The sequence below is a fragment of the Macrobrachium rosenbergii genome, chromosome 32 (assembly GCF_040412425.1).
Source record: "Macrobrachium rosenbergii isolate ZJJX-2024 chromosome 32, ASM4041242v1, whole genome shotgun sequence".
In the NCBI taxonomy this organism is placed as follows: domain Eukaryota; kingdom Metazoa; phylum Arthropoda; class Malacostraca; order Decapoda; family Palaemonidae; genus Macrobrachium; species Macrobrachium rosenbergii.
Genome location: NC_089772.1, coordinates 13,279,783 through 13,337,899, shown reverse-complemented (window position 1 = coordinate 13,337,899; position 58,117 = coordinate 13,279,783). Strand labels below are relative to the sequence as shown.

At 38.8% G+C, this 58,117-nt stretch overlaps 1 protein-coding gene and 1 long non-coding RNA gene across 12 annotated transcripts; one reads left to right on the top strand and one right to left on the bottom strand.

The window, feature by feature from the left end:
* The first annotated feature begins 3,968 nt into the window (after positions 1–3,968).
* LOC136855722 (uncharacterized) lies at positions 3,969–12,040 on the top strand. Its single transcript, XR_010858110.1, has 3 exons — positions 3,969–4,060; positions 10,248–10,449; positions 11,707–12,040. It is a non-coding gene; the product is annotated as an uncharacterized lncRNA (long non-coding RNA).
* A 309-nt stretch (positions 12,041–12,349) lies between these two features.
* Positions 12,350–57,813, bottom strand: LOC136855720 (uncharacterized). 11 transcript variants are annotated; one of them, XM_067133052.1, is made up of 8 exons: positions 57,678–57,813; positions 37,463–37,599; positions 29,409–29,476; positions 21,418–21,572; positions 19,147–19,233; positions 16,428–16,532; positions 14,401–14,728; positions 12,350–12,843 (listed from the first exon to the last, which is right to left on the bottom strand). In XM_067133052.1, the coding sequence occupies exons 2-7, from the start codon at positions 37,524–37,526 to the stop codon at positions 14,548–14,550; spliced, it is 660 nt and encodes a 219-aa protein (XP_066989153.1). In that variant the 5' UTR covers positions 37,527–37,599; positions 57,678–57,813; the 3' UTR covers positions 12,350–12,843; positions 14,401–14,547. The 11 variants fall into 11 exon arrangements, with proteins under 11 accessions (XP_066989153.1, XP_066989158.1, XP_066989157.1 ...); XM_067133057.1 differs by lacking the exon at positions 57,678–57,813 and adding an exon at positions 57,195–57,232; XM_067133056.1 differs by lacking the exon at positions 57,678–57,813 and adding an exon at positions 56,845–56,970.
* Between the last annotated feature and the right edge of the window lie 304 nt (positions 57,814–58,117).

Here is a 58,117-nt window from a genome sequence, read left to right as displayed (position 1 = left end):
GGTTTTAAATGCATTTGAGTTGTCTCGTATAGTTGGGAGGACTTTTAATTGTTTGGAGGGATTTTCCTATGGTTCGAATGCTGTTAAGGTGTCTCAGGTAACTTTTTCTTATGATTTGTAGCAATTCAGTTGTCTCAGGGGTCTTGGAAGGATTTATGGGTGTGTTTGAAAGGCATTTCCCTTGTGATTTGAATGCATTTCAGGTTTCCCGGGGGATTGGGAAAGATATCTAGGTGTGTCTGGATGCATTTTCTTATGGTTTGAATGCATTTCAGGGATCGTCAGGGACTTGGAAGGGTTTTGGGGTTTTCTTTGGAAGTTTTTTCTTAGGGTTTAAATGCATTTCAGGCTTCTCAGGAACTTTGGAGGGATTTTTGGGTGTTTTTTCAAGATTTTTTTTTCTATGGTTTAAATACATTTCAGGTGTTTTAGAGGATGTTGGAGGGTTAGTGTGTGTTTATGAAGGCTATTTTTAAGATTTCAATGCATTTGCAGTGTTCTGAGGGACTTGGTAGGATCTTTGTGTACTTGAAGTCTTTTTCCTATAGTATGAATGCCTTTCAGGTTTTTCGGAGGCTTTAAATAATTTTTGGGTGTGGTTTGAGGGTTTTTCCCGTGGGCTAAATGCCTTTCAGGTATCTCGAGGGACTTAGTAGGATTTTTGCATTTATTTTGAAGCCCTTACCCTGTAGTGTGAATGCACTTCAGGTGCTTCAGGGGACTTGCAAGGATTTGTGGGTGTGTATGGAGACTTTTTTTTATAGACTGAATGCATTTCAGGCGCCTCAGCGTGCTTGTAAGGATTTTTTATTGTGTCTGGATGAATTTCAGGTGCTGCAGGGGACAAGGAACGATTGTGGGTATGTTTGAGACTTTTTCTTATGGTCTAAGGATGCATTTCCAGTTTTTTTTTGGCATGTTAGGAAGGATTTTTAGGATGGTTTGAATGCACTTTAGCTGTCTGGGGGGACTTAGATATATTTTGGAGGTATTTTCTTATGATTTGATTGCCTTTCAAAAGTCTCGGGGGAATTGGAAGGATTTTTGGTTGTGTCGGAAGGCTCTCTCTCTCTCTCTCTTTCTCATAGAAGTATTCTGTATCGAAATTTCACCTAAAAATCAGCTAACTCTCTCCCTCCTTTATAGAAGCAATCTACACACAGGTCTTACTTAACGTTTATCTCTCTCTCTCTCTCTCTCTCTCTCTCTCTCTCTCTCTCTCTCTCTCTCTCTCTCTCTCTCTCTCTCGTAGTTGCTTGTTCCCAAATTTTAATTCATGTCTAACCGATTACTCAAGCGGAGATGTTTACAATACGTAGTGAGTTTTAGCAGACTGAGCAAGTGATTTTGCCTCCTCTGCCGAACATCTATAAATTTTTTACGGTTTCCAGTTATTTCTTCGTTAGAATGCTTACATATGTAATTGTGGTTCTCCTTCGTCTATACTCGTTGACTATTAAGTATACTGGTTCAGTGTTTGTCTCTTCAGACTTACCTCACACTTGTTTCACCCGGTTGTTCCTTCCCTCGGACTGAACGAGCTGTTGGCTGAGCTATTTGCCTTTAGACTGAGCTGCGGTGCGGTGTTGACTGCTTTAGCTCTTGTGAGTATTTCTGAGTTTTACGTGGTCTTATTGAATTGAATATAGAATTCGGGCCATAGGCCAAGTGCTGAAATGGACATTGACAGTAGAAGTGTTGAAAGGTGTAACAGGAGGAAAACCTCAAAGCAGTTGCACTATGAATCAACTATTAGGAGAGGGCTAAGGTAAGTAAGATGGAAGAAAGAGAATATGAAAGGGGTTGCAGCTAGGGGCCGATGGGACGCTGCAAAGAACCTTAAGTAATGCCCACAGTGCACCACATGAGGTGCAATGACGGCACTACCCCCATGTGGGGTTATGTAGTCTTACAGCAAATGAAGGCTGTAGTATTTACTCTGGTGTCCAGTGTAAAACACAGGTGTTGTTTCCATTGAAAGTGCAATTCGGTGGTTCTAGAATTTCAACTGGAAATATGATTGTTCTTAGTTTGAAAAGTGTTGCTGAATCTCTTATTATATTGTGTCGTTTCCCAAAATATGAGAAATTTAACGTGAAGTTTGATTGATAGGTATATGGTTAGCTCTACTTTTCCAAGTGTTGGTTGGTGGTTGGAAGATTGTGTTTTTCACCTGGATTTCCAAGCGTTAGGGGGTTGGAAGATTGTGAATTTATCATGTGTTTCCAAGTGCTGGTTGGATGTTGAAAGATTGTGAATTTGTCCCGACTTTTCAAGTGTGTGTAGGTTGTTAAGATTGTAAATTTGTCCCGTGTTTCCAAGTACGTGTAGGTTGTGAAAGGTTGTGAATTTGTCCTGTCTTTCGAGGTATCTGTAGGTTGTTGAAAGATTGTGAATTTGTCTTTTCTTTCCAAGTGTGTGTAGGTTGTTGAAAGGTTGTGAATTTGTCCTTTCTTTCCAAGTGTGTAGGTTGTGAAAGATTGTGAATTTGTCCTTTCTTTCCAAGTGTGTAGGTTGTGAAAGATTGTGAATTTGTCCTGTCTTTCAAAGTGTGTGTAGGTTGTTGAAAGACTGTGAATTTCTGTCTTTCCAATTGTGTGTAGGTTGTTGAAAGGTTGTGAATTTGTCCTTTCTTTCCAAGTGTGTAGGTTGTTGAAAGACAGTGAATTTGTCCTTTCTTTCCAAGTGTGTAGGTTGTTGAAAGACAGTGAATTTGTCCTTTCTTTCCAAGTGTGTAGGTTGTTGAAAGACTGCGAATTTGTCCTTTCTTTCCAAGTGTTTGGTTGTTGAAAGACAGAATTTTTCCTCTTCTGGTATGACATATTGGATTCACCATACTTGTCTTGTATGCCTCCGTGATTGGCTTAATATACAAATAACCCAGTGTAAAAATTGTTATAGATGGGAGTGGTTATGTGAAATGGTATTTTAAGCTACTTACTTTATATTACTTCCCTTTGTGTATTGTGTTATTTTAAATGTTTCATTTCCTTCCAGTTAGGGAAAAAAAACCTCCGTAGGTGGTTTTGCTTTTCAGTGATACACACACGCACGCAATTAACCTTTGTGGATTGAGTTTTTAGTTTAATCGACAAATCCTTCCTCTCTCTCTCTCTCTCTCTCTCTCTCTCTCTCTCTCTCTCTCTCTCTCTCTCTCTCTCTCTCTCTCTCTCTCTCTCTCTCTCCAACAAGAATAACTTACGTAAAGTTTTTTTTAAGCTTTTCTGTAATATTTTGCAAGTTTCATGAATTTCATTCTGGTCTTTGCTGGTTTCAGTGCCTGTTGCCAAAGTACTTGAGTACATAATCTTGTATTCTAGAGTATCATTTGTATTGTGTGGTTGTCCTCTTACCTCATTGTTTGGACACCTTTATAAATTATTGTGGATCCTTTTTTTACTAAGCCAATCCGGGGTTCAGTGTTTAACTTCAGACTTATTCTGTTTGGTTTTCTCACTCCTTCGACTAAGGGAGCTTTTGTTTTGAACTCTCTTGCCTTCAAATTGCCATTTTTAAGTACAGTACCATAAATCACTTACTGTCAAGGGAATGTGACTGAATACCACTTAGTACAATGTGAAAAAATTCAGAGACGTGAAGGTTTAACTACCTCTGAAGGCAGCCAGCTCAGTTAGGCTACCAGAGAAAAAGTTGCATGGTGGTTTGAAAAAAAAAATATTGAGCTTTGTCTATTTTTCTTGAATAGAACATCTGGATATCCCAAGCCTGTAAAGATAAAAAAAGTAGAAATCATTTTATGTCCTCAAGTCACAGTAATTACGGTGTTAAAATACTTTGTTAATCACCCTTTGAGATGTGATAGAGTTAAAATAGGGATTCAGTTTTCTGAACCATTTTTCCACTGTTTTACCAGTGGACAAATAAGCCATATTTATCACCCCTCTCTAGTACTGTATGTGTATCAGAGATAACGCCAAGCTTTGATTTATAAAAATATTAAATTGATGCCAGGACTGATGATTTTTCTTATTTCACAGGTTCAAATGAAGGGGTGTCCACAATGCTCTCTAGTATGGAATCTTCAGTTTCTGAATTCAAGGTAAGTTTATCATCATGAGGTTTTGGGTAAAACTCGCCGGGTAAATTTATTTCAGGGAAGAATCTCGATAAATTGCATTTAGGGAAGAATCTCACGAACAGCATCGTCATTAGGTAATGAAATGTTTATATGGGGCTTCGATGTGATGAGGTTCACATGCTCCTAGAGTGCCACTATTTACAGAGTTCCACCTTGTTCCTTGTCTCAGCCTCTCCTGTCCTGTTTTCCAAGGGCATGTGTTCATTTGGCATCTCGACGTATATCCCACAGTGGCCCAGAGGGCAGGTTATCCACTACTCGACATGATTGAGAAGCATTTAATGACTTGTGATCCAGCGTTGGGTAAACTGTTACTCTTTGGGAAGCATGACCAGCTGCCTGCCCGATCAGTATCCTGATATTGCAAGGGCGACTTTTAAGTTTTTTTGAGTGGTCATAAAGTTCCTTTAAACAGAAATAGGTTAGGCTGTCTAGGTCACGTTGAAACTCTCCCAGACAGTTTGACATGAATTCCTGTAGCAGTTGGCTGCGCTTTAGTAGCCTTTTTGTGATGCTATTTATTCCAAGTTATACTTGCCTGCCTTCTGTGTGCTTTACTCTTACGACCAGTTATCTACCCTGAGTTTTGGTGGGTCCATAAACGCTGAACCGAGTATCGATTACTCTAAATGCGAGCGTATTATACTCCCTTCCTACGCCTTCTCCTCTTTGTCGTTTAATTTCTGTGCTTGCCTTCCGAGGTCTTTTATTACTCTTGCATTTCAAGTAGTTTCCGAGAGAGTAATGTTTCCTATATGGTTATACGTTGGTGGTGCTTGGGAAAAGAAGTTACTGTTTGTACTGCAAGTCTCAAGTTCACAGAGGCTGTACTTTACCTGCGCCATATGCATTGTCCATAGGCTAGAAATGGGAGGGCCCCGCCCAGTTTATTTTATTAGCTTCCCCAAAGTGACAATTGTTTGATCTTGACTAATTAGAGACCTGCATTCTTTTATATCTGCTCCACTTATTCCAAGTCAATTCACTTAAGTTAGGGTACTTCTTTGCCATCCATTCTAACCCGACATTGTTTGAATTAGTTCCAAAATTGTTAGTTTTCTCCCTGGCCTGTCGTAGGTTCAAAACTTCTTCATGGCCCCCAGTTGTGAACCATGCAATATAAATTTGCTTTTATGTCCCCCAGTGGTGAACTGTACAATGTTTTTAACTGTACAATGTTTGTTTTTGGCAGTTAACATAATTCTTTTGCTATCAAGCACAGCGCACACACACAACGCCCTACATCATTGAAACACACTGTTCTGTCCTCTTTCAAAGTCATTTGGGAAGTGCTGAATAATACGCTCCATTCTTTCTTGAGCTGTCAGCTGTGGTTATCCAAATGCCGTACCGTCTTCTGATTATGTCATATATCTCTGCTGCTTCTCTAAAAAAATAATTCTTCTATTCACACGCTTTCCTCAGATATGTGATGTATGAATTACAACATGCACTGTCATCCTACATCATGTTAAGTCCTCATGAGTTCGGGACATTCTCCGTAAAGGTCTGCTTCCTTCATATCCACTTGCCTCGGAAGTCAAACTCCCAGCTGCATTTATGCATTTGTGAGGGCAGCTGTACCTGGATATTTTCCCTTTTGTATAGTATAGTATAACATTTTCCAGAATAACGGTTTTAAAAATACACTTGTGGACTCTCTAAAGGCCCCCGTAGTGGTTAGTGCCGTCAGTGCACCTCATGCAGTGCACTGTAGGCATGGCTTTAGGTTCTGTGCAGCGTCCCTTCGCCCCCTAGCTGGAACCCCATTCATTCCTTTTACTGTACCTCCATTCGTGTTCTCCTTCTTCCCCCTCCCATCTCATAATTGTTCCATAGTGCAACTGCGAGGTTTTCCTGCAGTCACGTCTTTCAACAGATGATGGACTCCATGCTTACATTGTACTCAGACTTGGCTTTGCATTCCAAGGACACTTTTGTACTTGAACAGAAAACACCTACAGGAAGTACTGTATCATTCGTTTATAAATTTTGTGTTTATATGTTACAAAAAAATTCAGTAACTTGATGTGTACAAGTGGGTCATTGGTTTGTGTTCGCACTGCTTCTTTGGGTCCAAAGATTTTGTATTTTTACCAAGGAATAAGACATTACAGAATGTAGTCCATGGCTGCTCAAGTACAGTATCTGTTACAGTGATCTTGATCAGTTCAGGACAATCCAGTTTAACTTGGTATTTAGGTCTCTCTCTCTCTCTCTCTCTCTCTCTCTCTCTCTCTCTCTCTCTCTCTCTCTCTCTCTCTCTCTCTCTCTCTGTTTTTTTGCTATTCCCCGTGATTTTCTCTCCAACAATTTTAGGCGTTACCACACCTGCACACTATAAAGAAAACCCTTAAGGTACCGCAGTTCCTTTTTTAAATGGTTTAGGACCGTTTTGTGCTTTCTTAGGGGCACAGTTTTGTTACTCATAAGGTACTGAAGATAGTGTAAAAATATCCTAAGAACATTTTACTCCAAAATACATTCATTAGCCTGAATATGTCAAAGCCTTTGAATACTGTAGTAATTAAAAGTCTGTTAGGGGTAGAGTAGGCTGTGAAGTTTAGACATTTCAAATTCAAGTATTTTTTTCAGATTTTCTTGTGTAAAAGCCACACACACACTTGTAACTTTGTGAGAGAGTTTGGACCAGAATAAACTGTAGGAATTAAATTTTAAACAAACAAAAACTGAATGTAGTTTATTAACAGCTTAGTTATTCATATGACAGGATACAGATAAAAAATTAACTTTCCCTTACTCCAAATTAATCAAATTTTGTTATTGTCCTGATTCAGCTTTGAGTAATGGAATGTAGTCATTCTGAAATGTCTCCTACTGTGTTTTAAAGTGCACCAGTGCACTAAAAATTTACATAGCAGTTTCGTGTTTAAGGGGGTGAGTAACTCAAAATTACATACGTGTTCACACAGTAGGCTTGTTAGCCCACATACGAAAAGTTTAACAGCAGGAATATCCAACACACACAGGATACACCCATCACAAATAAATTGTTTCCAGCAACACAAGGAGTTTTGCAGCTTCTCATTGTCCCGAGCGCCTCCTCTTGCTCCTTTCCTCTGAAGGTAGGTAAGCCTGATCGTCCCTATTCTTATATTTTTTTGTTTTCCTTGACCATGTCCTTGACCATGTCCTTTTCCATTCCGAGTCCGGATGTTGTGCCCGAGCATCCGTTGCGCCAAAAGTCCGTCCTGAGGCAGGTCGTGCGTTTCTTGAGCAATTGGCTTGAAGCTCTCCGGCTTGCTAGGCCTGTCGAGAGCTTTTGGGACTGCTAATTTGTACCACCCAAACACTGTGAGTCACTCCCGGTTACGAAGGTCCCATCATTACCTCCAAACATGTCTTTGGTAGGTTTCAGGCATGTCTTTGGTAGGTTCCAAATGTAGAGTGAAATCTTTTCATCGATTGACTGAACAATAGAATAGTTTAAAGTTTATATAAGAGGCTTTTTTTCATGAGAGAGAGAGACCGATTTTTCAAAGAAAATTCTAGAAATAGAGAAATCTGTTCATCCATAAACAGAAAAGTCTCGAGTTTTCCATAGGAAGCTGGCTTTTGTGCGTGTGTGAGAGAGAGAGAGAGAGAGAGAGAGAGAGAGAGAGAGAGAGAGAGAGAGAGAGAGAGAGAGAGAGTAGAATATTTCAGCCCTGCTTTAAAGGTCAGTTACTCAGTGTGAGTCTAAGCAGTGAACACTGAGGAGAACAATTGGTGTTGTATAGGCCTGAGAGAAGAAACGACAAGAAACCCTGTATATTGATCACATGGTGATGATGCAGTTGCTGGTGGGACTGTAGAATTTGAGGCCAAAAGCTGTGTACTGCAGTTGCAGGTGGGACAGTAGAATTTGGGGTCAAAAGCTGTGTACTGCAGTTGCAGGTGGGACAGTAGAATTTGGGGTCAAAGCTGTGTACTGCAGTTGCAGGTGGGACATTAGAATTTGGGGTCAGAAGCTGTGTACTGCAGTTGCAGGTGGGACAGTAGAATTTGGGGTCAGAAGCTGTGTGCTGCAGTTGCAGGTGGGACAGTAGAATGTGGTGTCAGAAGCTGTGTACTGCAGTTGCAGGTGGGACAGTAGAATTTGGGGTCAAAAGCTGTGTACTGCAGTTGCAGGTGGGACAGTAGAATTTGGGGTCAAAAGCTGTGTACTGCAGTTGCAGGTGGGACATTAGAATTTGGGGTCAGAAGCTGTGTACTGCAGTTGCAGGTGGGACAGTAGAATTTGGGGTCAGAAGCTGTGTACTGCAGTTGCAGGTGGGACAGTAGAATGTGGGGTCAGAAGCTGTGTACTGCAGTTGCAGGTGGGACAGTAGAATTTGGGGTCAAAAGCTGTGTACTGCAGTTGCAGGTGGGACAGTAGAATTTGGGGTCAAAAGCTGTGTACTGCAGTTGCAGGTGGGACATTAGAATTTGGGGTCAGAAGCTGTGTACTGCAGTTGCAGGTGGGACAGTAGAATTTGGGGTCAGAAGCTGTGTACTGCAGTTGCAGGTGGGACAGTAGAATGTGGTGTCAGAAGCTGTGTACTGCAGTTGCAGGTGGGACAGTAGAATTTGGGGTCAGAAGCTGTGTACTGCAATTGCTGAGCAGTCAGTAAGCAAACAAAGTTCGCAATTAGGGGAGACTTCTGAAGTAATTGCTGAGCAACCAGTAACCAAAACAAAGTTCACAATTAGAGGAGACTTTAGAAGTAATTAAAGATAAAGGCTTTGATGCTACATTTGATGGGCAGTATTGGACAGTGGAATGGAAATGGAAGTCTAGTCCACCAGTTCTCACCAATGAAGTAGATTGCTGTGAAAAGAGTTTGCAGGGTGACAAGAAACAAGGTTTTGAAGACGACGTTGAGCGATGGGTCAGAGAAGGTATTTTAGTAACCTGGACAGATGTGAAAACGGGTATTATACCCTTGATAGTTGTTGAACAGCCTACCAAGAATAAAATAAAGACCCATACTAGATTTTAGAGAGCTGAATACTCATGCGAGTTGTCATACAGGGGATGAAATAACTGCTGTTTGCAATGAAACCCTTCGAGAATGGAGGCAAACAGAGATTGGAACCATTGTTGATCTAAAATCTGCTTATTTACAAATTAGAGTAGAGCTCTGGAAGTATCAGTTGGTGAATTATATAGGTAAAATATATTTGTCTGACAAGGCTAGGTTTTGGATTGAATTCAGCACCGAGAATAATGGCAAAAATTTTGAAAACTGTTTTAGGCTAAGCTCAAACGTATCTTTGATGGAACTAAGTCGTAAATTATTGATATTCGACTCGATAAGAGTAGAGTACCCTCGGGTGAACTTATAAAGCATTTAAATGACCATGGGTTAGTTACCAAAGCTCCTAAGCCCCTAGATGGTGGTGCTGCTTTGGGATTGAAACTGAAGAAGAATGAGCAGGGAGAATTGTTATTTTCTAGAGGTAATAAACTCCCAATTCTGGAAGTCTCAGCCCATCTTAGCCAAAGAGGATTATTTTCAGTATGTGGAAAGTTGGTAGGGCACTACCCAGTAGTTGGTTGGTTGCGGGTGGCATGTAGCTAAATTAAGATTACAGCAGGAGGTTCAGGATGGGAGGATTTTGTTGGTGCCCAGACAGTTACCTTGCAGGATGTGTTGAGGGTGAGACGGGATGATCCAGTTAGGGGAAAGTGGTATGTTCCTGGGGTTGTCAAGAGGAGAGCTTGGTGTGAGATCATGGGGGCGTGTGGTAGATTTTAGAATTATTGTCATGGCAGCTGGTTCTTTCTGGCAACCCTGCTGGGTATGTGTGGTGGCAGCCTTAGATGGGGAGGTTAGCAGGTGAGTGGGTCTGTCGAAATTTTGATTTCATGGGGGGGTTTGGTAGGTTGTGGGTGCGCTCTCAGGGTATTGTGGCGGCTTCTCTAATTTGTTGTGAAGTTAGTTGTGTTGCCATTCTTCTATCGTAATGAAGGAGCAGCTTAAAAAATAAAGCACTAAAATGAATATGCCTTAAATATGGTTTTAAGCTTGATATATAAATGCAAAATCTGTCTATTATATCTGATAATCTTTTCTACCCGTTCATATATCAATATTCCTCAGTGAATTTCACCTGTAATAAATTCTTCCAGTGACCTCTTGTGCCTCCTCTTCGTACATTTCAGACATGCTCTTCCCAAGAGAGGTTTCTCCAGAGCCTGCTAAGACGAGTATGCCATTCCCGAGTGGTTTTTTTCAAGCACCACCCAAGTTACGATCCAAAAGATGGCGCCAACGTAGTATGGCGCAGCTTTTCCTGAACCTCGGGTCCTTAGGAGCCATCTGCCGTTAACATTCATGCCTCCTGCAATGCTTGAGGAAGCCAAGGTAAAATCTATAGCACTGTTTGGTAACTTAAATGATTAGATTGTCTTTTATCCTGCATGAGACAATGGTCCCCAGTGCATAATCTAAGATTTCGCAGTCTTTATTTAAAACGCCATAATTTCTCCTGTTGTGAGGGCAAGCTTCTCAGCAACTAATCTTTTTTTTATAACTCCTTGATAATCAAGTATTATATATGCCTATAAAGTTCGAATTTATCTCGATAATTTATGACTGCATACGTGTTTTGCAATAAATGCAACAAACATAAAATTTACTGTGAAAGTTTACAGAAGAGACTTAAGATTATCTTCCCAGTAATATTAAAATATGGCTCGAGAAAAGTGGTAAAGTGGTAATCATTGTCTCTGGACTTTTAATATTCAGTATTAACCAACTTCTAGTGTTGCTCTCGTCTTTGCTTTTTAATAAAATTGTGTGTCAGATTCAGTGTTAATTGAACTGAAAATGTTTTGACATATATTAAGTAGTTTTTCCAACAGGAATCTTCGTAGTACAGTAGTTTGTATTTCTCATTATTTCCTTTGATCAGCCTCTAGGATATCCGCTCTTTCAAGGATACTATTCAACTGTCCCTAATTATACCAATATGTTGCTGTGTCCTTGGTCTTTCCTACTGAGATCAGTCTCTCTCTCTCTCTCTCTCTCTCTCTCTCTCTCTCTCTCTCTCTCTCTCTCTCTCTCTCTCTCTCTCTCTCTCTCTCTGGAAGATGCAAAATATACCGGAAGATGCGTTAGCAATTCTCTGGTAGACATCAAAGGTGCCTCACACTGAGGGACCTCCTGGGGCAACCCGAACGAACTGTAAGGTCTAAGGTAAGGTAAGGCCTTGCTATTTCAAATACACTAACACTTCTCCTTAATTATGCAAAAACCAAGTTTATAATCTTGGTCTTTCCTATGAAAATCGGCCATTTTTTTTTTTTGCAAAAGTCTCTCTCTCTAGAAATCTATACTTTTAAGACATTGAACTGTCAGTAATTATACCAAAATGTTGCTGTATTCTTGGTCTGTCCTTTGAAAATCACAACTCTATCTTTTCCTTTTTCCTTCCTTTGTATTGCTTCTTATGATATATTTTCCTTTGAAGTAAGGAAAACCACTAAAGAGAATACAAATTACATTTGAAATCAGTCCATCTCTCTCCCCCCCCCCCTTTTATGTACCTTCAGTATTTATAAAAGTCTCGAGCAGTTGTATTTATTTGTGGGTAGTAATGCAAATATATCTCTTCCATAGATTGTTCCTGATGATTCATCCCCAAGAGAGGAACTCAGATATCAAGGAGGCAATAGGATCGCCAGTAACCTGTTCCTGATGATTCATCCCCAAGAGAGGAACTCAGATATCAAGGAGGCAATAGGATCGCCAGTAACCTGTTCCTGATGATTCATCCCAAAGAGAGAAGATGAACTCAGGTGACAGCAAGATATCTAGGAGAGGCAATATAAATAGGATCACCGGTAACCTTTAAAACCGAAATAAGTTGCTGGTAATCCAGAGCAGTTAATATATTTTCGGGATGAAAATATTTCTGGACGCCTCTACGTATATATATATAAACTTTTTTTTTTTTTTTTTTTTTTTTTTTGTAAAAATTTTTTTGTATATATTTTGTATAAATTTTTGTATAATTACTTTTCTATTTTTCTTTTTCGTAATATAAAAAAATTTTGCAATTTTGTAAATATATATAAACTTCGATTTTTTTTTTTTTTTATATAAAAAAAATTTTTTGTATATATAAACTTTTCGATTTTTGTTGTTGAAAATCTTGCATAATTCTCGTTGTAAAAATTCATTACCAAAAATAAATTCATTACCAATTTTCATAATTTAATTATCCAGATTGAATGGTAGTATTGATTATATTCAGACTGCATTTGAATGGTATATATATATATTTAACCAAGATCACACAGAGCATTTGGGTGGTACAATTTAAAACATTTAACCAGGGTCACATAGAAGTCATATACTAAGAGGTCATATGCACAAAAATAGCTGCCCAAGACGGAATATAGATGAATCTCCTGTGACAGCTCACAGGAGATTAATAATGGGCTTCTGAAGCTCCTTACACTAAGCCTGTAAGGAAGGTTGCCATTTGACACTAGCATATCACCAATCTTTTACAGGCAGTTAAAATTTTGAGGTGGTCCAGTGGGGTAGCGAAGATTGGCCCTTAACACTTCCTCCCAAGTTAAAATTCTGAGGTGGTCCAGTGGGGTAGCGAAAGTTGGGAGGCCCTTAACACTTCCTCCCAAGTTAAAATTTTGAGGTGGTCCAGTGGGGTAGCGAAAGTTGGGAGGCCCTTGACACTTCCTCCACAACTGGCTGGGGATGGGGAGATTCCCAACCTCCATGTTGTAAATCCTGGAAAGAGAGAGGGACATATCAATAAATTCTGCTGGTGTCATGCAAACACAGTAACTAGACATGGTATACGACTCACTGTTTACTGCTGAGTACGATAGCTACTGCCTATACTGCTGCTATGGCACTAAGCAAGCAGATTAAAATCTGATTTTATTAATGCTGATAAAATGGTCCACTACGGGGGAACCATGCCATACAGGAAATGATGGTAATTACTGCTTTAATAATGCTACGTCCTATTTACTGCTTAGACCATGCTATGATAACAGACTTTTTAAGGAAGAATAGCGGAGAAAAGGAAGCTATTTATAGCCCTGAAAAACCCTATGGGTCTCAACGCTTGGTTTTGACTAAATCACATACTCCATTAAGCTATTTAGTATGAAACTTACTGGGGAAACAAACAGAAGCATTGAAATTTGAAGGAGAGAGATTTATATAAGACAAGATGCTGTTCTTTGAAAGGCATATAAAGAAAAAGATAATTTTTGAAAAAGAAATATCGAGAAACTAAAAACAGAGAAACAAATTTCCGAGACTTAAGGAAAGAGAAACATGTTTTCCTTAGTGGGAAAACAAGGTTTTTTTTGAAGGATAGAAAGGGTTCTCTAAGTTCGTTTCCGTTTCAGAAATAGAGAGAGAGAGGGGTGAAGGGATTTAGAAGAGATGTGTGTATGTGCAGAGAGAGAGAGAGAGAGAGAGAGAGAGAGAGAGAGAGAGAGAGAGAGAGAGAGGGAGGAGGGCTCAGGACAAGATATGTGGGCAGAGGAATGAAGGAGGCTTAGAAAATGGAAAACAGGGGAGAGAGAGAGAGAGTGGGGGGGGGGATGAATACAGACGTGATTTCTGTCAGCAGAAAGAGACAGAAGGCTACAGACTGATATGGGTGTGGGGAGAGAGAGAGAGAAGTAGGGGGTAAGAGATGTGTGACAGAGAACGAGTGTCAGGGGATGACAGACGAGGCATGGGAGAGAGAGAGGAAGGGTAGAATGAGTAATTCCCATATGAAAAGTTTTTTTTTTTTGTGAAAAGCAGAAAAACTGAACACTTTTTTAGGAAAATGATATAATAGAGAGAAAAAAAAGGACAATAATTACTATGCGAAAATAGTTTTTTGTAGAAGGCAGAAACACCAGACTTCTTTGTGGGAAAGACTGGTATTAAGCAAGAGATGGGGAGAGATACAAAGAGAGAATGAGAAGAGATGTGTGTGGCAGAGAAATAAGGAGAATAGGATTTAGAAAAAAGTTCTCAAAGTAAGAGGAGGTGAACAGAGGAGAGGAAATGATACAGGGGTACAGACTGATAATTGGTGTTGGGGGGGGGGCGAAGAGGGCGGTTTACACAAGTGATATGACAGAGAGAGAATAGGACAAAGAAATGAGAAATTAGGAAAGGACATATGGCTATTTTTCGTGCAACAGTAGGGGGCAAGCTGCTAAGAGCGAGAGAAAAAAGAAGTTGCAGACCTTTCATATGCACAGAGAACAAGTCTATTTTTTGTACATAAAAGTTGTCGAAAATTGCAAAGGGAAAGAGAGGTCACAAACTCACAGGTGCTGCGGCAGATGTTCTGACTTCGAAGGCCTTAAGAGGTTTTGGTGGGGAGGAGAGATGATCTTGACAAACAGAAGACCCTGGCAACGGTAACCTCCTTTCCCCTTCATCGATGGAACCTCTCGAAGCCCCATTGTTGTGACGTCACTTACGGGCTTCCATCAGCTTCTTCTTCAACAGAACGACAGTCATTTTTCCAAACATGGACCCGAAAGCCATTGAGATAATCAGATAGATGTTCATGGTCATGGCAATCAGCATGAGGAAGGTTGAAAACACGTAGATAAAGAACTGAAGGATACCTATGGAAACCCAGGATATCCATCTGAAATACAGGGAAATGATAAGAGGGCGATCAATGGTGAGGTGAAGGTGAGATGACTTATTGGCACCTACACCATTTCTACAGATTCTACTACAAACGACAGTTGTGTTTCATTCACCACTTTCACACTAACAGTACTTTCCACATGATGTTTATAAGCAAGTCTTTTCCATATATCTGTTGGTTTTTCAATGCCACAAAATTAAATTACATTACACTGAGAAATGAAAGGAACACTTACTTCAAAAGCAAAAATGTACCCAATACTTTCCTAAGAGCAAGCACCCGCTAATCGTTTTACAAGAAAACTCGTCAACCAGTTTAAGAAAAATCTCTTCACAGATGATTTGAATACACTCAAGCCAAGGACCCTCCTTACCAATATAACACAAGTATTCATAATTCACTATTTGCCTTCTAGTTTCTCAATTCAAGTGACAGTTAACATTTTCCAGTAAATAAATTTCAGTATATAAATTAGATTTCATGGACTGAGGGTTCCTAACCATTCAGAGACGCCTGCATACTAAATCAAATATTTCAAATTTCAGACAACTTAGTAACTTACCTTTGTTGCCATGAAGTGTTACTTCAATTGTGCCTTTATGCCAAGTCAAAAATGACAGACAGCCTCATGTCCTTATCAAGACTTGACCTGATTAAAGCCAAAACGATGGAAGGAAGGCAAAAGTGTAACGAGTATTCCGAAGCAATTCTCTTCAAAATGAAATCATTTAAGTCGAGGAAGGCTTGACAATGGAAAGAACTTCAGAGGTTAGCATATTGAGAGAAAATGTCACAGAACTGAGCAACCCAAGTAAAGATTCCACAGAGTAATATGAATTGTGGCTGGAAAGTATTTTAAAACTACCTGGAAAATGAAGGTCTCTCTTCTTCGCCTCAAAGGAACATTGGCCTAGAATCCAAAAACAGTCGTAATGATAGGGTGATTCAATCTCCTTGTGAGGGGAACAAAATATAGGAACCACAAAATCTGGGAAGCTTTAGTGACTGGAAATGAATAAAAGTGCTTAACACATCAAAAATAGCTAAATTCTTTGACAGATTTGAAACAAATTGCCAAGTAAATTCTCCCAGACAAAGTTGGTGTAAACTGCACCAAAAATGTTAAGAGAAGCAGGCGAGTGAATGTCTTTTTCCATACATCAAACTCTGGAAATGTTTTGGAGACCACATAAAATAGGTAAAAACTGCCTTGGAGGTACTGGAATTGACAAAGTTCCAGGATACTAAATCCAGACATGCTCCCACGATCAACAATCCAGAATTAACTTTTGAAACAGTGCCATTATGACACTGGGGCAAACTATGTACAATAATTAAATGAGAGCGGACGAGCTATGGACTGCACCCTCAACGAAAACAAGGGAAAGGGGGAGATTGTAGGCAATTCATATACACGAAGAGAAGCCTTGACCAAAGAACAAAACTCTGAAACATTATAGCAAATGACGAAAGAAGCATATACTGACCTAACAGTAACAACATGAAAATAGAAAGTGGGTTACTAAAGTGGACCGATTTCCCAAAAAATTACACACTTCCTCTGAGACATCATTATAAGCCTCAGATAAGGCCTGGTTCATCCAAATCTCAAACCACAATAAAGGAATCTACTCATTTTGAGGTACAAAGACAAGAAAAATAAATGTCCTATAAATCTATCTCTCTCTCTTACCCTTCTATATTCGATGGAGTTGTGACAACAAGGTGTGGTGAGGACTCTCCTCTGCTTGGTGAACCAGCATCATGGATTGTGTCATACTCCCTGCGTTCTCCAATGCTGAAACAGAGGACGAAATTGAGAAAACAAGACCATGACTTTATAAAGGAACATAACCAGCAATTAATTAGCTAAGCAATATCCATGAGAAATTCATCAAATATTTGAGGATTGTAATACCACTTACACTTCACCGTTACCTGAAATACCATGTACAAAAAATAAAAAAAAAATCTGATCTCATCCGGAGTTAGTGCTCTGAACACTTTGAAACGAACAAATATTTTTTTTTATCATGACTAATAAATAAAATATTTTTCTTTAAAACTCGGTTTTATTCAAATATATAAAAGGCACGACTATCTGGCAGTAATTTGTTGAAGAGATTAACGACTAGGAATTGTTTTTAAAACAATCTCGTAATTGAGAAGGTTTACCTTTCCTCGTAAAAAATATAAGCAAACTATACTACGTATTCCTCTTATACCTGCTAAGTAAAGGACAGTAAGTCGAAAGGCCTAGCACCACTCCGTTGTTTCACTTTCCTTCGTGTATTGCCTTTATTTATATATTCATCACGTTCCATATTGTCGTGATTCAGTTATACGTACCTTATCTTATCTGCACACAGTACCTAATATAAATGCATACAGAATATTTTAGAGTCAACATATTAAATGTATCTTCAAGATCAAAGCTGCAGTTCCCACTGATATAAAATATACTGACATCAATATCCAAAAAACACTTCCTAAGTGAAATGGGATGTCACATGGATTATTCGACGGATTAAAACCTTATTTTAGTTGTGTTATCAGGATCCTGGTGGCTATGTTCGAATTTACAGACCTTCGTAATCCCAAAGAAAGCGCCAACAAATATAAATAAAAAGTACCTTCATGGAAATCAACATAACTGTTTTAACGACGGTTAAAAATAATTTCCATTGAAAACAATTATAGATTATCTGTGTAACATCACATATTCTTTGCTTTCCATATAATTAAATTACTACGACATTACTTAAAAAACAAAGTATACATCTAAGGTTGTATTTTATAAAACCTAACTATAAAAAAGTTTTGGAAAACTATTGTGAACTTCCATCTAACTTCTACAACTCTTCCATACTTTAAGCAAACTCTACTGAACTGTATCCGCGCACTTAATGGTTTTCTAATAAGTAGAGTTAGAAAGAACACAGGTGTGCAGGTGCTGGGAGCTACTAATATTAGATAAGCAGTCATATGATTAGGTACATCGAGCTTTATCGAATCTTAATCGTTTCTGTTACTGCACCTGTGCTGATGGCACAAGTCTGGTATTTCCAAGTGCGTTTTAATATCAGTCTGATACCAGGTAACCAGCACACATCCTTGCAGGAGAGTTATATCTGATAGCAGTAGTGCCTCTATCATCAGAGTATAAAAGAATAATTCAGTATTGAAACTACGTCAAAAAGTAAAATTATGCCGCAGCCTACACTGATGATTTGCCTACAGTAATAAATCATTCAAAGGCGTGTTAAAGCTTCTGTAAAGTTATGCAAGCACAAGAGAATATCTGCTTCATAAAATACATCTTTAGTATTTCCATAATCACTCAAATACTGCAGTAGTTATCACTGAAACGGATGATTTGCTCAAAGGAATACTGCCCGGTCTTTGTTACATGGATTTTGTTAGTCAATAATTTTTTGTAAGACACAAATACAGCGTCAGTCTGACTTGGAATTGTAAATAAATGAAACTGTAAAAAGAATGTTTAATAATAAAATCTTACTATCAATTGCACTTAAGAGAATCACCATAAGGAAAATATGCGAGAACGCCAACATTTGAACGAGTGTGTGGACTCCTTAACAAATGTAGCTTACATGAACCAATTTCAGAGGTCATCTACACCACCATACGTCACTAGTGTTACAATCTGTGATAAGTCAACACAATTGGTGGACTGAACGTAAGTAGTGGAAGACAAAAAAATTGATTGGAACAGTAGGGTATAAATATTATCGAATACAACCAAAGGTATGACGCTAGAATATGCCATTTAATGGCATCAGTTTTACTTTAGATAAACTAATAAATTTTCTTTTTAAAGCAAAGACCGATAGGACGCGTAATACGATGCATTTATCTATCCAGACCTCACGAAATTAAAAACAAAATGGGAAAAAGTAAATGATAGACTTGCCTTTAAAGGACTCAAGATTAAAGAATATTAATCCTCATTAAAAATCATCAAGAAAATAGCAATGAATCTAGAAGAAACCTAAGTAAAAAAAATTCTCCTTAATTTTTCACAGAATGCAGGAATGCACCTACTAGACATAGATGTCTACAATATACGATATATGGATTCAATAATATGCTTAACAATTGTCCCTTTCTATAAAATTGCTCCCGTTTCACGGCAAAAATAAAAACCGACAATAAAATCGCATGAGCACAAAAGAAACACAAAAAAAATTCAGGCAACATTTCTGATGATAAACGAAAATAAAACGAAGATATTAAGTTAAATATATCACACTACCCGCACCTTTACAACTGCCTTCCTATCAGACATGTTCAGGGAACCAATCAGCGTTTGCGCAGAAGTCTAATTACCAAAGGGGGAAAAATGAAAGAGCATTAGCCTGTACTGAAAGTGACACATGGCCCATACCTACCATGCTGTCAAGCTACTGCACTGCTTGCATCCGCAGGAAGACCCCATCCCGGAACTCCCGCCAGAGTATTTGTTTTCCACCCACCACCTGCAGGAGGTCAGACAAGGTTAGTGAAATGCAATACAGATGTACAAATTCAGAATTTAGGCCAAAGGCCTAGCGCTGGGACCTATAAGGCCATTCAGCGCTGAGAAAGGGAAATTGAGAGCAGAAAGGTTTGAAAGGTGTAACAGGAGGAAAACCTCAAAGCAGTTGCACTATGAAACGAAATATCCGCCATCTTAGATCTTAAACTGTTTTTGCAACTGTTAATACCATGCATAAACTTGGGGCTGTCTGGGAGGAGCAAATCTCTAACTTTACTGACCTACGTAACCAAACACGTAAAATCTGTCCAAAATGGCCACGTCACCTTCCCTGTGATGTTTTACAAATTCCTGTTTTGGAAATATGCTCACATGAAAATACGGAAGGATCCTTACAATCCTTTCTGGTATATGGATTATTCATATAAAAATCATTAACAAAAATTATTTTTCACATCTTGAATTTTACCTTTAGGAAATAATTTAAGACAAAAAATATGAAAAAACACTCTTCTACAGTATATATTACTAGAGGTCGAGCTATCCAAACCTCATTTTTTAACTATTCATGACATGAAAAGTTAAACATTCAGTAACTGAACTTTACATAAAATCCTAATTGGCCATCAGTGGCAATAAGTCTCCGTTAACACAAGATTTGTCCCATATCATATCCGAAGATGATGACCAAAGTACGATTAAATGAGCACAAAACGCGAATCAAACAGAAGAGATGATTATAATCCTATACCCTGCCACTGGAACCAATCGGCCTTGTAATACGAGGTAGTTGGGTCGAAGGTAAACTACTAAAACTCGCCATTTTGTTACTCCCCGGTAAAAAGACCACTTTTTTATATATATCTACAGTAATTGGTATGCTTTCCTTGCTGTTCTATTAATCTTGGCTCATCCTAATTCCAAGTTTAAACGCTGTACTTTTTTTCTCTGAGCACACAGAAAATATCTGGCAAGTTCACATGAACTTGAGTCTAGGAAACCAAAACTCGAAATTAACATTTTTAGAAAGTTGACAGCCAAATATAACAGCACAGAAGCAAAACAGGCTAAATTTTAACTTTAAGGATGGTTAGCTGAGCTGGGGTGAGGCATGGGATCGAGACCTTACCTAACACATTTCTGTACACTGTAAAAATGAAACGTGTGAAAACTTTCATCGAAACTTATTGCTTGTTCGAATTCATTTTCTGCAGCCAATATGGACGCAGGAATTTACTCGTTCAAAGTCTTTACGTATAATTGCCTCTCCGGTGCCCACAATACAAGGAAAGGTGAAAAATGTGTAATATCTTTGACACTCATATGAACTTGCAATTCCCTCAGTAACCTAAGGCTTTTATCGTGAATGATTTGCAATATAAAAAGGGAAAAATATTGATGATTTGATGATGATAATGATGAGTATTTGTGTATAGATTACCATTACCTTACCCTGACAGGAGTACATGAAATCGAACAGCAAACTTTCCAGAATGACGCGTTCTGAGACACAAGGTTAGTCTGGACAAGAGCGTTGGGGTCTTTGCCTCCCAAGATTTATAAACTTGGTGCATCTAGAAATCCATTGCACAGAATAAGGCAATTTATGATTACTAATGGGTATGTGAGGAAAACGTGTTTATTATAAAAACGTTTTATTTTCACTGAAATATCCAATACTATGACCACGTTACAAGGGATACTTCAGAATTAGAGTTTTTCTTGATATTTTCTATCATACCGTATTCAGCAAAATAAGAACATATCTCCTGGAGAGGGCTTCATATTTTTCTAACAAAAATCACACTTTTTTTGCACGAAGATATTCATTGACAATATTTTCTGTAATGAGAAACTAATTTACTGGCAAAGCCAAGTAATTTAATGATTAGTTCATTTTCAAATCCAAAAGAAATGCTTTCATTCATGTAGGACTGTTTGACACTAAAATAAAGTACTTATGCTTTAGTGTGTAAAATGCTACGAAAATATTAATATTAATATATATCATTCAGATATATCAATAAGATCCGATGCATTAAAGACAAAAAAGTAATGGTATTTAAAAAAGAATTTCGACTTCTTTTCCCAATGCTTGTCTACCTCGTGCTGAGCCATTAATACCGTTAATATATTCTTAAAACTTGAAAAAAAATAGATAATAAAAACGAACGTATGAACTTACGAAAGAAGTCTGAAGAGTTCCAGCAGGGTAACAGATACAACAAGAATTATGCAGGCAAAGGTGAATGTTAATGGATTATCCGTGGACAAACTGGATAACAACAGCACCTCCCTTATCCCCCCATGTAAGAGGGGAACGTGCAACATTCCGAGCAACTGTGGAAAAAAGAATCTTTTAATAAAAACCCTTGCTAAAAGTTTCTAAGCTGGTCAGTCCAGTTTGGTGGCAGTCATTGTCGTTAGGTCTGTCACTCTCCCTGTCTCTAGTGGCGATCTTTAAAAATTTGCTGCTCACCATAACCTCGGATTTACAAAATATATCAGCATGATAGCAAAATAAACCAATCTATGACAACTATATGGTTGACTGTTGGTTAGTAACGTAAGGAAAGGCAAATACCTTGAAAAAGACAACTAAATCTATAAACCAAACTTGAAACCCTCCCATAAAAACACTTGAATCTTCCACTGTTAGGTAAATTATTTACTTAAATTCTTTGGTCAAGAAGCATTCAACTCAGAAAAAAAAAATCCTGCCAAAACCTTAATTAAAGACTACAGAAATGAGAGATTTTGTTTGTTATCCCTAAGAAGACTGGGAGTCATTTTAAATTCAACTAGTCCTGCCTGTTCCATTTGGTACGAAACAAACACAAAGTCAACCTCTCTCTGACTGAGGAAAGCTGCTCTCAGCAATAGGAGCTTCTCAAATTCTTCTACCAAACACATCAGTCCTAAGCATACTGTGATTTCAATTTTTAAGGAAGCTGTAATTCACTATCATCAAAAGCTGTTTATTGAGAAACATCCTCAAATAGGCATAAGTAATCAGAAACATTATATCCATATTCTACTCAAGGACGGAACTTTGAGAGCTGTGACTGGCCATCAGTGTAAGGTACAGGTTGTGCTGATGGATTAATGAATGAAAAACAGTTTCTTGCAAAGACAGAAAAAATATCATTAATAAAATAAAAACTGCAGTTTTTTCCTTATTAGATAGATGGACTAAGTTTATGCTACCCTTATCATCAACGTTTAGTACTCAACGTTGGGAAGGTCTGCTATATTTCAAAGCCCTAACCCAACCTTATCAGGTCTAGTCATCGTCTCATATACATGGTGCCACGGTCATGTGGGTATCAGTGTTTCTGCTTCACATATTAAGTGATTCTAGTCAATTAAAAAAGAGAAAATGAGGAATTCATATTTTATACTAGCATCCTGTGACAAAAACTTCCCCAAGGAATCAGTTTTCCATCCTAAAACTGACACCATAATATGCAGAATGATAAATCTTGTGTCTGAATAGTTAATCCAAGGAACACCTGACGTTAAGACAACCTGAACCTTCTACGTATTTATGAAATGTAAGATGAAGAGAAGTTAGAAGCCATGAGTACATATAGTACTTTTGAGTGACATTTGGCAACCTTCATTTTGGAGATTTGTGCAGTGGTTTCTGCAGTGTTTCACTGGCTTAAGGCAGGGGATCTGTTCCAGCACTGTGCCATAAGTTGATTTTCGCCAGAAGTTGGTTTTTCACTGTTATCAGCGCTTCAACGGCACTTACTGCACCGTAACTCGAGGCTGCATAAGTTACAGCACCGTAAGCGCCGTTAACTTGATGCCTATTCTTGCCATTAGTGCCGTCAACAGCCTTACGGTGCCGTAACTTGATGCAGCATCAAGTTACGGCGCCGTAAAACGCCGTTAACGGCGCTGAAAAGGCACCGTAAGATCGAATCTGCTGTAAGTCGCTGTCGCTGTAAGTTGGTGATGCACTAACAGCAATCTAGGTAGGTTAAGCATGTTGGGGGAGATTTCAGCCTTGGTTTGTTGTGTGAGGTTAGGTTTGAAAAACATTAGCTATGATGCTGCATCCAAGGCGAGATATGGTGGGTGTGTGAGTTCTTCACGACAAAGTAGGATGGTACAAAATGAGAGATGTTAGGTTCCAGTAGGTTAAGTTTGGACATACCCATTTTACTTTTTTTCTCTCCTCTCTACTCACAGTAAACAAGGAATATGTTTATGCCATTATTGTGTGTCTTGCTTTTAATTTAATATTACTACTAGCTTCTAGTTTTAAGCTTACGGAGGGATAGTAATAGTTAACTAATTAAAGACAATAAGTGTATATAAGAAAAATGCGATGATATCACGGCAGTAGAACCCTGAGGATAAAAATAATCCTAGGTAAGATACTGTATTGGGCCAGAGCTTAAAACACATATTAACCAGGTGATTACAGACAATGATCGACTTGCTGTATACTCTTGAGTTTTATATAATTTTCCTTTCACTTAATTCATGTTCAGTTGTAAGTCAATCTAAACTTATATGTTCCCCACAGAAGTGATCTCCGTAATGCTTCATTATTAATTTAAACATTAAACAGAATTGATTTTATTTGCATTAAATACAATCTATCAGAGTAAAAGGTGAAAAGCATATGACGTAAGATTGATGACAAGAAGACGGTCATTAGATAAATATATATATATATATATATATATATATATATATATATATATATATATATATATATATATATATATATATATATATATATATATATAATATATATAAAATATGTATGTATATATATATATGTGTGTGTATATATACATATATATACACACAGCAGTTAGGAAGGAGTTTAAAACTGAGAATATTTTGTTTACCCTATTACAATGAACTTTGTCATCTCCCTAAATTACTGTGAGAATTTAACATAAACGTTTTTAAATATAACCGTATCAGAACCTTTCTGATAAAGAACAAACAAAGTGACGTAGGATGTATATATTGTACTCCACGTACAGGCTGTGATAAAGTGTACCTGGGACAGACTAGGAAAACTCGTTACACAGGGATTTCCCAGCATCTTTATATAATGTACGAACCGGCAACCAATCTACTGGCGTTATTATTCATGTGAGAGCCGAAGGCCATGTAATAAACTGGAAAGATACGACAACACTGTATAAATCTAATGATATTTTAGAAAGACTAATATAATAGAATCATGTTTTATTGATAAAATTAATAATATGAACCTCAGGCCTGGATTTTATAAAGTTGTTATGGAAAATGATATATTCAAAGAACCGACAATTGAAAGAGTTTTTTCCCTCGTAAGACAACGAAGTAATTATTCTCCATAACAGTGGGCTGCTTGATGTATTACCTAATTTGTAAATGCTAGCAATTGGATAGTTGATCTTTACTCTTGTTTATGTAATTTTTTTTACCAGACGAATGTAATGTTACAGTAGTGTACTTTTTCTTCTCTCTGTTACTGCAATCAGGTCCTGAAATAATGACGAAAGCTCAGGGTCTACCATCTTTCCTTCCACCTTTTCCTGCAAGCACTTCTTCTTATTATATATATATATATATATATATATATATATATATATATATATATATATATATATATTTGCTTTCGTAATCTGCTTCCTCTAGCACGGGTCTGACGTAAGCCCATGGAAATACCTTTTGTTCGTTTAAATAATCTAATTCAGAACCATTATTTCTTGTCGTAATGTTTGACGCACAATACATTACATTACCTTCGTTATATTATCTCTTACCATTTAACTGACTCTTGTAAACGACTGTCCTGTAATATAGTAATTTTCCAAAGCATCATTTGCAATGAAAAAATTCTGACAAGGGTGTGAAATATTTTCGACAGTAATCCCAAACAAATTAAAGGTTGTATATGAAACATCACGTAGGAATCAGGCTAACAACACGAGCCTACAATACAACCCCTACTGCTACTCTAACCCCATTTAATCCTAGTTTTGTTGTCTTTGCTCTTTTTGTTGTCGCGTCTTCATGATTGGCCTCGTCCTAACCACTCTTTTAACAGCAAGCTTGTCATCTCTCTACGCTCTCTTTTCTTTACCATCCTCTAATGAAGAGGGAATAGTATGAAGGCGACTGATTCCTATAATAAAGAGAAGTCGTACAGTACAGTAACCAGTCAAGTCTCGTGAGATGTTACAAAATTCTTAGTAAATTGTCAGGATTAACCTTTATACAATTGATATAAATGCCGATGAACTCTCCTCCGACAACCTCCAGTGTTATAAGGAAGTGACAGACTTTATACGGGATGTTTAAAATCGAAAGAGATAAAAAAAAAGATAGGTAGAAAACAGCAATTCACTGCCAAAGAGGAAAATTACATGAACGCGCGCTATTTTGAGCACCTCTGTAACAACGTGAGGCAATTACTTCCTCGATTTTTTTTCCTTTCCTCTCTCGTAATGAGAAACACCTTGACGATAAAGAGTTGAAAAACACAGAAGGGCTGGAAAACGCCACCGAACAGCCCCTTCCCCAAAGGCGAATTTGGGAAAGCGGTTGCATAACGAAGGCCTTTTGTCAAAGCGCTCATGAGAAAATTGCGTGGTCATGCCTGCGGCGCCGGTTCAACAACTCAAGGACGCAATTACTTTTCGTAGCGACAGGCACCTTCTGGTTAAACTTTTGCCTCTTTCGTCGCATTATTGAGATATTCATTTAATATATTTTATCCGGCATCCAAAACGCTCGTTCATTAAGCGTAGTTTCTGTCCTTTGGCATATTATTCGATCTCACTGAACCACGACTGATTTGAATCTTCTCGATAATGATAAAATCCGAGTGGACCTCTCTTGTTTGTCCGTCCGCCCCAGGTGGGGGCGTGGTAGGTAGGGGATGGAGAGGATAAGGGGGGGGGAGGTGACACATCAACCCACCCCCTGCAAACCGGATTGCCCGCCCCGGGCGGGGGCGGGATGCACTTTCCCGAGATGCAACAGAGTACCGGGACCTTTCCCTGAAAAAAAGCGGGCGCCATATCTTATAAACTAACCATAGAATTTTCTTGAAAATAATCTCATTATGTTTCCCACACCTAAATTACTAATTAGATATGTCTATATATAATTTAATTTAATCTAATCTAATCTAACCTAACCTAGGGTCATGGCAAAAAAAAAAACCGGGCTGATGCAATACTAGCATACCTCTCAGGACTTTGCCTGGGGGGTGGGGGGGCCGGTTAGGTAGGGCCATATACTCTTCCCGGAAGAGCGCTTTAAAGCAGTTCAGAATATACCGGGATGAAAACATATAACGATATATTAATGATAATGATATACAAGGACGAGTACTTACTGTGAAGTGAACTAGTAAGAGCTGATTAATTTTTTCTGCATAGCACGTATGAAATGGTGAACTTGATAAGGAATTACAATACCACATTGAATTATTTTACTGTTGAACGTTAAAATACAAATGAAAAGATAAAGTTTTTAAAAATATTGAGTGACTGTTTATAAAAATACTTCAGGTACAGTTATTCACTGCGAATTAGATGTATAACGTAATCCTTATAAGGAAAAGCCTCATTATTAACAATAATTCCTTCAAGTGCCGAATTTCAGTTCATGTATAAACGTCGATTAAAAAAAAACCGTTTAAAGGTGAAATACCAAATTTTGAAGATAATTTGTAATTTTCCAAGATAAATAAACCAGGATCTCTTTTTATATGAGATTTCTGGCGCGAGATGGAATGGTCGTTGAAGCTTGGTAGCAAGATGTTTGTTTAACTAGTGGCTAACAGGCATGTGGTGTGTTTCCGCAAATTTGTCTCTCTCTCACTTTTTCCTCAAGCAGACATGGACTATTGCTTGGTCGAAGCAATAGCTCTGGTCTGTGTATCTACGAAAAATAAAAATCATCCTTAAAAAATTTTGTACTTTTTCCTAGGACGCTCACTCCTGAAGTGGGGAAGGTCACCTCATGGAATTAAATGGCGCTGCGCCGAAATCATGCAAGGTCGTGAACCCCTGCCATGTCCCCGTAAGTCTCCTCTTATAAAGACAGACAGAAAGGACAGTCAAACAGATTCCTAGTCCTATGAATGAACAGGACTGGGCTCACTCCTGTAGCCTCCTATACAGCCCTTAGCTCACAATGTCAAATTAGATTCTAGGAGAGGTTTAGGGAATCTTGTCTCAGTAATACTTTCTCCAGCTAGTGTTATTCATCCTCTTGTATACACTTTGCTCTCATTATTTGTTTTACCTTTACCTACGCCTGTCTTAGGGCCCATGTCTTTAGATAATGAAGCATTCTGCTAAGCAGCCTTTGTAAATCTCCTGGTGGTCTACTGTTTGAAAACAGCATCATCCGCATAATCTAGGTACTGCGGTGTTCTACTGCTTAAAACACCATCATGTTCAGAACTCCAAGTCTGTCCTTTCTCTATCATTACCCCAATCTAAATCCTTTCTTCCATCTCAAATAACTTCATTTTAATTATAAAATCCATGAGAACGGCAAACATTAAAGGTAATGGAACATTTCCCTGTGGCACGCAACTATTTATCGTTATCATGTACACTGTTTAAAATAAAAGACAAATGGTAAATTAAAACGAGGTTGGAAAATTCCCGAAGAGACAGGTAGACTTAAATTCTCAACAGATACTACTTTGGCTTGTTATCTCCGCGTCACCTACTCCTAGGTGCTAGTACTAAACCGTGGCCGAAGCTCCTTGGGACGCCATGTTTAGTACTAGCCCCTAGGGGATCGAAGTATTATATACACCCATTTCTAGTGTGGTTGATAAATTTATATTGATAAACGGTATCTTCGTGCGGCCGTCCACTTTACATTTACCATACGGTGTTTAGTACTAGCGCCTCGGAGTAGGCGACGGGTAGATAAGCCTAAGTAGCGGCCAGATTTTGTCCTAGAGCCATTCATCAGCGACTGCACAAGTTACTCAGTCATGGGGCGATCCCTTTTCCATTAAAAAAAACAACGTAACTTAAAAAATCCAGATGGAATTCGGGTTAAGATGGGCCTATAAGCGACATTATTATTTTTTTGTGAAATGTGATGGCTTAATTACTGTCCAAACTGAAGTGCTGTGGTGTAATTTGCTAAAAAGAGATGACTGTTTCAACAATCATCTACAAAACCGATCTCAAGCATTTGGCAACATTATCATAAATACCTTTGCAGCTACACTGAACGGTCAGGGCTTATTTTGCAGTCCAGAATAAATCAAAGCTGTGTAAAATGCTCAGGAAAATTAAGAACACTGAGATCTAGCAATCAATAAACTATTGACATGGTCCTAACTTACCACAGTTGAACCTCGTATCCCAAAGACTGAACCACTTACACTGATCTACCCCAAAACTCTGAACCGGCGGCAGCCCTATTTTGTATGAGTGAAGAGCAAACAATTGCTTCGTGAGTTGCAAATCCTACGTCCTGCACTCTTTGATATTCAAGGCCACCGATTATGCACTGATTGTGATTAAAAACAACAAGGTGCCCGGAACAACACCTCTGGAATCCTGGGGAGGGTGGACTTGCGGGCAGTCAGAGCAAGACAACCAGTTCTTGAGCCGGGCGCTTGAAAACTGGGGAATGAGGAGGACAAGTACATCTCCCAAACACCGGAGTTTCGAAATTAAAAAAAAAAAAAGAGAAGTTATGACAAAGATAATGAAGCATCACAACAACTCAAGAAGTTGTCTACAGTCATATCCACTATGAAGGTGAAAATATCTGCGTGTTTCATATCATTTTCCAACATGACCTTCTTCGTCCTGCACAAAGCTTCCTAAAGCACTCGGCAGTTGCTACGTCGCCCCAACAGCTGAACGAGTTTTCGAGGGAAACTGAAACATTTCGTAACAGACGAATCAACTTCGCGTCTTGGAAATTCTCCTTGAATTCAAAAGAAACTTACTAAAACTACTGGAAGTAATATTACTGATGACATCGAGAAGTAGTTCCAGTAAAACCATTCAAACAATCTCCCTTGAGACGTCAACAGAGAAACTACATTACATAAGACAACATCAGTACCATATGAAGCTGGGGTTTTCCCTGATAAAGGGGCACGAGTTAAATTATCCACAACTCAGTATAGGCCTATATATATATATACATACATATTCTTACCTTTTCTTCCTCTCCTTTCCCTATGTCATCGAGAAAAGAAGGGACGTGATGCTCGCTGTGGGACACAGCTGTTGAATATATGAAAATACTAAGCGTTAATAATAGCAGACAATAACTACCTGATTTTTACCGAGCATAATATTTACAGTACTTGTGAATGTACTTTATACACTTTTATATATATATTTGTATATTATATTATATATAGATATATATGTATATATAACAACAAGAGCCCATAAAAACACCAAAAAGGTAGAAAGTGAAAGCTATATTGAATTTTATATGATCTAGTACTTGCTCTGATAAACTATATAACGGAACACATTAACTCTGATGAAAGTGCAGGTATGTATGTACACGAGAGAGAGAGAGAGAGTGACCAGTTGATTACTTTAGTACAAGGCAAGGGTACTCTATGCTTTACTGGCTATAAATCACGTTTTGTAGACTGATACGACAAGACAGGGTATGAAATACGTAGCCCAAGCTAGTGGCTTTACTGATGATAATGAGGATATAAATCACGTTTTGTAGACTGATAAGACAAGGCAGGGTATGAAATACGTAGCCCAAGCTAGTGGCTTTACTGATGATAATGAGGACAAAAAAGGTCGAATAATGAATACTGATGTAGATGAAGGAATATTGGAGGTGATTCATATACTGTATGAATACAATGAACGAAAGAAGAGGTGAGGCACGGAATACTTGAGGCAAAAAACTCTGCAAAAGGTTTGATGGAGAAGAGAGTGTTGTCTTTGATGCAAAAGTGATTGTTGAACTACTTGTTCTCTACGAATGCAAAGGACGAGAGATAGGGAACTACGATAAGGCTAGAGGGCTGCAAATTGGTATGTTGATCATCCACCCTCCAATCATCAATCTTCTCAAATTGCAGCCCTCTAGCCTCAGCAGTTTTGATTTTAGTTAAAGTTAAAGTTAGCCACGATCGTGCCTCTGGCACCTCAACACCACAAGGCCACCACGGCCGGCTGAGAGTTTCATGGGCCGCGGCTCATACAGCGTTTTTTACTTAATATGTTGTGAAGAGTGCAAACAACTCAGAAATTCTGGGAGGATGCAAGAGAGAGAGACTGAGAAAGTAGTGAGTAGGTGAAGAGGAAATGACCACACAGTACAGGACAGACGTCAGTGGCAAATATAAAAGAATGGTCACCTTACACTGACCAATCGAGAATGAAACCCTCCACCCCCCCTACATTATGTTCCACAACAGTAGCCACTTCATACACACACACACACATGCATACACATTCATACATAATAATAATAATAATAATAATAATAATAATAATAATAATAATAATAATAATAATAATAATAATAATAATAATGTTTATTTTTTTTAATTGCTATATTTTTATGAATATGTCGTCTTATCAGTTTAGACATTAATCATTATCGAAAGCTGTTTTTACACGGATTTTAACACACCCTCGTTTATATGTAATAAACAAACTCACCCGGATACCTGAAAATCCATCACTGCATAACATAACACTCAGATATTCCACTTCATCCTTACCTTCTCTAAACTCTTTTGCAATTTCTGACATTCTCAAGCCGTTCTCACCTTCCCCTAACTTTACGTTGCCGTTCACTTATTTTAATCGTACCTTCTCCGTGTGAATCCTCTTCGTTCAACATTCGATAAAGACCGAGGCGTAAGGCAGATGCGTCTGGAATTGCTATTCCGTGCTTAGCGACTGCAATAGCTTATCTGATGCTCGAATAAAATTCCCGTGCTCCATCGAGCGCAGTCGAGAATGCAAGCACAAGTGGACAGTGTCCGAAACATTAAGGTTTTGCTGAACTGTCAAAAAAGATGTCTCCCGTCAGCTTGCTCTATGAATGTGTACAGATGCTGAAAGTGTTTACTTCAGAGACGCTTATACGATTTCCCAATCGTCAGCGCTCGACACGATTTGAGAGAGAGAGAGAGAGAGAGAGAGAGAGAGAGAGAGAGAGAGAGAGAGAGAGAGAGAGAGAGATACACTGTAGGACAAAGAAATTCCCCCCCTCAGTATCTTAAGTCTTCCACATATCAGTAAATCTTCGATATTTGCGACTGGCTCTTTAAATAATTCTGGACACCTTGGCCGTCTGAATATTTTCCATTCGTCCTAATGTCCCCCAGACTCGAGAACTCCAAAAAACTTTGTTCAAACCACATTTTAACTGACCTTGCGGCGGAGCTAAATTCGTTAAGCTTCGAGGAATGCCTTCCGAAGTTCCTACCCGAGTATTTATAAATCGGCCACCTGCCGCTTCCCAAACAGTTCAAAGTTATCAGCTTATCTCTTACAAAACTCACAAGTGACAAGTTTGTGAGTGACCCATCATGCATTAATATTAAAAAAAGAGCAATATATTTCAGATTACTATTTCCATAATACAATATACACTGAATATTGGATCGGAATTGGAATTAGAATATAAAGTTTAGGCCTAGGTAGGTCTGAAAGGTGTAACAGGAGGAAGACCTCAAAGCAGTTGCACTATGAAATTAATTGTTTATTTCCTCGATTACATCGAAAACGTCACTGGCTTCTAATAATACATAATTTATATATATGAGAGAGAGAGAGAGAGAGAGAGAGAGAGAGAGAGAGAGAGAGAGAGAGAGAGAGAGAGAGAGAGAGACTTCCATCATTGCAGAGCTCTCTGAGATCCCCAAACTAGCATGTGCAGTGATGCCAACTATCATGCTCCAGAATGCCCTCAATCGTCAGGCAGAAATCCCCAGAATTCCAAATTTTTCTTATATTATTTCCTGTTTCATAAGAAACGTTAAAACAAATATGAAATTAGATTATAAAGTATATTTTAGAGAGTTGCATGCCAGCAGTACAGGAACCTCAGGTATTTAAATCAAATAAAAAGAATAAGCCCTTAAAAAAAGTTTCTTTTTTTCTGCAATGAGGCTATTTAAATTTCTATTATAGGTACCATCTATGGTTACCTCGACCACCTGCAATTTACCAAAAATAACTAATTTACATATATAAAGTTTATATATGTAAATTAAGTAACATTAAATATCACAAAAGCTGCCAAATTCCCATAATTTCGAGACATTCTCCCCACTCAGGCCGTTGTTTCCCTAAATCTGGGGGAAATTCCCCGTGGTTGGCAACACTGCGCAATTGTGCATCTCGTTTACGCTTCACGATAAGCTTTGTTCATCGTGGCTGATTCTCAGTATTTTAACAAACTGTATTTTAACAAACTGTCCTCTTAACCAAACTGAATGTCGAGAATGCGAAGGATGTTTACCCGCAAAAATCAACCAGACTATTGCTTGTGGTTAGAGAATTCGTAACCTCAACAATTAGTTGATGGGGATATCTTTAACAAGGATTTCGTTAGGGTTACCAAGTGACCTTTTTTTATCTCTTTTTAAACTGATAAAACTAAACATGTGCCGTTTCCTTATCCCTCTTTTATCTTTTGTTTATTATTGTTATTTTTCTTAATTATCTTCAACATGAATCTTGCTCTAGACACTTGGTTTAATTAATGGACGCATTGCAACCCACTTACTTTCCTGGGAAATCACGTTTGTATGGGGGTGGCGTCGCGTCAGTCGCCCTGTTGGCATTACCAAAAGGGAGCTGCACCTTTTTTGCTTTTCTTCCTTTCACGCCTCTCCCTTCAGTCTAGCTGTCCATCCTCTCTAGTAATTACTTCTTGTTCCAACTGTGGGGTTTTCAACCAGTTCCATCTCTGTTTGTATGTTAGTTCATAAATTTGCTCCGAATTAAGATGGAAGTCGATCGGATTTCCAAAAAATACTTCGACAAAGAACATTTTTTTTAGCAGGGAAGCAGCGAGTCCAATTAAAACCTTTATATCCCATTTTCATTCTTTCATCAATTCGCTTCTTAAGAAATTAATAGTCTCTCAGTGTTCCCATTGAGACTTAAACCTTCAGAATAAAGAATTTATGCCAAAGGCCAACCACTGTCACCTATGAGGTCATTCAGCGCTGAAACGGAAATTGGTAGTAAAAGGTTTGAAAGGTGTAACAGGAGGAAAACCTCTCAGCTGCACTTTGAATCAACTGTTAGGAGAGGCTGGAAAGTAAGATGGAAAAGAATATGAACGGAGGTACAGTAAAACGAACGAAAGGGGTTGCAGCTAGGGGCCGAAGGCTCGCTGCAAAGAACCTTAAGTAATGCCTACAGTATTAGAGGATTCTGGATCAGCCAATCGGCAACTAGTTCTATAACTTAACCCCTGTGGGAATCGGCCCTCACCCTGAGAAGTCGCCTGGTGGGTCCAACACGTTTTCCTGAATTACATTTTGGACAATTTATTGCACTCACAGACAACGTCAGACGACATCAAAGGCGGTATAGCCGGTCCTTAAATCTGAAAAGAGCCTATATTTATTGGGTTCTTCAGTATCAGTTTAAGATCGATGGCCCAAATATATATTTTTGGGACGATTTTAATGAAATTCCTCCGAAATATGTCCTCATATATATATATATATATATATATATATATATATATATATATATATATATATATATATGTGTGTGTGTGTGTGTGTGTGTGTGTGTGTGTGTGTGTGTGTGTGTGTGTGTGTGTGCATCCTACGTTTTCCTGCCTCATATTCCTTGTCTTACATTTTTTACACGAACATTCCATTAATTAAAAGCGTTCTGTACATGTTGAGGTAGTTCCGGCTTTATCCAAACGAATCAATACTCACTTTGAATAATAATAATAATAATAATATTTATCTGATATACTCCATTGCACCTTTCATTAATTAAGTAAATAGGAAACTCACTGCCTTGCTTGTTCCTACTCTGCAGGTGCATGAAAAAAAAAAAATTTTTTTTAACTGCACTGGAAGGTCAGAACGGACTTTTTTTTTTTAACGTCTCTCAAACCACACCTACCCAGCGGGAATGTTTTCCTGAAATCTCTTTCGTCTCTCCTTCTCAAAATTTACTTTGCTAACTATTCATCTGCTTCTCTTGTGTCAGTGCGTTTTCCAAGGACACTGAATATTAGATTTATTGTGTCAGTGCATTTTCCAAGGCCACTTAATACTTGAAATTTTATTTTCGATACCTGCGCCTAATACTTCCAAGCAAACCTAATGTTCTCATACGGACTCGACACAGCCTAATTCACAAAGACTTAAAATGATGGTAACCGTAGTTCTTTCTCACCCAGTTGAATTCACTGGCTATGGAAGCTATTGTCTAGAGTTGAATTTTCTCCTAAAATATGTATAAAATATATATAAAAATATATATAAAAAAATAAAAGTGATTCAAGACAAACTCACTTGTGCAACCCGTTTTGCAAATTCTCACTAACACTTATTCAGATCACATTACGTATTATACCATTCTAAACTGAATCTGGAATCATGAAAACAATTGAAAATAATTCTTCGTACGAGGAAGCCCTTATACCAAAAAAAAAAAAAGACAAAAATACCTGTTTATAGAAGTGGTCAAAAGTCTTCTGCAAGCAACGACATTTTCCTAACCTGCCGATATATACTTTTAAAAATCGACAACAACAATTATCCATTACTGCAAAAGACAAGTAGACCGTAACTTCTCACTTCAATAACTCCCGAACAAAAGAGAAACCGCTTTTATTTGTTGCAAGAGAGTTTGGTTACTTTGCTGACAATCTCTCTGTCTCGCGTACGACTGGAATTACGTTTTCTCTTTTCTTCAAAACACAACGACAAAAGAAAACGACATCGAGAGAAAATTAATAACATCTGCGTCTTTCGCGAATGACGATAATTAGCTTAATTAAGAACACATAAGCGTCACTTGATCATTTTATTACAATATCTGATATTGTAAAATAGGAACATTGTGGTTAATGCTGATAAATCACACGTGAACGCATGAAGCTGAAGGAACAATATATCCGGTACGTTAGATCTATACTTACTAGTTTTCATGCTTTAAAGAACAGTGCTTTGAGGCACAAAAGGTGCAGTTTGTTACCCAGTGTACTTCACACGATTATTTCTTGATTATCTAATAACTAGTGAAAGTTAGGCTTTCTGTAAAAAAATAAATACTGCCAAATCTCATAGACTGCTCTGCATTTCACAGTCAGATGTCCAAGTATTTAGATTACTATACTGTAAAATGTCTTTATATATATATATATATATATATATATATATATATATATATATATATATATATAAGATGTGAGCATATAACACGATTACAACAGGAATACTTACACTTGTGTGGGTCCCTCAGAACTGAACACTTGTAGATGTCGAATAAAGTGGGCGATTGAAATATTCACAGGTCGTTAACACGCGAGAAATGACGATTGAAACTATTATGGACGGGATTGAATTGAATGTAGAATTTAGGCCAAAGGCCAAGCACTGGGACCAATGAGCTCATTCAGCGCTGAAACGGAAATTGACAGTTAAAGGTTTGAACTATGAATCAATTGTTAGGAGAGGGTTCAAAAAAGTAAGATGGAAGAAAGAGAATATGAAAGGAGGTACAGTAAAAGGAACGAAAGGGGTTGCAGCTAGGGGCCTAAGGAAGGCACGCTGCAAAGAACTTTAAAATTAATGCCTACAGTGCACCGCTTGAGGTGGGAGTAATGTGTCCCATAAGGGTTGAATACTTTCGAAGCTTCGGCTGATTTTCTTCACGTGACCTGTGACCATTGACCTTCCATAAGCTTCCCAAAGAATGTTCGTCATTCCATTACTCTATCCAACAGATATTTTATTTTCTGCTTTATTCGGGATGAAGTTGCCAGCCTAACACCATCTTCCACCCTGGCTATGACTCACCACAGTCGGCTAACTAACAGCAAAGGGGAAAATGGTATTTAATGAAACAGAACGACTGCTTTCCGGCTCTCTGAAAAGGCTACCTGCAACCCCTTTCGTTCCTTTTGCTGTACTTCCTTTCATATTCTCTTTCTCCCATCTTACTTTCCTCAACCCTCTCTTATAAATGGCAAAGTTCCCACAATTCCATGACACGGCTTTGCTCGTTTCGTACAGACAACTTGCGTAACGGCCCTCCGAAAGTGACACTTTCCCAATTAAGGAGTCTTGGTGTTTCAGCGTAACCATTTAAGCAGGTCAGAAATAGAGCACTATCATCTTATTGCATTCGGCAATAATAATAATAATAATAATAATAATAATAATAATAATAATAATAATAATAATAATAATAATAATAATAAATGTATTTTTTGTCCAAAGATGTTGAAACGTATACAAAGCCTAAATATCTTGTGGAGAATAACGCTAATAAATGCCTAGCGACCTCCGTTTCCGTAAAACTGCAATCTTTAACATTCTGGCCATTGTCCAGTTTATATTATTGGGCAACGCACTGTCATGACTCTGAGGCTATATACAATACAGGATACATAAAGCTAACTTTCTTTTCTCATTGGAAGACTACTCTGCCCAATATAGCCTTCAGAACCTTGTTCGATTACAGCCAACGTCTCAAAGACTCTTTATCTCAAAATGGTCTTACAGTACGTACAGATTGTATCCTACCTCCTTCTCTCTCTCTCTCTCTCTAAGACCACTTCTAAGGCTAATTATTAAAGACTTCCGCCCTCTTTCTCTCGCTATCAAAGAGACCTTGATGCTATCTCACCCACCAACTCTCTCTCTCTCTCTCTCTCTCTCTCTCTCTCTCTCTCTCTCTCTCTCTCTCTCTCTCTATGACCACTGAATTTAGGTTCCGCTCACCAAGCCTTTCTCGCTTAATACCGAGTTTCTCACTCCCTTTAAGAACTCTTTATGATGAAACAATACTTTCACCTCGTTCTCTCTCTCTCTCTCACACCCACAATTCTTTCTCTATCTATCAATCTATCTACTTATCTCTCTATTTATTTCAGGTCGAAACATGAAACTCAATGAAACACAGACAATATTAAAGATTACATCTAACAAAATAAAACCCCTATCAAACTTTCCATAGACGCAACCAACAGCTCAACACCACTACCACTGAATACCGTGATATACTCACTCTGGACAGGGCTTCCCTGGGTAGAAACATTTTCATCAAAATGCGAGTGGTCGTGATGATCCATGGCCACGGGTTTGAGAAAAAGTGATGCTTCTGGGCTAGTACTCGTTTAGCGTTTCCATACAGCAAGGCGTCACCTGAAGCAAATGAAAAAAAAATTGTTAGAAATGTTGACAAAAATATACTTAGCGTGTCAGTTCAAGACTGCAATGGTTTCATTTTATTAGGTGCCAGTAAATTTATGAGTCAATGCACCGCACAATTCCGCTGTTGAATTGTTGTAGAATATGTAGTGTTAGAAAATGAAAGCACCACAAATGTAATTCACTCGGTCTAATGTCACCCACTGGGCGCTCTAGAGGACTAAATCCCAAAGAAATAAAAAAAATGAAAACAGTTACACTACTAAACAGGAACAAAGATTACTGTGTACTTTAGTGAAAGCCTTCTTAGTGTTCTGTAAAAGAAAACTATTGTACCGGCTTTGTCTGTGCGACCGCACTTATTCTGTCCGCCCTCAGATCTTCAAAACTACTGAAGCTAGAGGGTTGCAAATTGGTATGTTGATCATCTACCCTCCAATCATTAAACATACCAAATTGCAGCCCTCTAGCCTCAGTAGTTTTTATTGTATTTAAGGTTAAAGTTAGCCATAACCGTGCTTCTGACAACGATATAGGGTAGGCCACCACCGGGCCGTGGTTAAAGTTTCATGGGGTCACGGTTCACACAGCATTATACCGAGACCACCGAAAGATAGATCTATTTTCGGTGGCCTTGATTACAAGCTGTAGCGGCTGTACAGAAAACTCGATTGCGCCGAAGAAACTTCGTCGCATTTTTTACTTGTTTTTTTTTTATGTACTTCCTCTTAATTTCACCCCTGCGAGGGAAACCACAAATCCTCTCGGTTTCCTGACTTGGGATTCAAACTGGGATTGATAGCAGCTCGAACGCGCTGGACTGAAACCTAGTCTGACACAACAGTGTTCTTGGGTTGGTCCCGAGGCCTCTGTTCACTGGCCACCGAGAACGAGAAATGACCAAAATTTGGCAGCAAATTTCAGTGTCAGCAAGGAACCAAAATCTAACTCATATTTTTTTTCTGTTGTTTATACAATTGGTGCAAGTTCTTTAAACTTGTGAGCCTTTGAAAGACGAGGCAGTTCTGAATATAGAGTTTAGGCCAAGTGCTGGGACCTTTGGGGAAATTAAAAGTAAGGAAGGTTTGAAAGGTGTAACAGGAGGAAAACCTCAAAGCAGTTGCACTATGAATCAATTGTTAGGAGAGGGTGGATAGCAAGACGGAAGGAAGAATATGAATGGAGGTACACTAAAATTAATGAAATGGGTTGCAGCTAGGGGCCGAAGGGACGCTGCTTCTAAGTATTGCCTACAGTGCACCCTACGGTTTTTCCCCATTCAATTAGCTCTCGTTATGACGTAAGGGAAATCCTTGCGATCACTCACTGCTCTAACATGACCATGGCGGTCATTTTAAAGTTCATGGTATTTATAATCGGTTTAACATTTTCTTCAATATATAGCCGTTGCGAGATGCTCTGAAGCAAGAGCCCGTGCCAACACAAGGCTGGCTTAATTTAAAACAAACGTACGTTCAACATACGCACTGACTGCTCTACCCAGTCCATTCTAGAGAAACTGGAACGTTTGAATCGTATTTGCTGTTGCTTTGCGCTAAGATTCATATCAGTATTCAGAAGTTAGCATTTGATTTATGCAGGAATCACAGGCTGTTTTTTTTTGTTATTATTGTTATTTACCTATTTCAGTATACTCTAGATCACTGGTTCTTAACCTTTTTCAATGTATGCACCCCTTCCAAATCAGCAGTCAGTTCTCGCACCCCTGAATTGCTGAAATAAATAATATTATTATTTTATTTTTTGCAGAAAAATTGCATGCGTATATAAAAATATATTTTGCTTTAATTATTCATAGGCATCTCACACCCCTTGGGAACGGGCTTCGCACCCCCTAGGGGTGCGAGCACCCCTGGTTAAGAACCACTGCTCTGGATAATGTACCGAGACCATTAAATTCCGTAGCGGTTTGTTTTTATTGTTTCATACTCTGATCATTTCATTTTTTGACAACTTTTTCACATTGCATAACGCCCTGTCAGGCCATTTCCAGTCTTACAGCCAAGTATTTACTGGCTTGGTGCTTGATTTTGACTGATCTGTAAAACTTTCCTATCCATAACTGATATTCAGTGCACTGACCTTGGTCTGTCACGGTAGTCTAAACCGCAGACACTATATGCTTTGCAATAATCTACTGAGGCGTACAGTTATCTGCAGAATGTATATAAATCTTTTAAAGTGCTGAGAGTAAAATTTACACTGCATTCATTTCCTCTGTTCATTCATGTATGTTACTTTTCTTTACTTGGTAGAGTAAGTATACCTTAGGTTAACCAGAATGGAATGGAATGTAGTATAGAGTTTAGGCCAAAAGCCAAGCACTGGGACCTATGAGGTCATTCAGCGCTGGAAAGGAAATTGAGAGCAGGTAGGTTTGAAAGGTGTAACAAGGGGTAAACCTCGCAGTTTCGCTATGAAATAATTGTTAGGAGAGGGTGGATAGCAAGGTGGAAGAAAGAGAATATGAAAGGAGGCACAGTAAAAGGAATGAAAGGGGTTACATACAAAATACGTGTAGTCATAATTATTCTTTTCTGAATTGCTATACAGCTTTGAGATGCAACCTAACCAAAGGCTATGAACAGTCTTCAGACTGATGTCTGGGTAGACATAGGCCTATTATTCCCTTCTGACTGGTGCATGGAATAAGTGAATATTGTCATACATTAATCATTGGTGGTGGCCTGTGACATATCGTTGCCAGAAACACGATCATGGCTAACTTTAACCTTAATACAATAGAAACCACTGAGGCTAGAGGGCTGCAACTTGGTATGTTTGATGACTGGAGGGTGGGTGATCAACATACCAATCTGCAGCCCTCTAGCCTTAGTAGTTTTTAAGATCTGAGGGCGGTCAGAAAAAAGTGAGGACGGACAAGTCGGCACAATTCTTTTACAGAAAACTAAAACTAGAAATTAAAACTGGCTTCAAATCTACATAACGAGTTCACTGATAAACTGTCTTTTATAAAAAAAAATAAACATAACTTTACAGACAGACAAAAGAAATAGCTTTATTCACTTCCTCAAGGTTACCACTGCATGTAAAACGGTCTTCAGTGACAGAGAAGAAAATAATAATAGCATTCACAGCAACAGCAACTCACGTCAGCAACGGAAAATGAACATTAAACCTCAAAAGCCCATAAAAAAAAAAACAGAGGTGTGTACAGTCTAGGAACAATAAAGTTTCGACATTCAAGGTTAGGCGACATTTCACCTTTGTTGTATTTCAGCAGACTCCTTTCTGCCAAGGAATAGTTACTCAGAGGCGTTGTAAAATGTCCATGGCTTCCTAGCAGCACTAAGCATTTTGCTATCTACGTCCACATTTCTCTCTAATCTTCCTTCCCCTGCTACATTCCGAAACTCTCAGCTCGGCCCGGTGGTGGCCTGTGTTGCCAGACGCACGACCAAGGCTGACTTTAACCTCAAATAAAATAAAAACTACTGCTGCTAGAGGGCTGCAATTTGGTATGTTTGATGACTGGAGGGTGGATGATCAACATACCAGTTTGCAGCCCTCTAGCCTCAGTAGATTTTAAGATCTGAGGGCGGACAGAAAAAGTGCGGATGGACAGCTCCGAGTGGTAAAAGTTTGCATTGTCTTTCCTTATCACTCAAATGTTTCCATTCTGAAGTGACACAGTTCCTGTTTTCGCCGAGATTCGTATTTGATTAGAACTCCCCTCTTACTCTCTCTCTCTTAAGGGCGACGTGACGTCATTACCAAGGCTTCAATAAAATCTTTGAGTTACCAGTTGTGATACTTTAACATATATAAAAAAGATTAATTTTAAAATGTATCATCTGTTCACCAATCATGATGATTTTATCAATTCACAAAAATATTAGTAAGGTGATATTCACATGATTACAAATGCCGCGTAAAAGAAAACCATTATATATTTCATTTTGTCACTATAAGTGTAAGTAGGACTACTAGATAATTATTTTTTTCATCTTCACATACGTTCCGGAGCACTATTCTAAGTGTTTGGAATCATTTTAAATTAGAAAAATCGATATATGGTAATACAATTTCACTCCAAAACAGTAAGTTTTCCTAATCTACTTCTGCGGCCTTGAACACATCTCTCTCTCTCTCTCTCTCTCTCTCTCTCTCTCTCTCTCTCTCTCTCTCTCTCTCTCTCTCTATTCCTAATCACCAAAGCTTAACTACTCAACTCAAGCATAAACAGTCTGTTCTTCTTACCAGAAATAGCTAGATTTTCCCTGAAAATTTAGCTTTGCGCTCTCCACGGCCGTTGAACAACAACAAAAAAATGAAATGGTGATGATTCTCAGTTTTGGAGACTGTACTTATCGTTGCATACTCATGTTCTTCATGTCGTCTCCAAGACTACAGAAGTGCCCTGTACCAGGATTAATAATACTCCTGCTCTACACTGTCCTGCCCTATACTTGACACAGTCACTAGCTCTCCGACGTGGTATCACCAACTCTTTCAATCTTGTCTCAAGTTCGTGCTAAAATCCATACACATTTTCCTTACATGTACTATAGTCACACACAGTTTTTAAATGAAGCTATTCCTGAGAATTTCAAAATTCACTCAAGCCCTTTTCAGGAAAGCCCAAAGGTATCCAGATTTCTAATGTCTATAAAGATTTGTTTGTAATTTAATTGAGAATTTCAAGATATACTCAAGCCCTTTTTAAAGAACGATCATCAGAATTATCCGAATTTCTAATACCTATAAAGATTTGTTTGTATTTTAATTGAGAACTTCAAAATATACTCAAGCCCTTTTTAAAGAAGGATCATCAGAATTATCCGAATTTCTAATACCTATAAAGATTTGTTTGTATTTTAATTGAGAACTTCAAAATATACTCAAGCCCTTTTTAAAGAAAAAATTATCATCAGAATTATCTTCAAAATATACTCAAGCCCTTTTTAAAAGAAAAATCATCAAATTATCTAATAATACCTATAAAGATTTGTTTGTATTTTAACTGAGAATTTCAAAATATACTGAAGCCCTTTCTTAAAGAAAAATCAGAAGTATCCAGATTTCTACTATCTATAAAGATTTGTTTGTATTTTAAAATATACTGAGAACTTTTCTAAATAAAGATTTGTTTGTATTTTAACTGAAGAACTTCCCTTTCTTAAAGAAAAATCCGAAGTATCCAGATTTCTACTATCTATAAAGATTTGTATTTTTATTACTCGTTGTTTACATTCGACGGAATATGGACAAAAGAAAGGTAAAAGGGAGTGGCCGGTCCAAGAATGCTTCAAGGACGATAGCGACGAGAACAGTAAGCGGATATAACAACAAAGGGTATTGTTGTTATTCAGAGATTACACGGAGACAGTGTAAATCGAGATAAATAAGTCATAGACGAGGAGAACACAACCCAAAAACAGTGTTGGTGGAAACGGGGTCAAGACTAAACATGGTAAAAGTGCGTCGAAGAAGTTTCTTCGGCGCAGTCGAGTTTTCTGTACGGCTGCTACAGCGTATGATCAAGGCCACTGACAGATCTATCTTTCGGTGGTCTCGGTATAATGCTGTATGAGCGTGGCCCATGAAACTTTAACCACGGCCTGGTGGTGGCCTGGCCTATATCGTTGTCAGAAGCACGGTTATGGCTAACTTTAACCTTAAATAAAATCAAAACTACTGAGGGTAGAGGGCTGTGATTTGGTATGTTTGATGGTTGGAGGGTGGATGATCAACATACCAGTTTGCAGCCCTCTAGCCTCAGTAGTTTTTAAGATCTGAGGGCTGACAAAAAAAGTGCGGACGGACAGACAAAGCCAGCACAATAGTCTTCCTTTACAGAATACTAAAACTAACAGCGCTTAAACAAAAGGAAATTTTCTCTGTAAACTGAAATTTAACCAGCCCAACTACATAGCCTGAGTTAACTGTAAGTAAATACACAATCAACTCTTCAAAAGGCCCGTCCTGGATGTTTCGTCGCTCTGTCTAACAAAACGAATCTGGCTCACAGTTCATAATGATCAAGCTGTGCATAGCAGTAAGATCCATCGAGGACTACTGATCATGGTGTGCACGCAACTCATGCAGTCCTACTAGCATCTTCTTCACAGACAACTCCACCAACACCACAGACCTTCCTGACCGTTCTCTCTAGTCTCACCTTCTGGTTACTGTCTTCCAAATCATATTTTGCACAGACATAGTTTACAGTAATGCTGCCAAATAAGCTATGAATTGAACTGAACATAGAGTTTAGACCAAAGGCCAAGCATTGAGACCAATGAGGTCATTCAGCGCTGAAACGGAAATTGACAGTTAAAGGTTTGAAAGGTGTAACAGGAGGAAAACCTCAAAGCAGTTGCGCTATGAATCAGTTGCTAGGAGAGGGTTGAGGAAGGTAAGGTGGAAGAAAGGTGGTACAGTAAAAGGAACTAAAGGGGTTGCAGCTAGGGGCCCTTAGGGACGCTGCAAAGAACCTCAAGGAATTCCTACAGTGCACCAAATGAGGTGTGCTGACGGCACTACCCTGATAAATGGGAAATAAGCAATGCTGACCAAGGGTACGCGTGTTCCCTTGAACGAATCCACACAGGCACACTAGGCTCATTCCCGACAGGTCACTTCATTTCCGTCTCCAGAAATTACTTTCATGAACTTCACCTCCCCACTGGACATATCTCGATTGAAAACTGCAGAAGAAGGACAGCCTACCATTTTGGGAACTATTCATACACGCTGATATGAAAGGATCTTTGATGTACCGCCCAACTACATATAATTCAGTGGCTCTCAATCTTTTTTTCAGTAATCATTAGCGTGGCACCCCTTCTCCACCATCCCACGACACTGCATGAATTAACGTCTTATTTAACGAATAAAATTATGATCCATACTCAAACCATCTCAGAAGAATTAGATAAACATAGAGTAGACACTCTGATAATAATTACATGAAGACCTCTGCAAATTTTTCTTTTTTTTTACAAATGTTCACTGAGATGATCTAGCCAAGACAAAATTCACGACAGCCTTGCGGCACCCCTGGGCACTGTCTGTGGCAGCCCAGGGTGCCACGGCACCCAGTTTGAGAATCAGTGATCTATATTAAATTCATATATACACGATTCAGTGTCATAGCCTTAGCAAACTCTCCCATTTGTTTTTTTTTTATTCGTTTATATATCAGTTTACTTATGAATATAATTTATTCATCATCTGCAACCATCACCCATATATATATATATATATATATATATATATATATATATATATATATATATATATATATATATATATATATATATATATATATATATATATATATATTGGTATACATCAGTGATCATAATAACTTTAGCACGTGATTCATTTACCACATTACCACAGGCGAAAAATAAGAGACGGGGTGTGGGTCCTGACCGGTTTCGACTTTATTTCCGAGCCAGTGACACTCAAATATAAAATAAGCTGGACGTATGTTTGTATATATTCATAATTAGATGGACGATTACTTTTCATAAAACCCTCAACTCTTCATTCTCCAGACCAGGTAATGAATAAGTAACGGAGACAAGTATTCTGCGATATCACGCCTATTGTCAGGCTAGAGAAAAAAAAAAGTCCAATGAAAGTGAGAGTTCACCACAACCCACGTTTCCGAGGCACCCAAAAACCTCTGTCGGATGAAATGAACCACGTTCACTGAAGAAGGAAAAAAAAAATATTCGATTTATCGCTCGGGTCTGTTCTGTTACGCACAGACGTGTCCGTGTTTCGCGTTCACCTTTTTTTTTTTTTTTTTTAGCTGCTGAATCTACTACAGCGATCGTTTCTCAACTCAACTCCCTTGTAAATACAAACCGAATATAAAATTTAGGCCACTGGCCAAGCATCTGGACCTATGAGGTCATTCACCGCTGAAAATTATGTTGGAACAATTGTAGAGAAAGGGTGGAAGGTAAGAAGAAAGAGAAGATGAACGGAGGTATAGAATGAAAGGGGTTGCAGCAGTGGGCCGAAGGGACGCCGCAAAGAACCTTAAGTAATGCCTACAGTGCACCGAGTAAGGTGCACTGGCGGCTTAACCCCCCTACGGCAGCAACTTCCTTGTGTGCTATTCAGATGACATCGTACTTCTCGGTAACCTGTTTTTCTTCTTCACTGATATATCTTGTGAAATCACGGGTCGCTCACTCCCACGTTTGAAACTAACCGCCCATTGTTCCATATGGTGTTCGTGTTTAACAATGAGCAGTGTATACTATCATTTGCATTGTAGCGATTCGCGCAATTTCATCAAGCAGACTGATTTTGTATTGTGCATATGAGTGAATTCGACCTTAAAAGGATGCGAACGAATGTTACCGTTTCGCTGAGCAGCGATGTTTTTCATTCAAACACTACGCAAGCATATACAGTTGATTACAAATTCTTTAGTTAAAATCACTTAAAATCAAATAAATGGAAAATACAACAGAAGAGAACCCCAAATCAACTACTGCAAGATGATTTCTACTGTAATGAGACGCAATGTATATCCATTCAGTCTCGTAAGTACATAATTTCCATAGTCAGAATCGCCTTAGTCTAGCCCGAGCCCAGCTTCTCTCGCCACTGGCCTCTAATTAAGTATGCAGAAAGAGGGTACATTGGTTCATGCTCCATTCTATTATAAGACAGTTTCTCATACACCCTTCGCCCTTGTACAAAGAATTGAATAAAGAGGCGAAGGATCAGATATCCGGAAAGTAAGCGGCCATCTCTGCCGCCAATACAGTAACACTGTCGCTCTGATCAGAACTAGACCTACTTCAACATAGATGCTAAAACTATCTCTTTTGAGAATGTTACTCTTGTGCACTTGTCTGAGGAATATAGTATTTTGGCCAGAGGCCAAGGCGCTGGGACCTATAAGGTCATTCAGCGCTGAAAGGAAAATTATGAGCAAAAAGGTTTAAAAGGTTAACAGGAGAAAAACCTTCGTGGGCTCTAGCACAGGGTAGGTATACTCTTCACCTGCGCTTGAAGACACGTGCGCCTGTCAAATCGTTTCACGAAGCCACGGGGATTATTGTGTTCTTGGAAACCTTACTTCTACCTATACTAATGAAGAGCCATCGGCACTTGGGTCTGAAGAGCCTCGTCCTTCACAGTAATGATGAAAAGCTTGCAACGGACACAAGAACTTCTCGTCTCGATCGTTATCTACTCAGTCTCAAAGGGAGGGTACCGAGAACGGCTCGTACCTTCAGCTGAGCACTGTTAGATTTTATGTACGAGAGACCAAAAGATTCACCAGCTCCCTTGTCCCCAGTTTTACATCTCTGTCCTTAGTTCCGAGAGGCCTGAAAGGCACGTGGGACACGCTTCACAGGATAAACGGGACATCCAACTCAGGAGGCTTCAACTTCTGAGGAGGGCAAGATTGTGACCAAAACTCATCAAATATCTCTTGTGAGGTCCAGACACCCACTCCCAAGACATGGAAAACCAGTTACCCCTTGACCACTGAAATCAACGAAGTGTTGTGGTGGAGGTTTACGAGGCAAAGATAAAAAGATGAGATACACATATATATGTACGTATACACATATGTATAAATGCACATATACGCACATATAGAACGTGTTTGTGTGCGTGGGCTGAGCGTGCTTCGCTGGTCCTAACCCCTCCACGTCAATATTTCTGACGAGTTTCTTTCAGTCAGCCTAGCAGGAGGTAATTTCATCGATCTGCTGGACAAAGTGATAAGTGAATCGACCGAAACTCTTTGATTAGATAACGAGGGACGACGGCCTGATTAACCACAAACTATTTGCCAAACCAACCTACTCGTTGCTACAGGGAATACCTTTTTTTTTTAAACCCTTGTGTGCTTTTTTTTTTCTGTGAAAATAATTCTGGTAGCGGGAGCGTCTAGTATCAGGAAAGGGGTTTATTTTAATCCAGAATAAGCTTACAGAATATAACGGCAAATACGTTAATTTAGCAAATAAAAATAGGAATCCATCCTCCATTCAACGGTGAAAAAAAAAATTACGAAATTCATGACAGCAACGAATGGCTGGCTTAATTGGTGAAGACCTTCATACCATTTAATGAGTGGCCCTAAGATCGCAGTTAGATAATCCGATCAATAAGTGAGCACTGTGACTGCAGTAGGCGCTTTTAAAGGGAGTAAGACTGTCTTTCTGCAAACGACTCGATGAAATACTGGGTTTGCAAACACGAGTAAAAGACGCGCCTAAGTTTCTTCGGCGCAATCGAGTTTTTTTGTATGGCGTATAATCAAGGCCACCGAAAATAAATCTATCTTTTGGTGGTTGCGTTATAAAGCTGTATGAGCCGCGGCGCACCAAACTTTAACCACGGCACGGTGGTGGCCTGGACTATATCGTTGTCAGACGCACGATTATAGCTAACTTCAACCTTAAATAAAAATAAAACTATTGAAGCTAGAGGGCTGCAATTCGGTATGCTTGATGGTTTGAGGGTGGATGATCAACATACCAATTTGAAGCCCTCTAGCCTCAGTAGTTTTTAAGATCTGAGGGCGGACAGAAAAAGTGCGGACGGACAGACAAAGCCGGCACAACAGTTTTCTTTTCAGAAAACTACATATAGATTTTCTATAAATATACGTGAGCCATCTATAAAAACAAAGTCGAATCCCCTTTCGCCAACTTTCTGTCATTGTTCTCAAAACACCATCGAGAAAAATATCATTATAATTTATCTGACATCATCGACGTCGACCTATAGAAAAAATAAAAAAATAAAAAAGTTAAAAACATCATGGAAAGCTAACGTGACAAATTTCCTCATGCGAGAAAGCTTAAAATATATTTTGCTTCATAGATTAAAGTAAGTGACACTATATGAGCGACTGGGCTGCTTCAGGGCAAGAGCCCGTGCTTGTCCATTGCAAAATTGATCAGGAGAAACATGAAATTCAGATGACATATTGAACTGCCAAACGCCTGACGGCAACCATTCAGCCAATGTTCTCAGAGCTTGACTGTGTCATGGAGCGTTTGTGCCTCCTACGGTCCTGACGAAAAGTTCCTTTGCCTGAGGGCACATGCAAGCACAGTCTCATTTGCTCATCAAAACTTTCCCTTGTTCAATGAAATCCTGTGCTCGAAGGGGCTTCATGGTATGTTGATCATCAACCCTCCAATCACCAAACATACCAAATTGCAGCCCTCTAGCCTCGGTAGTTTTTATTTTTTATTTTTATTAACACTTTCTTGTTAAAATAAAGTGATGTGCTCTCTTGTTGGTAACTGACTGACCTGAGACTTATCTATCTCTTCTCCCTGGCGAGTACAGTCTTCGTAGGTATGAGTTCATGTGGCTATCAATTAACAAATACCCACGAAAGTTCCCAATCAGTCTTATTCAAATATCTGATTATTAATCTACCTGATGTTTGTCAAACAGTGTTATCACAAGCGAGCATTAGAAGTACACAGTCCTTGTTGACTGAACCGAATACAGAATTTAGGCCAAAGGGGACCTATGAGGTCATTCAGCGCTGAAATGGAAATTGAGAGTAAAAGGTTTGAAAGGTGTAACGGGAGGAATACCTCAGAGCAATTGCCCTATGAGAAAGATTATATGAATGGAGAAATAGTACCAGGAATGAAAGGGGTTGCAGCTAGGGGCCGAATTCAACTTGTCTCGTTCTAACTTCTGACAAACGTTCTGCCGATCTGTTGTGTCACAATTCACCCCCACCCCACCCTTGATACTGAAAATATTCCCCCCTGGTTGAGAACCACTACAGAAAACGATCTAGTACACGCCCACAGACTCACTGAAGTTGAACTGAATCAAGGTTGCCTAACATTCTTCAATTTGAGTATCCAAATTGTGATGCTTTTTCTCCAACACTATTAAATGTATATGTTTTCACGTGAGACTAGACAAAAATGTCATCAAATTGCCAAGAACTAGAATGTGAACTGGTACATAGTTCCATATAATATATACATTGGAGAGAGAGAGAAAGAGAGAGAGAGAGAGAGAGAGAGAGAGAGAGAGAGAGAGAGAGAGAGAGAGAGCGAGCAAAACAAATGGACAGTAACCGTCAAATCAGCAACACGAGCGTCAGCGTCAGCATTCCCAACACTAGTACTAGCAGACTGAAAGAGAGAGACCAGGCAACGAGGCATTATAACAACGCAAAATACAAGAGCGAAACGAGAAAGTCCTGCTCACTTCAGTCAGCCATCAAAGACGAGAAAGTCAGCTACTGAAATGGCCGCATATGGTAGACGGCCGGAAATATAGCACTGCTCCAAGATCGAAAATCTCACGCCAAGGATGAACGACCCACAGACCAAAAAAGGTCCACTCCCCTTGAAAGTTGTTGCATTCCCCAAAAATCTAATCACTCGCAACCAGTCACGAGGCCAACCTCTGGTAAATCTCGCTCAAACTGACACATTTATTACTGCTCAATCATGCCAATAAAAAAAAAAAAAGACAAACCACAGTAAATAGATAAGCTCCTGGGAGGAGGTTGTAAGGAACCAAAACACAATAATCATGCCTGTACAAAAGACTCGTATTGAATTCTAATCTTGAAAGCACTGACGATGATGGTGATTTTCTATAGCACGGAATAAAAAGTGCAACTTCAGATCACCGTCATCAAGACTCTCTCTCTCTCTCTCTCTCTCTCTCTCTCTCTCTCTCTCTCTCTCTCTCTCTCTCTCGTCAATCATTCCCGGCCCTGACCCGAGTCATGGAATCGTTTCAAACGGCCTTTCCTCTCGCAACAATACATTCGCATGCTTAAATCAAATACAGTGTCAACTCAGACGATCAAACTGAATCTTACCGGACGAAAGTTATGAAAATTTCACAAGAGCTTTCGCAAATGCCAAGTTTGAGAGAGAGAGAGAGAGAGAGAGAGAGAGAGAGAGAGAGAGAGAGAGAGAGAGAGACCCTGTAAACTTTCAATCAGCCTACAACAGAGAGAGGGGTGACCCTGTATATTTTCAATCAGCCTACAGGAGGGGGAGAGAGAGAGAGAGAGAGAGAGAGAGAGAGAGAGAGAGAGAGAGAGAGAGAGAGAGAGAGAGAGAGAGAGAGACCCTGCATACTTTTTAAACCCCCACAAACAAACACCAGTGTTATATGAGACAAGCAAGGACAAATTCTATGCACTTGTGCATTTGCATTAAAGAACCCGATATCCGGTTTATGAATGTGCAAGATTCCGTGTGATAACATTCATATTCCGTGGTGAAATTTCTGCTTTCTTATACGGTGGTTTACGTGGCCTATATATATATATATATGGCTCAAACGAACATGATTCGACCAAGATTCTTTTCTTAGAAATAAAATATCGCATCCTTGGGTAGTAGAGGGACATTCATCAAATAAAACCTGCCCCTGGAGAATGGCATAAGGTAATGCGTACATAAAGGGAAAATAAAAAATAAAAAACCTCGGATCTTATAGGAATTCTGTACAAAGACAGTGGGTTTGACAGTTTGAACACAGTTTCTTTTATGAAATAAACCTAAAAGAAACTTTTACTGGTAAAGTGAAACGCCAGAAAACTTCTAATCAATCCACAGGCTTCCACAGGATGGAATGATTACGTACGAATATAAGACAAAACAGAGAGAAAAGGCAAATAAATAAATAAAGGCAGCTTAGCATAAATAAATACACAAACACATTAAGGGCTGAACTAATGATATATCAGGAAAACCTATTAGATGTCTTCTTGATAGACTACAAGAATAGCCATGTTCTGAGATAAGTTGGTTCAAATGGGCCAGGGAGATAATACCAGACCTTATCATAACAGTTTGTTCACCATAGGACTAAGTTTGGGATACACTAAGCAGGCTTAGAATAGTATTGAATATCTTTAGAATGCTTTTAAGTTAAACAAGAAGATAATTTGTTAAAAATATATATATGCAAATGTCACGAGTATATCAATCGACTGTAAGCTACATTTAGACAGCTAACCCTGATATTTTTTATCAGCTATTAAGCGTATGATTGAAATATCTCTACCTCCATTTTTATCTTTGATCTCCATAACCTAGGCCTAATCGTGGCTACACTTCAGCTTATGAAATATTTTACGAATTACATATAACTTGAAGTCTAGTACTACTGTCAATAATTGTACTGTTCACTTAACAATACAGCAATTTAAGATCACTTATGAGAAAAGAAACTGTGTGTGAGCCTACGCAGGTAGAGGAAAATGATACTCCACATAGTATTTATCACTAGAGACCATTTATTGCCGCAAGTTGAACCAGCCAATGAATCAAGACACTTGTAGTTAGTATGCATTTTAATCTTATTCCGAATCACCTTGCCTAAAGAATATCGTAGTTATTCTCGCTTTTTTTTTCGGAAATAACAATATATGGTACATGTGTTACAGACAGATAGCGAAACCAGGTATTTCGCTTCCCAGGGGCTAGTACTAAACACGGCGAAACAGTGACTCACCTATACTGTTTCTCCTTGTTTAGTACTAGCCCCTGGGAGGTCAAATGTATTTCGCCGTGTTTAGTACTGGCCCCTGGGGGATCAAATGTCCCTAATTGTATTTCGCTATCTGCCTGTAACGGATATACAGTCAATACTGAATTTGTTACCTATTATGGGAAAAAAAACTGTCTTGTCCGATTTTATTTTTCTCCTCTTCTTTTCCATATTTATATCTCCATCTTTATACCCATCTAATAAACCCCAGGGAGGTCACCTTCCTTTTTGACAGGCAAACTGTGCAGGCGTAGAGAGTGACTGATCCATATCTAGGCCTAAGGATCGAGCCAGCCAAAAGATTTCCTTCTGCCAATGAAATATATCGGAGGACGATCAAACATTTAATAAAATAGTGGGATTACGTTTGCCCATGACAGCCTTAAATCATAATCAAGAAAAAAATTACTACCAGAGTACTTGCGATGGGTGCGCCATCGTCTGTCAGCTAATCATAATTCCGATGATCGTTCATAGCAGTGAATGGATGAATAACGCACCTGTTATCAGAGGTTAGGTAACCCCACACCCCAAATGTTTCTTTCTATGTTTGTATTTGTTATTTCTTGACCAATCTAATTTCTATGCGTTGGCTTGCCATAGCTGAAGCTCTTGTAAGTAAATACTTTAAGTATTTACTTACAAGAGCTAAGAAAAAATAAGAGTTTGTATCGAGCCTTCCAGAATCTACAATGAAAAGCAAGTAAAAATGTGCTTTCTTCAACACAATCGAGTTTTCTGTACAGCTGCTACAGAGTATAATCAAGGCCACCGAAAATAGATCTGTTATTCGGTGGTCACGGCATAATGCAGTATGAGCCGCGGCCAATTAAACTTTAACCTTGGCCCGGTGGTGGCCTGGCCTATAACGTTGCCAGACGCACGATTATGGCTAACTTTAACCTTAAATAAAATAAAAACTACTGAGGCTAGAGGGCTGCAATTTGGTATGCTTGATGATTGGAGGTTGGATGATCAACATACCAATTTGCAGCCCTCTAGCCTCAGTAGTTCTTAAGATCTGAGGGCGGACAGAAAAAGTACGGACAGAATAAAGTGCGGACGGACAGACTAAGCCGGCACGATAGTTTTCTTGTACAGGAAACTAAAAATGAAGGCTGGAGATTGAGTTACAACCTAGTGCATGATTCATATTGTTCTTTTGAAACTGCGAAACCCTTATTCTAGTGGTGGATACAGAGCACTGGCTTTTTATATGAAGAAAATGGTCTGAAATCCGAATTTCTGGTACATAAAATATCTGACTTCCTTGTTGGTGATGTCTTCACCACAACTGACAGGTAATCATTGCAATTATAAGTTATGTAACGTCACTGAGAAAACTATAAACTTACAGAGTTCAGGATTCACGTAAACGCAAGAGACAGGGGTTGCAATAACCATTAAAACTATACTTTTGTATATATATATATATATATATATATATATATATATATATATATATATATATATAACGACACCTTCCCCATATTTTAACGTTTCTCATAAGTTTGTGACCCTATTGCGTATTAAGTTCATTAATATAATATATAAAGGATAGGAACGCAGTCATACAAGCGCGCGAGTGTCAAAAATTGACTATTGTTTTTTTTATTGTAAAAAGAAATTGCCTTCGATGAATGAGCATGGCAGATAATTAATCAAACAATATAGGTCGTGCACATGATACAGTGAGGCGTACTACCATTGGCTGCTAAAGTCTAAAGAATTAAAAATGAGACGAAGGTCACTGATTACGAAAGAGTGGTCTGTCCACGGAAGGAGCGCCAAATGGTGGATTACAAAAGTGGGGAATCCTCAAAAGTTTTCCTACCAATATCCTGTCCCTGTTCGGTTTTTGGCCAGCTGTCAGAAAAATAATGAAAAGCAAACGAGCTGCAACAACACTACTGGCATTAAAACGCATCACGAGTATGTAACCTACCACACATAAGTGAAGAAGAATAACGTTGCTGAAAATGGAGTAACGCGATTTGTTTGCTAATTTAGCAATGTTTGCTAGCTTCCTAATTAAATTCCCAAACACTCCACGGCAATAAATATCAAATCTTTATACACAAGAATGCACGAAGTGTCAATCCTTCCAACAATACGTAAACATACCAAGAATTCGTTGGGTCACGTGATTATTCAACTGGACACACTTCCAGCTAAGTGTTTTTCGTCACTCCAACAAAAACTACAAAACGAGAGGTTATGCAATGTGGAAATAGCTGTTGCATATCACATAATTCACAAGTAATTAAACTAGTTACCAAATCGCCTTGTAACGATGACGGTACCTATAATCTTGACAGACCAGAATTCACAGAGAGAATGAAACAACACTCTGTGGGTAACTGTCTACAGTCTCGTTCGCATCACTTCTCGAGCTCAGAGTTTGTACAACCAGCGCCGCCATTAATTTTGCCCCTCCCACCAGCGTCAGATGTACTTTTATTTTTGATAACCATTGCCACACAATGCCACGCATTATAATTCCGAAACGTGGAAAATGTGGCAGGAGGTTATATAGAGTATATCATTATCATTCTGCATCACAAACTTCCTTTTTTGTTTCTTAGATCTTAGATTTACAGCACCGCTTTAGATGTGGGAGGAGCCTGTCCAATTCCCCACATCAGAGGCCAACCTCCCAGCAGGTGTACCGAACACCAGCGACCTTGAGAACAGAATATTCGCTAGTACTCGAAAAGCAGAGGGTCTTCCGGTTAGCTATGGTACCCTTAAAAAAAAAAAAAAAGACAAAAACATACAATTTCGCCGTGGTATTTAACGAAACGTTTTCGACTTCCACCCGTCTTTTCAGGTGTGAACACTTGTGACGTTGTCATAAGGATATGTCTATTATACCACTGACCTTAATAGCTTGCACTTATTCTGACAGTCTCATAAACGACTAGACGGGCTGTCGTGTAAAACTAGGTAACCTTAATTACACACACACACACACACACACACACACATATATATATACATATATATATATATATATATATATATATATATATATATATATATATATATATATATAGTTTCTTTCAAAAGCAGCCTCTGATGAGACTAAATGGGAGACAGCGAGTTAATGACAGTATCACCAGATCAGACGTATTTTGCAACTTCCATTGTATTAAAATGAGATGGACACAGTGATACATTAAAAAAAAATTGGGAAATTTACCAGCACCACCAAAAAATTATTATACAAATGAAAGTTGGCAATTTTAAGGTGCATTGTTCCTCTGAAATTAGAGATAACTCGCTGACTTGAGATTCAAGCTTCCAAAGAATATTCGTTTCAACCTCCCACTGCAGCAGACACCCCAACACTGCAGCAGTAACTGATCATGATACAGAACCAGTGATTTTTCATTGCCCGGGGTTAGACGCGAACCCGCGACATCTGAGTGGCATGCTCTGTCTTCCACTGTTTATTGTAGACCTGTAAAAATTTCGTTTGTAAATTTAACTGTCGATATTTTGAGAGCAGAGGATGGTTTTATTGATTCCACTAAGAACTGCTAAACAAAACCTCCCGCAACATTTATCAACTGTCCTCTTAACGTAGCTACATGCCACCCACAACCACGGTCTAGATAGAACCGTGCCCACAAACCAACCAGCTATACTGGGTAGGAGTTCTGGTCGTTTCGGCCGTAAGGACGTTATGTTTATGGTAAATACCATAAACATAACGGCAAATACCGTAAATATAATATCTTACGTTGTTTTGGATGTTACGGCCTAAATGACTTACGGCCGTAACAACCAGAGCCGCTGGGTAGTGTCACTCCGGCTTATACCACAAACTGAAAATAAATCCCTTTGACTAAGATGGGTTGATTCTTCCAGAATTGGGAGTTTATTACTTGTAGAAAATAACAATTCTCTCTGCTCATTCTTCTTCATTTTCAATCCCACGCAGCAGCACCATCTAAGGTGTTCAGGGGCTTTGGTAACTAACCCATGGTCGTTTGAAAGCGTTATAGGTTCACCCGATGTTACTTCGCTCTCACTGAGTAGAATATCATCACTGTACGACTTAGCTCCATCAACGATACGTTTGAGCTTGCCTAAAACAGTTTCCAAAATTTTTGCCATTATTCTCGGTGCTGAATTCAATCCAAAACCTAGTCTTGTCAGACAATATGTTTTACCTTTACAATTCACAAACTGACACTTCCAAAGCTCTTTTGCAACTCTAAATTGTAAATAAGGAGATTTCAGATCAACAATGGTTCCAACCTATTTGCCTCCATTCTCGAAGGGTTTCATTGCAAACATCAGTTATTTCATCAACTGTATGACAACTCACATGAGCATTCAGCTCTCTAAAATCCACTACGGGTCTTATTTTATTCTTGGTAGGCTGTTCAATAACTACCAAGGGTATAATACTCGTTTTCACATCTGACCCATCGCTCAACCTCTTCTCCAAAACCTCGTTTCTTGTCACCCTACAAAACTCTTCTCAAAGCAATCTACTTCATTGGTGAGAACTGGTGGACTAGACTTCCATTTCCATTCCACTGTTCAGTATTGTCCATCAAATGTAGCATTAAAGTCTTTATCTTTAATTGCTTCAAAAGTTTCCTCTAACTGTGAAGTTTCTGTTTTGCTTACTGATTGCTCAGCAATTACTTCAAAAGTCTCCACTAACTATGAACTTTCCGTTTTGCTTACTGATTGCTCAGCAACTGCAGCACAGCTTCTGACCCCAAATTCTTCTGCCCCACCTGCAACTACAACACCACACTACAGCTTTAACGTCAATCTCAACTAATACTATTCCAATTTGCGCCTGACGTCCCCCTTAACATTTCACTTTTGAGTCATCAAAAGCCGTCGAAGACACCCAGTCACGCGACGCTCGTTTCCCTAATTCCACCGTGACGCTATATGCCCGGGCTTACTACATCTATAACATATAATTTCTTTACGTCTGTTGTTACAATATTCCGCCATATGTGGCCCTCCACAACCGAGGCAAAATCCTTTAAATGAACGACTGTTGTTCTGTTAACTATTCTCACGTTTGACAGTGGCCTGGCCAAAAGGTCTTAACGCTGCAACTACAGCCTCACCCTTACTTGCTATTAGCGCTCGTGCCCTTGATAAGATATCACTCATTCCCATCAAAAACACCACCAGTCTTGTAATTCACAAGATATCTTATCAGGGAAACCATTAACAAACGATAAAACAACCAACTTTTCCAAGCTAGTACCCGACAAACCAGCTAATGCACCTAACCTTCTCAACTCATTAGCATATACGTCAACGTTTCACCAAATCCTCCTTTGCGATAATTTAGCAAAAGCTATGAACGGAATGTCAGTAAACGCCGCTAATAGCTCTCGCTCAATAACACCAACAGCAGACTGCTCTGTATCAACTCTAAATATAATTCTAAGTATAAAAGCAAAAAAACTTGCAACACCCGAAATTTCCTACTACATCTCTTTACTTGTCATTTTGGACGCCATAATAATGCCGAGATATTTGTAAACTCTTACCTTATTACGATGGACGAACGGCCACACAACTAACTTCACAACTAATTAGAGAACCCGACACAATACCCTTAGAGCGCGCCCACAGCCTTACCTAACCCCACGAATCCAAAATTCCGACAGACCCCCATGACTAAGGTTGCCACTCCACATACCCAGCAGGGTTGCCAAAAAGAAATAGCTGCCAATAATTCTAAAATCTACCACAAAAATGTCATTCTATTTCCTCTTGAAGAATTCCTGTGCCCATTTCTGCAATTATGAGCTACACAATGTAGCAGTATGACGAAAACGAACGAAATAAAAATGACAGGCCACAATAATCGCCTATTCAATTTCCGTGGTTCCTGGACGTTTGAAAACGGTCAAAAAGCTTCGCAGCGTTGCCCTGGTGGCGCCACGTCAAACTACGTGGCACAAACATGCAGATGTCTCCAGAAACT

Excerpts from the sequence above, each read along its gene's own strand:
- LOC136855720 (XM_067133050.1), bottom strand. The coding sequence starts at position 57,297 with ATGGGAATGAGTGATATCTTATCAAGGGCACGAGCGCTAATAGCAAGT. Across the intron at positions 37,600-57,194 it reads TGGCCAGGCCACTGTCAAAC|GTGACGCCTTGCTGTATGGA; the intron begins GTGAGAATAGTT and ends CATTTGCTTCAG. Across the intron at positions 21,573-37,462 it reads CCAGGGAAGCCCTGTCCAGA|TTGCTCGGAATGTTGCACGT; the intron begins GTGAGTATATCA and ends TTTTTTCCACAG.